Source organism: Rhododendron vialii, chromosome 13a (assembly GCF_030253575.1).
Source record: "Rhododendron vialii isolate Sample 1 chromosome 13a, ASM3025357v1".
NCBI classification, from domain to species: Eukaryota; Viridiplantae; Streptophyta; class Magnoliopsida; order Ericales; family Ericaceae; genus Rhododendron; species Rhododendron vialii.
The window spans coordinates 9754966-9826590 of record NC_080569.1 but is presented as its reverse complement, the minus strand read 5'-3'; the positions used below and the strand labels follow the sequence as shown (position 1 = coordinate 9826590).

Sequence of the window (71625 nt, the reverse complement as noted above, 5' to 3'; positions counted from 1 at the left end):
TGTCGAGTTGGTGAACTACACATTGGTGTCAAAACTCAAAATTTCGATGTATCCTTCTCCTTTTTCCCTAGAAATAGCATACAACTTTATTATGAATGAGCTGCAGCTTTTGTTTTGTACTTGTTGGTGCACTGCAGTCAGTTGAAAATGAGTCATATTCGTTGTTTGTCAACATCTGCCCTCGGAATCACCAGCAGTTCGAAATTAGAACTATAACAAATTTGTTATCTTTTCAGAATGAGAGAGCTACCTTGGAGCAAAAGATAGCAGATGAAAACCTTCTAAGGCTGGTAGAAGATCAACAAGTAATATACTCTACTTTCTGTTTTAACTTAGATCACTGAAGTGACAATTATCTGCCTGAATTGTATGATTTAATGATTCTACTACAACTTTTTCACGACAGAGAGAAAAAGAAAACCTTCATGCAAGAATTTTGGAATTATAGAAGAAAATTGATGCCAGGCAAGCCCTGGAGTTGGAGGTAGAGCGTATGAGAAGGGCAATACAAGTTGTTCGACACATGGGTAAGGACGGGGATTTGGAACAGAAGAAGAAGAGGAATGCACTTCAACAAGATTTAGCAAAAAAGGAGCAAGACCTTGAAGATCTAGAATCCCTGAGTCAAGCTCTCATTATAAAGGAACGCAAAAGCAACGATGAGGTTCAACAAGCTCGCAAGGAGTTAATTAATGTGAGTAGTATTCTTGTTCATGGTTCTTATATGGGCTGATATGTGATAAGATAAGTGGGAAACCCTTTGGGAAGTAGGTTTGATGCTTAACTCTTTGTGCATTGATCATGCACTGTTTTGCTGATCTATTTTACATCAATAACAGAGAAATAAAGTAATTCACTGTGTATCTTACTTTGAAGTGATGAGCATTGTCACTTGGGAATTCTATAAATGGAATAGAAAAACGGGTAGGGATGACTCTGATTGTTTGCATACTTGATTGTACAACTTGTGGTAAAGTTGATTTTTTAGTACTTCTATAATTTCTGTTTTTCTTCAAATTTAAATCTTTTTCCGATGATGAGGTAATTTCCCTATGGATTGGTAACAAACATATTTTTCTTGCCTTACAGGGCTTGATGGGGCAGTCAGCCTGGGCTACTATTGGCATCAAGACAATGGGCGACCTTGACAGTAAGCAATTCCATACTGCAGCCAAGAGGAAGTATGGAAAAAAAGCTGATCGTAAAGCTATGAAGCTATGTTCGCCATGGGATGCTTACCCGAGGGATCCTAGCTGGCATCCCTTTAAGATCATCAGAGGAAGTGACAAGGAAGAGGTATTGCATTTTCATTCAGGAGACCATTTTAGATTTTCTTTCTGTTTCAGCCCTTGGGACAGTGCCATGTACTTCTGTATAATGACATCTTTGCTTGACAATTTTGTCCTAGTGATCTACACTTGATGGAAACTTTACATGGCATTCTAATTTAGGATTCAGGTGACAAGTCCTCCTTGTATGGGAATTCTCTCTCTCTTTTTATGAAGTACTGCACGTTTAACAAATGAGGGACAATGTCCTGCATGTGGGCTATGTGTTAGAACGAGGAACTTGATTTATTTTGTCTCTGGGAAATACGCAAAATAGGAACACTTTGTATGTTTCTGCAATTTTTTTTATCAGCACGTCTCTGCAGTTTTTAATACTGAAGTGTGGTACTATATTAGAAAGTGGTATGAACAGCCTTCCCTTTACCAGTTATTATTTGTTGGGGCGTTCTTTCTTGTTCGTCATTATATTTATGTTCTCCTATTTTCCCTTTTGACCTTGTCATTCACCTTAAGATGGTTTGTTGGAATGCGGCTGCAGGAAATTATGAAGACGACGAAAAGCTGAAAAATCTAAAGAATGAGGTTGGTGATGAAGTGTACTCTGCTGTGAAAATTGCCTTGATGGAGACAAATGAGTACAATCCCATTAGTAGGTATGTAACACCAGAAGTTTGGAATTACAAGGAAGGGAGGAAAGCAACACTACGCGAAGCGGTAGAGTATATAGTTAGGCACTGGAGAACGAAAAAGGGAAAAGAGAAGCTACAAAAGGTTTTGAGAGGTTGAGTTTCTCATTTTTTTGACATAGAGAAGAACATTGTAGCTTCTTTTTCAACAGAGAGATATAGGCTTTACCAATCCGCTCTATGGAGCATTTTGAAAAGTCACAACATATTACGTTAGAGAGAGGTTGTGTTTTTTCTTTTCTGTTCAAAAGATATTTAGATGGTCACACAACATGTTTTCATGACAGTTCTTTACTATTTCAAAATGTCATATTTTGAAACTATAAGATCACTTGACAGATAGAATGAGCATGACCTTCAATGCAACTACTTTTGTATCTGGCACTTCTGATGCTTCTATTTCCTACCCATATCAAGTGTTGGTTTTGCAGGTCATGGATGCAACGTCCTTAGATGTGCTCTTTAGTAATTTTGTCTTTGAATTATCCCTGATTGGTTTCTGCTGTGATATTTATAGCTTTTTTTCTTTCAGGATCAGTGATCGATTTGTGCACTCTTTCGAGCTGCTGGTTTTATCAGTGTAATTCGAGCCAAACCATAATGTCGAAGATCGCATGTTATATGCTTAGATGATAATTATATAATGAAAGGGGTTGAATTTATGATACTAGTATACACGATCAAGCTGCTAAAACTTTCCCTGATTTCGCACTATGATCAAAATGCTATTGCTCTCACATAAAGTGGTTTGAATTATATTTGTAGGACCTGTAATGAGCCCCACAAAATAAATAAATAACAGTTGTTATGGAATGCCAACCAAACAAACAAGAAATTAAAACGAACACAGCAGAGCCCCTTTTATGGTCCAAACGGTGCATCTTTTCCCGCTCAAAAACGACGTAGTTTTGCATAGTATTAATGGCGCCCCTTTTCTCGCATGGTAGGTAGTGCTTGGCAGTGTCCCCAGATCTAAGGGACGTCATTTTGTCAATCCAAGTGCTTCTTCCACCCGGAAGAATCATAATTGAGACTCCGCATATAGTTTATGTACATTGATGGTGTCACGCAAACTCAAAATCATCCACAATCCATCTCTAAAGTCATCCACCAAATTAGACTGACAAAATAAACAAAAAATACTTTGGAACGACAAAACCGCGCTCCAATTACCATAACACAAACGGAGCATTTTCAATATTCTGTTCATACAATTTATTGAATAGTGTTACGAACACAACTTTTTTTTTTTTGGTTATTGACGATCATGAGTCGGTTGCAAAGACGAAGCTATCTATAGTACAAAAAAACAAGTATGCAGAGCCCACTCTACCTTTTACTTCTTATACATATACCATCATCAATAGGTGGTGACAATAACGATTATCCAATACTAGAAGGTGAAGTTATTACGCGGTTACAGTAAATGTGAGGAGTTCGAAGCTGTCTTTCATAAATGAGGGCCATAAATTACATAAATTATTTCTGATGCAGGGCAACTATGAATTAATGAACGGACATGTAATAAGGACAATCACAAGCTGGATAGATAGTCGTTTAGAGAAACTCTCTTTACATTTTTTTTTTCATTCAATAATAATAGTAATCCCCCCAGCCCAAAGCCTTAGAACTCATTAAATAGGTAGAAACCCTAACCCTAAATGATTCGTCTAAAAAGGAAGCCGAATCAATTAATAGTGATAATTAACAAAAAAATTACCGAAAATGGAAATTCGGAATAATATCAAATTTAGAAAATAAAGAAAATTCAAAGACTTCTAAAAAAAACGCTCCTTAATTCGGATTTTCCTTGCCCAAGCAATTAACAAATCAAATCTTTCCTTAAACGGCAAATTTGACCCTTCGGAACCCCAAACAGCAACAAAAGCCCGAAAAAAGGCTTAGTCCATGGCAAAGTGATGTGTCGTTTCGGATCGAACATGGGCGGGCCTAACACGGAATTCCATAATTGCATAATTACAGTTTTACCACCCTAGGCGTGGAAATGCCTGAAGTACTCTTCCTCTTTGGCATCCGCATCACTTTCAATTTGAGCCATGGCCCCTGCTGACATGACTCTAGCTACTCCCTTAATCCGTTTGTCAAATAGAAATACATTGATTAATTAACGAACTTCGGGTTGGTGCCACAGCACCGTGCTACGCGCACACCACTGCACAATACTATCCCCATTCGTTAATTGACGCACAATGACCGATATAGAGATAATTGAATATTAGGGGTACCATATTTCGAACTAAATATATTTTTGATAGAGAAACAAGAAATCTTTAAAAGCATTAATAAGGATCGAGTTACCAAAACTTGAAATCGTAAAGTTGACCTAATTTTACAAGGGATAAAAGACTAGAAATCTTTAAAAGCAATTATGAGGATCGAGTTTCCAAAATAAGTTGTGTAATTTTAAATTTTGTTTTGCTTGAAAGCACCCAAATCACAATACTTCCATTGAATAGATTAATTCACACGTTTATTACAACCACGTAATGACTATATATAATTAAAACTTGATTTGTGTAATCAAATTTAATTTTGGTAATCAAATTAAATGGATTTTGTTGCCGATCCAAGGAAAAAATCGAAAGGAATTGTGTTAGTCCTACTCTATAAATACTACTCTGATTCTTTTTTCCCAAAATTCAAACAGAACTAAAAGACTTAAAGATTAAGAACCTTTTTTTGGTTAGATGGCCAAGTTTTCTTACTTTGATTTGAGGCTTTTTGTCTTACTTTTGACAGGTACGTATGTGCTCTTGTTCTTATTATACATCTTTGAATGTCATATGATAAATCCTCTTATGTGACCCTCGTCGATCATACGGCGTATAATGGAACCTATAACAATCCTCTTATTCATCTGAGTCGTTCCTTTCATTATCCTCAATGTGCTCATTGCCTACGCAAATTGATTGATTTTCTTTAAAACACGTCGGGACATTTTAATGACAATAAATTAATTATTCCTAAAATTAAATTATCATTCTTCGTCACACATACCGCTACAAAACTTATTGTGTACTAACCATTTTCCACTACGATATTTAAGGGGACATTTATTTCTTTATTTGAACTTTTGCTTTCCGGGCTTGAGCGGCATATGATTGTCGAGGGGTGGGGTGCCAACCTCGTTAGGATGTTGCCCTCTCGTTGTGATGCCGTTTTACTCTTGTCCGTTTAATCACTCGTAGCCTTGCTATTGATCAACAGAATCTTTTCTTCGCCGTTCAAAAATAAATGAACCGCTTGGATTATCAAGTGGGACCATAAACACATCGTATTTTTATGTCACAACTGATTGATTACACTCATATACATACATATCAATTACAAGGATATTTGTCACCAATTTTGTGACATGCATGCATGCAGTTGAACTAATGGTGGTTCAAGTGAACGCTGAAATATGTGAAGTTACGTTGGATCCAAATGGTTGCAACCTTCTTCCTTGTCGTCAACAGTGTCGTGACAAATATAGGGGAAGAGGTCCGAGAGGACTATGTGAACGTGGAGGCGACAGACCTGACCGCAGGCCAATCATAACGTGTGTTTGTTACTACAATTGTTACCAAAAGAAGCCATATAATTGATGTAACCCCATTTAAATAATACATATATATTTATACAAAAAGCTTCTAAATAAATAAAAGAATTTGGACCTTCGTTATTGATTTGTTAATTTATCAATGTTTCCTAGGTCATAGTCTCTCTCTCTCTCTCTCTCTCTCTCTCTCTCTCTCTCTAGTAGTATAAAATTAATGGATAGAATGAAAAACTCTCATAACATTAGTATTGTGGTGACCACACTTCTAGGCACTGTCAAAACACAATTTTTGCCGTAGCATTCTAAAGCGCTCGGCCAATCCTCCGTTAGCAAAAACTTCAGACCTTTAGAAAAAGTCCATTTTCTGAATATTCTTATTTCTAAAGCCCCTTTTGTGTCTGTTGAAAGCCAATTCAAGGCTAAGATTTTTGGAAAATGACGGCCGAGGACGTGTTTTGATAATTAATACTCGTTAATGACAAGCTAAGAACATTTGTTAATGTTGAAAATGTCTTTGGTGGGTATTAATTATCAAAACACGTTCTTGACCGTCATTTTCCCTAATATTTTTAAAGCATTTAGCATATTGATTTTGTAAATCACCACAAGAACTTTGGGCTCGTGGATACTTTAGGTCTAAAAGGCTAAGAAGCCCATTTTGTTTAACTGGGGGTGCGGGCAAATGTAATCTTTTCTCGGGTTTCATTAGATGATTAGCACTATTTAGTCTTTAGATTAGATATCGCCGGGCATGTAAATCTTATTAGAAATTATATTGATTGGATATTGATAAGTACATAACAAAAATACATTTGTACCAAGATAAATTAGTTCCGATCCAATACGTCAACTTATTTCTTAAGTTAAATATGTAGGATTTGTAAGGCCCCGTTCCGGAACGCAAAATAAGTACTTATTTTTTAAGAAGGTAATTTCAAGCTAAAAAACGATGAGCTTATTGAAATCTAAAAATATGCAATATGGATCTTATTTGAAAGATCTCATTGAGATATTTAATACGGTGCAAAAAAAATTTAAAAGTTATTTTTTATTTACATTATTTTTGAGTTTGAAAATGTGAAATAAGTATTTATTTTTTAAAAAGATGTTCTAGAACAGGCTCTAATTCTTATTGCAGTCCCTCAAAATGACGTCGTTTTGAGGGCGTTTTGAGAATCACACGTGAGCCCATTTGGCTCTGACCCAGCCCCACTCCAGTCTCCTCCCTCCCTCTCTCTCTCTCTCTCTCTCCAACACCCCTTTGTCATTTTCTGTCTTCTTCTCCAACTTTTCTTCCTCCACCTCACACTTCAACACCATGAAATTTTTTCCGTCTGCTCCAAAGAGGTAACAAATATTACCAAAGAAGAATCAGTACAATCTGCGTAATCAAATTAAACAGTTGATTTGAAGACAAATTACAGATCTAAGTAATGAAAGAAGAAGATAAAAAAAAAGTAAAGAAAGAAGATCTGACTTCTGAGTAATAGATTTGTATGGATTCAATAAGGAACACAAGACTTCATGGACATAAGACGGGTTCTCTCTCCTTTCACACTTACAAGAATCGAATGTTTCCCTTCTCAAATGAAGTTCTTAGACTCATTTTTTTCATGTAAGTTACTGATTCAGAATAAATTTTCCTGGTAAAATCCTTTTGCATGATGACAAAACTAAATCAGAGATAAGGGAAACGATTTTTCATTATGTAGTACTCCATTAGTGTATTTGTAGTACTCCATTAGTGTATTTTTCATTATGTAGTACTCCATTAGTAGTGTATTTTCCATTAGTCCTTGGAGAAGAAAACGAAGAGGAGAGAGAGCTAGAGAGAGAGAGAGAGAGAGAGAGAGGACAGGGTGGGGCTGGGAGGGCTCACGTGTTGTTTAGCTGTGATTCTCAAATTGCCCCCAAATGCCCTCAAAACCTCGTTTTGAGGGGCTGCAATTGACAGTGAGTTTCCCTCACTGCAGGGACGCGGGATCCGTCTAAATTATCCTATAAACCCTGTGACCATAAACCTAGAATCGAACCAGTCATTTGTGTTTCCTTTCTCATGTACCCAAGAAAATAAGAAACAGACATCTGTGGTACGTTTTTCAAGAATTTTGGGGTCTTTTGAAACTTTAGCTGGAAAAGGCTCAATTTGGTTAACAGGGCTTCGGGCTTGGGACGTACGCGATGATTAGGCCTCCCGCTTGAACCAACATTTTACCCCAAACCAGAAGTGCAATTCCAAATCGATAACGATTCAATATCGTTATCTTGGGATGCATAAGTTACCATGAATTTTTTAATTTCTAAGTACTCTATTCAGCTTAATATTTACACTGTAGTAGACCGGATCTAATGGTCCGAGCCCATTGGTTAGCGGGTCGACTTCAAGCTCGGCCATCCTCTTAATAACGGCACGACGGCTTAATCAAGCTCAGCGACCGTCTTGTTGAAGTAGGCTTTCAGCCTCGGCCACCTTTGAGGAGTCTCTTCAAGTTCGGCCGCCCTTTACGAGGCGGTTTCGTCAGACTTCCCCTCGTGTTATCCGCCAGGGTCGGAGAGATCCGAGTTCGGCCACCCGCGGAGTCACGTGCTCTCTCACGTGACAAAGCGGTTATATCAAGGGATAACGATGAAAGCATGTGGGGGTTGCCATGGCCAGCTCACACACGAAGACGGTTATCAGATTTGTTCGGTGACGTCGAGGTGATGTCACCTAACCCGTGGAAGGCACATGCCCGTACTTGCAGAGCAAGTCAAGAAGGCTCTATAAATACTGGAAGAGTAACCCTAGAGAGGTATGTACGTTCTACCCTACAAAAAATCCTAGTCTCTTTCCTCTCCAAGGACACATACTCATCCTTGCGCCGGAGGGCCTTGCCGGGCGACCCCCGGCCAAGTCTTAGTCGTGCGTTCACTGTGCAGGATTGAGCAAGAAGGCTAGGAAACCCACGAACTAACGGAGGAAGATCCCAGATCAAAAGAACACGGGCCACACATACACTATGGAAAAAGATAAATATATTAGAATCCTTGTATGCAGCTAGCACAAGGAACTGAATCCATTTTTTAGATATTTCTAATATGTTCCCTATGGTAACTAAGTTCATAGTAACTCGATTAGCTACGGCACCCGGTGTATTTCTCCAAGGGTGTCCTAAAGTTCCTCCTCCGAATTGTAGTACAGAATCATCCCCAAAGATTTCGGTTAGAGCAGGTATATGTCAAACATGAATACCCCTGAAACCACGGGTAGAACACCCGGTAGAGAGACCCAATCTTGAGAAAAATAAATACTGCGGCCTCGATCTTTTTCAATATAATCATCACGCAGTAAATCAACAAAGCCTTGAATAATTTCCCTTTCACCTTCAAGTTTACCTACTACAGTATCCGAGTGAATATGTGCACATATAATACTCAACGGCGGAACCATCTTCATAAAGGGGCTCCATGGAATCCAGTGAATTGCTTAAATTTCATTTTCACTATGTGAGTTCAATTTCTTCTTCTTTTGTAGTATATATAATAATAAAAATAGCTTGGAGTTTCAGATCAAATGTTACAGAAGCTGAATGATAGTGTTTGCTGCAAAATAGGCCTTTTATTGTGGATTAGTCTATTGACCGATGGCAAGGAATATTTTTGTCTTTTCTCTGATCAAATCTTCTCACATCTGGAAAATTAGATAGTAAATCGTACTCCATCCGTTCACTTTTTAAAGTTCAGTATTTCATTTTAGGCTATTCCTTAAAAAATGTCCATTTTGCAAAGTTAATAGGTAAAAGTTGATACATTTTCTATTTTGCCTATAAAAGTAGATTCCATTTTGAAAAGTTAGTAAGTAAAAGTGTAATGATGATGCATAGAGGATAAGTAGGGAAATTGAAGGTACAAGTTGATGTGAAAGATGTAATAATGATATTTTCTTAATAAGTTAGAGTTACGAAACAGAACACTTAAAAATAGACAAAGGAAGTACCTTTTTAAAAAAAAAACTTGTGATTTTTAGAAGTTGTTTCTAGAATCTGGGCAGCAAACACTCCACTGCACTGCAAATTTTTAAAAACTGGAATTCCATAATATGCTCTCAGAATTTGTCGCAGACATTTCACTATTTGTAGAAAATACACTCCTTCCGTCCTTCGTTGCGTATAGTCATAGCTCGGAGTATATTTTTGCCTCGTTTGTAGATTAAACTTTTCTTGAATTATTATTTTTTCACTCGGAACTTTTCTTGATATTAAAGGAGAGAGTTATTACTTATTAGAGTTTTGAAGGAGAAGAAGACTCTCTTCCTCTCTCTCAACCCTATCTCTCTCTTCCTCTCTCTCAACCCCCCGTGGGTTCCATACCCGTGTGCGGCGACCGGAGGGGGAGGCCATAGTACTACCGACTTCATTTCTTTGTTTTTGTTTTTGTTTTTGTTTTTTTTCATTCTGTCTCTTTAGATCTACGATTTGTCGTTTAATCTGTGAGAGTTTTATCTCTCGTTCTACGAGGTTCTACGAGAGTTTTGTTTCTCGTTCAACGAGAGTTATTAGTTTCGTCTTCGGATGAATTTTGTCTATAGATAAGGTTCTCTCAATCGAGGTTGTTTCACAACGATATCTATATTTCAGCATTCTATCCCTACATGATGTCTTTGGCGAGGCAACCCGTGGCGGCTTGACAGATTTGTAGTTCTTAGGAGTTCATTGGTGCGTTCATACTTGGATGGAGTGCATCTGATCGTCTGGGTATTGGGTGTCTTTTGTTTTTAACTTTGCACTTTTTCTCGTTTGAGACTCCTAATTAGTTGTTAGGCAGTTTAAAAGTGTCGCTATTGTGTCAGGCCATGTTTGGGTTGTGATTTACTTGTTTTATATTTGTTAGATGATTAGTTTGGCTTTGTCCAAGTTTTTTGTAATGATCTCCGTTTTGTAAGTGCCGCTGGGCATTTATCAATATAATCTTCTCACTTTTGTCAAAAAAGAAAGAAAGAGAGAGAGAGAGAGTTTCCATTGGATTAAACGGCTCCGGTAGATTCGATTCCCGTGACCGTGAGGTGCCGATCCTCCCGGGTCTGCTCGTGCATGCTTCCGGACGAAATTTTGCACCCTTTGAACAAAAACTAAGGCTGCCCCCCCACTATATACTCGCATGGCCACAAGGTGCATGTGAGCATGTGTGGTGTGTGATGCAATATTGCAATCAAAGCAACCTTAATTAGCCATTTAGGACTTTCTAGTTTAATTAGGTAGTTTAGACATTATTAGTTGAGGGGTTATTCGGTCAATTTCTTTTTTTTAAAAGAAAGAACTAATAATTATCGGCAACCAGTACTCGTGTAGTCATGTGACGTAAAATAATACTCCACATGGTCTCACTCGACAATTCGAGTGGTTTATTATGTCTATGCCGATCAAAAATAAATAAATAAAAACATCATGTTGATCGGACATTAATTTCCGTCAGAACTAAGCTTATTTAGTATGATTCGTCAGAGAAATGAGCGGTCAAACTTTATCCGTTCATTTTATCTTTGGACAATGTGATTCAACAATATTGTCCAATCAACCTTTCATGAATGATGAAAGGAACAAGTCCTACCTAATAAACTTTATTGACCTTTTACGTACCAACAGCGCTGTAAATCTCATATTCAAGTCACATGATGCGAAGATTTTGATTCGTTCTAAATATTTTCTTGTAGTAGAAAACTGTCACATGATTTCGGTGACTATCTCAATCACATAATCTTTTAGAGACTCTTTGATCCTACTCTCAATCTCGCTCGTAAAAATTTGCAGTAGTATGAGATATTTTCGAAAGAATCTCACACAGGTGTTTGTGCGCAAACATATTACTATTCCGTTTCTTCTTTTTTTTTTTCAACATTTTATACATTAGCAGGGGTTAATGAATGTGTTAGAGTTAACACAAAGGATTTAGAGGCTATTTATAGCCCAGGCCCCCAAAGCCCCACCCCGTGGGACTCGAGTAAATTTTGGTTGCAACAGTGATACCACGTCATCGTGCTGACGTGGTATCACAACCCAATAATAGAACACCACGACCTTGTTCGGTTTGGTATTTAGGTTTTGGATTTTCTCTCAGTGCACGGTTCTCAATAAATTTTCTCTCAATTATTACTCTCATTCCTTTCTCTATCTCTCGATCTCCACTCAAAATTCAAAATCCAAAAACCAAAACGAACAAGGTCCACGTGTTGATCGTGTTGACCTCACTATGCACATGTGGTGGGTAGTTACATGGATCACACTAACCACCACATCACTGCTGCGCGGACCCGAATTCGTATATGGTCGAAAATGATTGGTTCGTTGCACCACATCAACAGAATGACATAGTATCACCGTTGTATTTAAAAAAAAATTTGTGGGACTCCATTTGATCATCACTTGGGAAGGAAGATGAGCAACGTACCAAGTCACCATTCTCTACTCCGTTTTAATTCTCTGTGACAAATCGCCCACGTAATTGGATCGTGCATCTCACGTACCTCATTGTCTTGTAGTCCATATAACACTCTCACATGCTGCCAAATCATTACACGCAACAAACACCCCAAAGCGCATAAAACCCACACCACACCACACCTTGCTGGGCACACCACGCTCAACTCTCTCTCTCTCTCTCAACCTTTTCTTGCATGCTAAGCTCTCCTTTGGAATTTGGATTATTATAAAGCAACCCCACTAACGAAATCCGTCACCACTCCCACGGAATCAAAACCAATTAATGGCCTCCGGCTGCCAATCAAGCTGCGTCGTCAACGACGTCCTTGCCCGTATCCAGCCCGTCCGAGCCACCTACGTGAACCTCTACAAGTGGCCCGAATCCGACGCCGAGTTCGTGAGGTCCGTCAGCTTCGACGGCCGGCAAGGGAGCAGCTTCCGCCAACACCCCGCCGTGGTGGACAGCGTCTCGTGCCGGCAGCTGTACCTGCGGAGCTACACGTTCTCGAGGAAGGAGAGCGTGCCCGAGAAGACCAAAAAGTGTCTCGACAGGGTCAGAGAGAGAGTGTCGACGGCGTATAGGAGAGAGAGAAAGATGGCTTATTATGGCGGCGGCGACGGAAAGGGGAAGAAGAAGAAGTACGCGGGGTTCGGGAGGGCCAAGGAGGCGTCCTGCGCCGCCGTGTCGGCGGTGTTTCGGAGGTTGCTGTCTTGCACCACCAAGGTTGATGTGGTTGGTTGATCATCGAATTCTACCCACCTTTGAATTTGTTTTGCTTATGTATTACTAGTATTGTAATCAGACTCAGACGTGTTTACTTTTTGTCTTTTTTGATAAGGTTTTATCTCTCTCTTGATCATCTCTCATCCATCTATATATGATGCATAGGTAAATGTTACCTCTACGGGTTTTAATTTGATAGAGATAGTAAGAAAAGAAAAATGTTTATTAATTAGTAATTCATAGTTTACTTATATAGCTTATGGTTTTTGAATGCTACTTATTAAAGTTCCATATACATGATGATCAGTTAACGAAATTTTTCGTTTCATATGGAAGTCATAATCCTTTTTGCCCCCTTTCTAACAAGAGTAATCAAAATTTTGTTCCCTCTAATCAAATAGGTACTAGCCGATACTGGACTACTTTTAAATTTATTTTATCCTTCCATTATCGGACAATACCAGTCGGTACCGGTAAATACCGAACGATACAGGCCAAATACCAGGCATTATCGGACTACTTTTTATTTTTAATAAATGTGTATACTATACTAATAAATTCTTTTATATAGGAAAATAACACTAATAGTTATAAATTTGAAACGGTATAAGATATCTCACCGGTACCCGTGCACACCATATCAGTAGAAAAATCGGTTCTCTAGCCAGTACGTTAGTCAGACCTTGAGTCTAACCATAGAGTGGAGAGCAAATGGATTGCCAAAGCGTAAGGTTTCCGTTACCAGTAAAAAGACCTGGGTTAGATTCTTATTAGGTTACGTTAGGTTAGGTGAAATTATGTTTCTTGCGGGTACTCAAAAAATACTTAGGGTACTCTCATTTCCTACCCTTTCAGACTAGGCTAGAGTAGATTCTTGCTTGTATACACAATTATCCGTAGGAGGTTTCTTGGAGTCGTTGAATTTAAAATTAATTGGCTATAGGGGACTAATTGACATTTGAATTATATTAACCAAAATTGTGGTTTATGTATGTGAGTGATGTGGACTAGTCTAACAGTCATCCTCACGTGCATTTCCGATATATATCATGCGAAGATACGTGTACGAATTGGTGAGGAGAAGGAATTAATTTGGTAAGAGATCGTTGACCCAAGTACAGTGACACCACTTAATACTTACCTCTGATCTCATTTTTTCTGATCTCATTTTTTTTGTTTTTTTATAATCAAAGAGGTTGAGAGGAGACAACCAGCGTAGCAACTTTCCTTAGGTGTGACCATAGGGGCTTCCTACCAGCCAATGAAATGTCCGGTTCGAGCCATAGCTTCCGTCCAGAAGGACGGGTCGTCACCCCGGCACCACTTTAGTGCACAGCTGGTGAAAAGTCCCTCCTTTAGTCCGCAGACAGGTTTCGAGCACTTACCGAAACTCGAACCTCCGTCTACATTAAGGAGAGTAGTGACCCTCACCAACTAGGCTACCACCTCGGTTTTCATATAGAGACAACAATATGTAGCCCGTAAAAAAGCTAAACTGTATTTTTACTAAATTTATATTAGTTGACTATGCGTCGTTAAATGCTCGGCATGCATCTAAGGTTAAATCTTAGATTTTTTTTTTTTTTTGTCATTCTTTAATCCTAATATAAACTATCATGCGAGAATTGGAAGAGGGGATGAGGCTTGCAGGGATCAAATTCTGCCCATGCGCATGTGAGATTTAAGAGCTCAAAAAACAATCCTAAGCGAATGCTTTTTCGATAATCGGATGTCCGAGCCAATTTGCACTCACCTCTATTAATTTCGCAGTCTCGATTGTGCAAATCTCCAATGACTCCTTGAAATATTTGACTCTCCTGAGATATTTATAAATGCCCTGAAACTTAAAAAGGATAACAGGGAATAATATGGAGGTACGTCAGATGAAAAAATGTCAGCTTTGGGATATATTCCCCAGTCTGAGCCCTGAGGCCGGCGATGACTTTTTTTTTAATATAAGAAAACGAACCCTTAATTAAAAGATGAGTCCATGTATATACATTTTAAGTGTGTAAAATGACTTTCTTAAAAATGGAGTAAAACCTAACTTTCAAAAGCAAAATTCTTATTACTCGGTAAGATGAAGTTTTTTAATTATGCATCGTTTTTAAATATAAAACTAATTATATATACATGACTCCGCAATCTCGATCTATTACAACTGAGTACTTTGCTCACAAATCTCTTTAATTACTACTACGTAAATCTCGACGTGGGAAAATGCGGTAAGATTCCTATTACTGTTTGGAGTTCATGAGTACTCTTACTAATAACAAATTATTAAAATTTCAGAAATCAAAATAACCGACCAATTGAATAAAACGTTATGACAAAATGGTATTTAAAAGCCACATGAAGACTCACAGGTCATAAATCACACAGTAGAAATGTCCTGACGAATTGTTTATATAGATATATAACAATTTTGTGGAACAAATATTTCTAGTTACTAGTTTCGTTTTCATACAAATCGCGGCAATGTACGAAAAGTTCTAGTGATCACTACTTGTTTACTGTAGATATTTGTGGAGAAAATAATGAGTTCGATTCCTTTCATAATTACTGGGAATAATATTGTCCATTTTATTGAGGAGGAGACATGGTGATAGTTTTTCATAGGTATATGCATGTGGAGAGAGAGAGAGAGAGAGAGAGAGAGAGAGAGAGGTATATGCATGTGGAGAGAGAGAGAGAGAGGTATTTATGAATTGTTGGAGTAGTAATAGTGCAAAAGAAAAAGAGGAAATTAAAGGTAGTGGACCGACTTGGAGTAGGATAATCATAAAGTCAATAAATATACGTGGGGGACTATTAGAATGGAATAAAGTAAAATTGGGTTCATCGACTAGTCTATACGTTAAACTTTTTCCTAGCTTTCTGTACCCCTTTTTTTTAATATATATTTTTTTTTTTTGCAATCTATAGGAGAGATTATTATATCATGTATGAAGTACAAAGTACAAATCACGAGATATTAAATCCATCGTATGAGAGTCCACGAGATAACCAAACCCAACAACTGAACCAACAGAATAAATAAGTTCATCAAAAGAACTACTGTAAGTTCAACTTAACTACAAACTCTATTGAAGGAAGAAATAACCCTAACAAATACAAAGGAAAGAACACCCATACAAAGGTGGAAAGACTCGAACTCCTGACCTCATAGTGAGATGCAAGAGTCCTAACTAATTGAGCTAGCCCTAGTTTTATTTTATAAATAATTTGGTGGCATTCAAATTGTCACAACGTGTAATTAGCACTTAGCGCACGAAACAACTCATTAATCCGCACATTAAGGGGCCCATACCCATTGATTATGGATCCTCATACGCTTTCATTACAATTAAATCTTTATGAAATTCCTTGTTAAACTACGACTCTCTAGATCGCTTCTCTCTATGAGACGGAATCGGAACCGGGATCCTGTAGTGTAGAGGTGTACCTTCTTTTACAGGGGTGTAGGGCACAATTGGAGCCAGTGAGCTGTCCTATTTAATGGATCAAATTTGCTAAAAGCAAAGTTTTGAATACCGTACCAACTTTGGTACCTTTTTTCTTACTGGGACGGTACGCACCGGTACCGTTCTAATATCGGGTACCGTTTCAAATTTAGCGGTATTATCATAATATATAGTTTTAAATCAATACTCATTCCCTGATCATTCAATCCGGTACGGAACGAGATTCACAACCTTGACTAATGGTATCCTATAGGCAAAAATAAGTAGGGTATCTTTCGAAATATGAACCATTGGTTGTAGAGATGCACCGCCGAGTATCGGCTTGTACAGAGTTTATTTTCATGATCGCAACAGTTTATGTCGTAGATCTCGTCAAGAACTTTAACATCAAAAATCATGTTAATTTACCTAATCGAAGTGACTTCTTGCTTTATTAAATTTGATTTGCTGGGTTTGATTCAGTGTGGTCAACATATATGTGATCCGATCAGGTATAAACAGAGTTTAATTAACATGATTTTTGACATGCTTGAAGTTCTCGACGAGCTCTACAACATGAACGGTTCCGATCATGAAAATAAACTCAGTACAAGCCGATTAATTGGCCTACTGCACGGTGCAATTCCCATAAGGGGACTGCCGACAAGCCAGCTCCACAATATTAGTACTTTCGTTAAGGGAAAAAAAAAACCCATTAAAGAATGGGTGTAGTGTAGGCAACAAATTGATGATTAATGAGGTAAACTTTGTTTTAGTGCAGAGATAATGAGAACAGTGACCTTGATCGGCTTGATTACAGGGGAAACACAAAGTTAACCTTAATTCATGATGCTTGCTAAATCCAGAAAGGACAGTAATTAGCAATCTTGTAGTTTTTTTTTTTTTTTTTTGCATCCTAGAGAATTAATTGCTGTCATTTTTATTATATTTTTTTCTAGGATTGCCAACTGATTTAGGCTTGGTTTAGCTTTTACAGGGATTATCTTCATCTGTCTCTGAGGTCATATAACTAGCTTTCGTTACCCATACAGGCTAAACAAATGTTTGGTTTAGGTCAAACAATGTGAGAATTAAGAACCAAAGCTCAGCTCTGGCTTTAAGTGGGATTCCCGCAAGTGGGTGATAAGATTGGTTTCCCATCAGCGGCGGAGCCATTTCACAACAAACTAAAAAAATTCACAGTAAAAATATAACAAAGAAATACTGAGCACAAAAATTTAAATATTCTCTATTAGGCACAATAGCTTGTACTTCAAAAGCTTCAAAACATAAGCACAGAAGTCTAAATATTTGTTGCCAATTTTTTTTTACAATTAACCCTAACGAGTTTTTAATCATAAGAAATTATCAGTAAATAGCAAATTGCATGTCAAAAATAAATGTATTGAGTCGATCAGAAAGTACCATGAGTTCTACAAAAGAAAACTCTTTTGGATAAAAGTCAAAGAAGGCAAATCAAATTTTTCTTCGAAAAGCTAGAAAATGAGTTGGATGGATTCAAATATGCCACAAAAAGTAGTAATTCGATATTTTCCTCGGTGAAACGAGCATTTAATTCCTGAAGGGGTCCATTGATTTAGTTGAAAACCCATGATAACACAATAAACTCAGTACCCAAAAATTTCAATTCTTCCAAAATCATTTGAATAGGTTTAAAAAAAACAGAAAGTAGGTGATAAAATTTCAGTGGGGCACGTGACCCCCCTGGGCGAATGCTCCCTCCGCCCTTGTTCCCCAGAATTAGTCGAAATATGTGTAAGCTGGCTCAGACACTTGATTATTGAAAACCAAACAAGATAAAGAAAATAACAAAGATTTTGTGAGAAGAATACACTGGAAGGCAAAAGGTTAACAAGCAAAATCAAAATGATTGGGAGATAACCTGATGCACTAATTATGTTTAACAACCAAAGAGGATAAATCGGATCAAAAAAAAAAACCAAAGAGGATAAATAAAAAATAAAATAAAATAAAATAAAAAAACCCCAAGAGGAAATGAGTTAATGAAAAATTCTAGTGGATGTGGGAGAGTATATATATGTATTTGTGTGAAGTTTTTGTGGTTCATGTACCATTTAAAGAGTAAATTTGTTAGGAATGCCTTGTATTCTTTAGTCCCACATTGGTTAATTATGTTGTTCCCGTTTTTGTAGCCTATTATAAATAAGGCTTTTGGGGTACTTCTAGAAATTATCTTTTGGGCTTTCATATTGTGGCCTTTCTAGAGTTACGGATTATAGCCGGCTCTTTGTATCTCTTCTTCACGTTGGTTAGTGAATCCTCTCTCTCCTCGCCCGTGGATGTACCCATCTTGGGGAACCACGTATATCTTGGGGTACTTCTAGAAATTATCTTTTGGGCTTTCATATTGTGGCATTTCTAGAGTTACGGATTATAGCCGGCTCTTTGTATCTCTTCTTCACGTTGGTTAGTGAATCCTCTCTCTCCTCGCCCGTGGACGTACCCATCTTGGGGAACCACGTATATCTTGTGTCTTTGTGATTTCTTGTTTAGTTTTCAATTTCTCGTTCTTAGCTTGCATTCATAGCGTTCGTTACAACAAACTGGTATCAGAGCCTTAGGTTGCAAAAACTAGGGTTTCGTTTCCGATTGTGGCTATGGCGGCTAAATTTGAGATTGCGAAGTTTGATGGGCAGAGCAGCAGTTTCAGTCTTTGGAGAGTAAAGATGAAGGCTCTGCTAACCCAACAAGGATTGCACAAGGTTTTGTTAGGCAAGACTAGTTCTGGAATCAAAGAGGAAGATTGGGATGATACGGATGCCAAAGCTCTGAGTTCTATTCAGTTGAGTCTGGCAGATGACGTTCTTCGCGAGGTGGAAGAAGAAACTTCAGCAGCAGGAATTTGGCTGAAGTTGGAAGGCATATATATGACGAAGTCGCTCACCAACAGGTTATATCTCAAACAACGTCTTTATACGTTTCGTATGCGAGAAGGTATACCTGTTAAAGATCATTTAGACGAGTTCAACCGTATTATTATGGATCTGAAAAATATTGATAGTAAAATTGAGGATGAGGACCAAGCCCTAATTTTGCTATGTTCTTTACCACTTTCGTATGAGCACTTTGTTACAACCCTATTGTATGGCAAAGACACGATATCCATGGAGGATGTTAAGGCCAGCCTATATTCGAAAGAATTGAGGAAAAAAGTGTCAGGTGAGGGTGATGCACATGCGGAGGGTTTGTTTGTTAGGGGAAGAACAACAGAAAGGGTGGAATCGAGTAATAGGGGAAGATCCAGATCATCAGGTAAGAAGAAGGGAAAGTGCAATTATTGCAAGAAACCCGGGCACTGGAAAAGTGACTGTTTAAAACTCAAGGAGAAGGAAAAAGAAGACCAGAAAAGGGGTAAAGTAATTGCTGGAATTGCTGAAAGTTCAGATGAGTCAGATAATGTGTTATCAGTTACAGAGGGCGATTCTCGCTCTAATACCGAGTGGGTTCTAGATTCTGGATGTTCATACCATATGTGTTCGCATAGAGAGTGGTTTTCTACTTATGAGGCGGTCAATGGTGGTACAGTTTTGATGGGCAACAACATGGCCTGTAAGACTGTTGGTTCAGGAACGATTCAGCTTAGGATGCATGACGGTATTGTTAGGACTTTATCTGAGGTTCGACATGTTCCGGATTTGAAGAAAAATCTTATATCCCTGGGTGCTCTTGATTCTCATGGTTGCAAATTCCTCGGTGAAGGTGGAGTTTTGAAAGTCTCAAGGGGTGCATTAGTACTGATGAAGGGTCAAAAGCGTGGTAACCTTTATACACTCCAGGGCAGTACAGTTTTAAGTGCTGCAGCAACGGTTGCTTCATCCAAGGTTTCAGATTCAGACTTGACTCGTTTGTAGCATATGCGCCTTGGGCATATGAGCGAGAGGGGGATGACAGTTTTGAGCAAACAGGGTTTGCTATGTGGCCAGAAAATTGAGAAACTGGATTTCTGTGAGCATTGTGTCTACGGCAAGCAGTGCAGGGAAAAATTCAGTACAGCTGTTCATCGCACCAAAGGCACGGTGGATTATTTTCACTCGGATCTTTGGGGTCCCGCAGAGGTAACTTCTAAAGGTGGTTTTCGATATTTTATGAGTATTATAAATGATTTCTCTCGTAAGGTTTGGATGTATATATTGAAACATAAGAGTGACGCCTTTAATACATTCAAACAGTTTAAAACTTTGATTGAGAATCAGACTGGTAAGAAAATAAAACGTTTGAGAACTGATAATGGTATGGAGTTTTGTCTTGGCGAGTTTGATAGATTTTGCAGTGATGAGGGCATTGTGAGGCATCACACAGTGAGAAAAACCCCTCAGCAAAATGGTGTGGCTGAACGAATGAACAGGACTCTTTTGGAGAAGGCACGTTGTATGTTGTCCAATTCCGGATTGGGCAAAGAATTTTGGGCTGAAGCCGTTTCCACAACATGCTATTTGGTGAACAGGTCTCCGTCGACTGCTATTGAGTGTAAGACTCCGTTTGAGGTATGGTCAGGTCATCCGGCTGATTATTCTGTGTTGCGTGTTTTTGGGTGTCCAGCTTACGCTCATGTGAATGAAGGTAAACTGGAGCCACGGGCCAAGAAGTGTATTTTCTTGGGTTATGCAGCAGGTGTCAAAGGGTACAGGTTATGGTGCTCTGATGATTTGAAGTTTTTGATCAGTAGGGATGTGACTTTTGATGAAAATTATCTAATTAAGGGGTCTAAGCAGGTTGATGATACAGTTCAAGAACATAGTGTTCCAAAGCAGGTGGAGTTTTTGGGTGAATCTTCCGACTCAGGGAAGAAGCACATTGAGAAGCCAATTGAAGAGGAGTTCAAGAGTTCAGACACAGAGGTTGATGCATTAGTTGAGCAACCACGCACTATTGCTAAAGATAGGCCAAGGAGGGAGATTCGGCCTCCTGAAAGGTATTCGGCTTATTCTGAGATGGTGGCCTATGCTTTATCAGTTGCTGAAACAGTTGAGTATGAGGAGCCTTCAAGCTATACGGAAGCTATTTTGAGCGCTGAGTCTGCACAGTGGTTTGTTGCTATGAATGAGGAGATTGAGTCTCTACAGAAGAATCAGACATGGGAGTTAGTAGAACCGCTGAAAGGGAAGAGGATTGTTGGATGCAAGTGGGTCTTCAAGCGCAAGCCAGGTATTCCAGAGGTAGAAGATGCTCGGTTCAAAGCTCGGCTAGTGGCGAAAGGATACAGCCAGAAGGAAGGTGTTGACTACAATGAGGTATTTTCACCAGTTGTAAAACATTGTTCCATTCGCACTTTACTTGCTATTGTTGCATGTTATGATCTTGAGTTAGAGCAACTTGATGTCAAAACTGCGTTTTTGCATGGCGAGCTTGAAGAACAAATTTATATGCGTCAGCCTGAGGGATTTGTTGTTTCTGGTAAGGAGGATCACGTTTGTTTACTTCGTAAGTCTTTGTATGGCCTCAAACAATCCCCTAGGCAGTGGTATAAGCGGTTTGATACTTTTATGATAAGCCAGTCATATTCTAGGAGTGAGTATGACAGTTGTGTGTATTTTCGAAAACTTCCAGATGGTTCATTTGTTTATCTACTGTTGTATGTTGATGATATGCTTATTGCTGCCAAGAGTGTATCAGAAATCAACAGGTTGAAACAACAGTTAGGTGGTGAATTTGAGATGAAAGATTTGGGTGCAGCAAAACGTATTTTGGGTATGGAGATTTGCAGAGATCGAGTAGCTGGCAAACTATTTTTGAATCAGAAGTCTTATGTTCTTAAAGTGCTTGAGCGCTTTGCCATGCAGAACTCGAAGCCAGTCAGTACCCCTTTGGCAGCACACTTTCGACTTTCAGCTGAGTTGTCACCACAGTCGGAGGATGAGGAGAAGTATATGTCTCAGGTTCCATATTCGTGCGCAGTTGGGAGCCTTATGTACGCCATGGTATGTACTCGTCCTGATATTTCACATGCAGTTAGTGTCGTTAGTCGTTATATGGGGCGTCCAGGAAAGGCACATTGGGAGGCTGTGAAATGGATACTACGGTATTTGTGCGGAACTGCAGGTGTTGGTCTATTGTTTGGGATTGTCAATTCTGGTGATCATGCTGTTGGTTATGTTGATTCGGATTTTGCCGGTGACCACAATAAGAGGAGGTCTCTGACAGGTTATGTCTTTACTCTGTCCGGAAGTGCCATTAGTTGGAAAGCTACTTTACAGGCTACAGTTGCGCTGTCTACAACAGAAGCGGAGTATATGGCCATTGCTGAAGCTGTGAGGGAGGCATTGTGGATGAGAGGTTTGCTTTGTGAGCTTGGTCTTGCACAGGGTGTGAGTTCAGTATTTTGTGATTCGCAGAGTGCTATACATTTGACTAAAAATCTGATGTATCATGAGAGGACTAAGCATATCGATGTCAGGTATCACTTCGTTCGGGATATCATCTCACAGAAGCAAGTTGAGGTGAAGAAAGTGGGTACGGCAGATAACCCAGCAGATATGTTGACTAAACCGGTTCCGGTTGCCAAGTTCAAGCATTGCTTGGGCTTGCTTGGTATTTGCAGTTGATCGCCCCTCGGGGGCATTTGGCGAGTGAGAGGTTAGAAGGGGATAGCTATATTTGGTGATTTGGTTCAGTGGAATTCAAGTCAAGGTGGAGAATTGTTAGGAATGCCTTGTATTCTTTAGTCCCACATTGGTTAATTATGTTGTTCCCGTTTTTGTAGCCTATTATAAATAAGGCTTTTGGGGTACTTCTAGAAATTATCTTTTGGGCTTTCATATTGTGGCCTTTCTAGAGTTACGGATTATAGCCGGCTCTTTGTATCTCTTCTTCACGTTGGTTAGTGAATCCTCTCTCTCCTCGCCCGTGGACGTACCCATCTTGGGGAACCACGTATATCTTGTGTCTTTGTGATTTCTTGTTTAGTTTTCAATTTCTCGTTCTTAGCTTGCATTCATAGCGTTCGTTACAACAAAATTGTTTGTGGTTCTAGTTAATTACTTCAATTTAGTTTAACAACTAAACTTCTAAAGCAATTTATTGCGGTAATCTGAACCGTTCATCTTATAGAGCTCGCCAAATCATGTATTCATGCAAAAAACTCAGCTTTAAGGGCCCGATTGGATGCCGTATGAGTTTTGGGTATATTGCTTATGAAGGGGGATATAAAATAATAAGGGGTATTAGTTAAGAAGGGATGACCCACATTAATATGACATTTATAGAAGGTGTATTAAAAAGTAGATGGTTTGGATGATATATTAGAGAAGGGAGATAAAATAATAAGCCGTTTGGATGGAGGATAAATTGGGTGTATAAAGAAGGGTGTATGATGTAAAAAGCTATCAAATGACTCATTTGCCCTTGTGTAATATGAAATTAGATGATTCATTACATTAATTGAATAATTACGGAACCAAATATATTTAATTACTTTTTGACATTTATGCTATAATAAGTTATTTTACTGAAAAAATTAAATAATTTAATTTAAAAAAAATTAAAATGTATTTCACTGTAATAAAACTTTTTTTTTTACTTTTCTTACCCTTTATTATACTTAAAAAATATGTTTTTTAATTAATTATATGGAGTAATTAATTTTTACCTCCTCTTCTCTAAACACGTTTTCCCTTCTATTATTACATTTTTTTTAATTTAAAAAACACGTTTTCCCTTTCCAACCCATCCCCCCCCCGGCTCTTCTCTCTCTCTCTTTGTCACCATCTCCGACCATCTCTTTCTCTCTCGTGGGTTCTCTCTCACTTTCTTCTCCACCAATTCTCTTCTTCTTCTTTTGCGCGATTTCTAGGGTTCTGGCGTGGGAAAATCTGAAATTCTCTTCTCCCTCTGGCTCACAGTTGGCTACCGGCGGCGGCGACACGCAGCAGCAGTGGCGATGGGTGTTCGTTGAGGTAAGGGTTCGGAAATTTTGAATTGTGTAGGGGGTTTGGTTGTTGGATTTCCAATTTTTTTTAAAACTGGGTTTAGGGTTTTTTGGGCTAGGGGATTGGGGGTTGGAGAGGGGGGATGAGGGAGGGTAGAAACGTCCAAAACGAGGGTGTATTAGGCCGGATGATTTTTTGCTAGCTCCAAAGGTGGCAATAAATTATGCGGCTTGAGGGGGATAAACGAACGCCGGGATTAGTTTATACACCTGAAGAAGGCACATCCAAACGGCGCAAAAACCATCACATCAACCCCTCATCCGGGTGTATTGGCTTCTACACCCAGGGAATGCTGCATCCAAGCGAGGCCTAAATGTGCTACTATCATATACTACAGGCCACTGATGTAAATAGCAAACAGACCACACAAGTAGAAGAATGAGCATTGAAAGTTGAACCCAAAAAAAGGCTCAAACATTTCCCACAGAAAAGAAAATGGAAACCAAACCAAATAATAAGATTCAGAAGCACCACCACAATCAAAGACCAGCACAGAATCAGACTCTAAAGTCTAGATTCCCCAATAGCATACACCAGATGTATCACAATGCACCATCCAGTATGAAGAATAAGAACTCCAAAAGGATTGAGTTCAATTGTAGAAGCCTATTCCAAAGATAAATAGCCATAGAATACGGGCCCAACCTTACTCTCTTGTTCACAGAACGACCAAATGTTAGAAGTCGCACCAGGGTGTGCGCTGGAGCTTCCACCACTTGTGCCAGAAGTGTGTCCAAGAGATTCAGTGTGTTAACCATCTCTTTCCTTTTCGACAAAACAAAGGAAACGACTTTTTCTTTTCGTTAGACAGTAGCAGACTATTATGCGAGATAAGCAACCGGCTAAAAGGACACAATAGCCAACCGAATCGATCAAATATGACGTCAATTAGGTCATGACTAAAGATAAACTACATGCCGTTGATCAAAAGAGAAACGAAGGAATATAAGAATCAATAAGAGCGGCAACTAATATTGATACATGGAAACACATGCAGCAGCTAAATGCGCCTTGAAACTTGGAAGGTATAAACAATTGCAAATAAAATTGAACAAACAAGACAGTAACAAATTTAGACGCCAAACCTTTATCAAAGAGCATCATACAACACCTCATTCTGTAGTCGTCTAACCTCCCCTCTTGTATACAAAAGACAATTCACAGTGCTCCATGCAGTTTAATGTCTGACAAAACTCCAAACGGATTGACATAGATTTATAAGAAACTTACAAGGCTGAATATAAATAAAAGCTGCGCAAAGCCCTCTTGTTCAACAACCACCGAATGTAGGAAGCCACAACAAGGGGTGCACTGGACCTTCCAGTACTTCTCTTTGTGGAAAGCAAGAGTGTATAAGAGATTATTAGCATGTTCCCTCTCTCTTTCTTTTGACAAATTAAAGAAAACACCGTCTAGCTAGACTTCACCTTCCCTCGGATTTTTCACCTTCCCTCCGATTTTACCAGCTGTGAGAAAACCCTACTCATAGAAACACCAGAGAGATCATCCACACTTGACACTTCAAACTGGGCCCCAGAAACAGTACTATCATCACCATCATTGAAATCGTTAACAAGCGGAGACAGTTCGCCAATGACATTAGTACTGTTCTCATCAGGATCATTTTGAAGGACTGCTTCCTGAAGTTGAAGTGCATACTCTAGATTCCACAACACATCTCCCATGGTCGGCCTGTCGACGCCAAATTCAGCCAAGCATTTCTCTGCCGTTTCTCCAAACTTTCTAAGAGACTCCGGCTTTATTTTCCCCTCAAGATTGGCATCTATGATCTGTTCCAACTGCCCCTTTGTCTGCCACTTCATCGCCCATTCAGCTAAGTTCACCATTTCTCTTGGAAGAGAAGGGTCTATCACAGGCCTCGCACAAAGAACTTCAAACAAAACCACCCCAAATGAATACACATCTGATTTGTCCGTCAGCTGTTGCCTTCTGAAATATTCGGGATCAAGGTACCCAAAACTCCCTTTCACTGCAGTACTCACATGGGTTTGGTCAAATTCAGGTCCCGTCTTTGAAAGCCCAAAATCGGCAACTTTTGCCATGAGATTCTCGTCAAGTAAAATATTAGCAGACTTCACATCACGATGAATAACTGCTTTTGAGTAGCCTGTGTGGAGATAGTGAAGCCCTCGGGCTGATCCAATGCATATCTCAAGCCTCTGCTTCCAACTTAAGCTGGGTTGACCTGAGCCGTAGAGATGACTCTTGAGTGTCCCATTCTCCATATACTCATAGATCAAAATCATCTCATTTTTCTCATCACAGTACCCAATCAAGGAAACCAAATGGCGGTGGCGGAACTGAGATAACATCTCAATTTCAGTACGAAACTCCGCAAGACCTTGTTGTGACCTTGGATTACCTCTCTTAACAGCCACTTTTGTACCATCATTTAGAACACCCTTGTAAACTTTCCCAAATCCACCAATTCCAATAACCCAACTCTCCTCGAAATTATCAGTAGCCTCTTGAACCGCAGCGAAAGGAAACCGATATCCCAAGTCAGAACCTGAACTAAGGGTTGTTCCATTGGAGTATTTACTTCCCATTGTAAGGGAAATTCCTCCGTTGGTGGAGAAAGGGACCCACGTCTTCGAATGGCCAGAACTCCCCACTTTTCTTCTTCTGCACATGAAGAATAAAATAGCGAGAAACACCACAACCACACACAAGCCAATGCTCAAACCCACTACCATCCCCATGCTTTTCTTCGTGTTTGGTGAGGAAGGCCCCAAAGAAGCCACCCCATCGAGGCTGCCCACAGAATTATTCATCTTCATGATCTCTAGTCCATTCAGAATGGCATTTGGGTAAACATTTGTAATGGTAGATGGCCCAATACTAATGCTAAGTTTACCATCATCATTTATGGGCGTAACAAAGTCCATATAATAGGCAGTGGCCAGAATGCCCAAGGTTAAAGTACTCAGATCTAAGTTCTGAGCAACATTCCACGAATCGACATAAACATTGAAGTAGAGCTGGTTGGCACCTGTACTCACTATATCACAGAAGTGAAACCGGAGAAAATACTGAAAACCCTGATCCACAGTGAACTCCCAAGTGACATTGAAATTGCTACTGGGATCATTTTGTGAGTTCATTTCGGTGCAAGTACCATAGACAGTAGGGGGAGCAGTATCAACCGTGGCTCCACCCGGTGGATACCTGACCGCTGCGATATTTGATGCGTTCGTCGCCAAATTCTTCTGTACTAAGAAATCTTGATCAGGAACCCAACTTCGTGATAGCGTATCATTAAAGGGTGAGACAGCTGGTCCCCCCATATTTACCCTAGCAACCGTCTCAAGAGCCTGTGTCAACAAGCCTTTGAAACTAGTTGAAGGGTTCACCAAAGTAGCATCATCTGTAATGAGACTGTTAGGGACCGAAACAACTTCCAACACATTAACGAAGGCCAATGAGTTGTCAGAGGGGATGAAGGTGATTACAAGGGAACTCGATGTCACGTTTACCGAGAATTCTATGAAAGATGCGCTAGTTGGTGTAAAGTTGCTAAGGAGGGTATAAGTTTGGGCAGATACAGAGAAACTGACTGAACTCAAGTTGTAACTCCCATAAACAGATTGGTAGAAATAAAGGCGAATCCAGTGACGGCCACTTTGGGAGATAGGGAAAGTGTACTCGGAGACTCCGGTAAATACCCTTGCTGTTCGGTACAGGGCAGAATTGTCTGAGGATGGGATGGAATTTGAAGAGGTGTTGGCCAATATGTTTTGTGGGGTTGAGAGGAGGTTTGAGTATAAGCTATCTGCCGCGAAAACGCGGCCTTCCACCGTAGTGTTGGTGGACGATCCGCAGTTTATCAAGTAGTTGTCTGCTGGACTAAAACCACTAGAAGACAAGCAGAACAAAGATGATATGCTCGAAACCCAAATGAACAATTCCAAAATTCCACAGGTCATCATCTATGGAATCTCAGAACTAGAGGGAAAACAGATGTGGGTTGCTTTGAGCACAAGTGGAACAAGAAATCTAAGGAGTAACAGGAAAGAAAGTCGTGGTATTTAAAGAACAAGCACGAGAACCGTCAAAGATTACTGAAAGAAAGAAGAGAAAGAGGGCACCTTTGAGGTAAAACAATGGTCAAACACAATTAGATCAAACAACTCCAGCTGAAACAAGAAATCTAGGGTTCTTATACAACTACAACTGGGCAAAAATAAATTATTGATATTCAAAGCACAAGCAACAAATCAATCAAACACCCATTAAAGATCACTGGAAAATGAAGAGGGAGAGAGAGGGCACCTGTGAGATCGGGCAACTCGGAGAGAGAGAGAGAGAGAGAGAGAGAGAGAGAGAGAGAGACCCAGATTAGAAATGATACAGCATAGAGAAAGGAAAGTGAGATGTACCAGGGTATGATTGCAAACAAGAGGAATAAACAAGTAATTGTTGTGCATAACAGCAGAAATCTTGCAATGACAGACAGGATCGAGCAGTAGAAAAACCCACCAAAACGTTGACAGAATAATTGATTATTGGTCACTCATATGCATGAATCGGTCAAATTAACGTAGAAAAACAAAGAGGGAATTGGAGTGGAATGGGCCAACTAATTTGGGTTTTTGAGCGGCTAATCTTATCTTTTCTACCCGGGGGATACCGAGACCATGTATTGCGAATAATTTTTGTCTCTTAGTGCTGCGAGAAATGGCAGTAGCAGGTAGAAAAGTAACTCAAGGAAGGAAAGAGAAAGTAACTGACGAAGAAGCAACTGCGGACACGGTTTCTATGTAGTGCGTGGGGCTTCCAGTTCCAGCTGTGTTTGACTTAACGTTCCGTTTGGACGGCTGAAAAGAAGGGACCACTGTTTCTATGTAGTGCATCAGTACTAGGGCTGTTACGAACCCGATCGGACCGAAAAAGACCGAAAAAACCGATCGATCGGTTTGGTCTTCGGTCGGTCCAAGGGAGTTTTTTTTCGGTTCGGGGTGGACCGAACCGAACCGAACCTAGGTCGGTTCAGTCTCGATTTTCTGGAAATCTATACCGACCAAACCGAATGCGGACCGAACCGACCGAGGACCGAACCATATATATTATATATATTTATATAAATTGTTTTAATCTTCTGGCTTTTATTGTTTTGAATGGTTAACTTTTGGCTCTTACTTTTTTTTTTTGGAATTTCATTGCTTGATTTATTTATGTTTTTGCAAAATTTTCCAATCGATTACTCTCTCTGTTCTAAATTACTTTAACTCCTCCAAGTTATATACACTAGTGTAGAAAATATTTCCAATCAATTGAAAAAAAAAAAAGATGGTGGAAGAGTACTTGTAAAAGTTGTAATTGTTTGAGCATACTTGTTGTATGTTTTTTTTTTTTTTTCAATTGGTGTTTGAAAAAAAAAAATAGGTACAAATTATGATGGCCCAAATGTGAAAAAATGGCCCAAACATGGATGATTGACTTAAGGTTGAAAATTGCCCAAATATATGGGTGAGAAACATGTGAAAATGGCCCAAATATGGGTGAAAAAATGGTCCAAACCCAAACATAGCCCGTAGTCTATTGTTAATTTTTAAAAACGGCCCAAATGGCCCAACTAAGGCCCATTTCGGGCGGACCGAACACCCCGAAATCCCCTACCGAACCGAACTCATCCCGAACCGAACCGAACCGAAATTAATACCGGTCGGGATCGGTCTCCGGATGATATACCCCGAACCCGATCGGGGTGCGGCAAATCCACCCCGAACCAAACCGACCGAATAACACCCCTGATTCAGTACACTCTTTTGAATGGATTAAAAATTAAAATACTTAAATTTTTTTTTTTTTGGTTTTATGGTTCTTTTAGGGTTTTTTAACGAGAGTCCTAGAACTAAAAATTAATTAGGACCATTTTGAATAAAATAATCAAAAAAATAAGATTTTTGCACCGATTCAAATTGAATGAAAATTAAAAGTAAGATTCTCTTTACTTTCCAATTTTTAATTATATTTTTAAATATATAAACTATCTAACAAAATTAATCGTTTCAATTTTTAGTCCATTTGAACCGGTGTAAAGATTTTATTTTTCTGATCATTTTATCTTGAAAGATCATAATTAGTTTTTACCCTAGGGCTCTCGTTGAAGAGCCCTAAGAGAACCATTAAACCAAATGAAAAATTATAAGTGTTCCAATTTTGAAATCCCTTTAAATCGGTACAAAAATATTATTTTATGATCATTTTATCCTAGAGGATCATAATCGGAGTAATTTTTAACTCTAGGGCTTTTCAATGAAAGCCTTAAGAGAATCATAAAACCAAATGAAAAAATTAAGTGCTTGTAGACACCCTAATTTGGACTTCGAATGATCTTTAATTTCCCCGATGATGAAACGAAGGAAAGATACCTCAGAGCTTGAATGCAGATTTCTGAAGCCAGAAAAAGCCCAAAAGAAGCCCATGAAGCCCAAAATTGGATCTAAACACCGCACGGTGTTACTACGGTGTAATTTTCTTATTATAACGCATGAGGTTTTTGTGGTACGCCGCATAACGTTTCGGGAAAAAGTTCTGATGGGTTTAGAAAGCTGTCGACCACGCTTGTTGGAGCACTGAATGAAAAACGGCTTTGCAGAGAACACTCTTCGGCCTAGAAGCCACCTCCCCTCTTTGCATTGATGATTCTTGGCTCTTTTGCCTATAAATATAAACCAACCCCCTCCCCCCCATGTTCCCTTCCATTCTTGAGAAAGTTACTCTAACATTCTCTGAACATTATCTCTCTTAAGAAATATTCTATTCTTCTTTCTCTTCCAAAGCTCAATAAACTGTTGACTTTGAAAGATCACAACTCCAAAGCCCTAAACTCACATTCTACAATCCACATTCAAGCTCAAAGATAAAGGTATAAAGTAAGTTCCTTGGGCTAAGCTCAGTCTTAGCCCTGAGGGGAGCTTTCTACGGTCACGCTTAGCCTCTTCGTGTTAAGTGTTGACTTAAAAAAATCGTTTTCAAAAGCAAACAAAGCAAAAATCAATGACTGCACTGAAAACATTATACCATGCAGTGTTTTAGTATACCGCACGGCGTTTTGTTCTCAGTATGCTTTTCTCATTTTGTTGTTTCATTTAACCCATGGATCATACTTATTTTTTGCTCGTTCTGCTGATACTATTATGAGACTGTGCAGGTGTATTTCAGAGCATTACTTTATGATAATAGTCATCTTTGGATCATTCAAAACTCTTGAATACTCAAAAAGGGGGTTTTCTAACCTTATTTTCTATGATCAAATGAACCGAAAAGGTCTAACGAACTGTTTTATAGAGGATTGGAAAGGATAAAGGAATGAAAGCTGTTTTCTGACCCGTGGTTCATTTCATCTTAAAAATGTAAAGCTGTTCTAAAGTATACAGAGAAGTACACCGCTAGATGATTTGACTACACCGCGCGATGTACCTGATACACCGTGTGGTGTTCTGAATATATTGGCAAACTGTCAGTAGAAATATACACCGCACAATGTTTTGACTACACTGTGCGATGTATCTATCACACTATGCGGTGTTTAGTATGATATGGGCATATTGTTGTTATACTGTTATTTCATATTTACACATCATCCATTTGGTATCTACTGTACAGTAAGCACCACGAGCACGTTTAAGTGATATATCCAATCTCATGTCTCTATCCCGTATTTGTTTCATAAAAGTTTAATTTTCCAAATGATATTAAATGATGTACCTGATACACCGTGTGGTGTTCTGAATAATATTGGCAAACTGTCAGTAGAAATATACACCGCACAATATTTTGACTACACCGTGCGATGTATCTATCACACTATGCGGTGTTTAGTATGATATGGGCATATTGTTGTTATACTGTTATTTCATATTTACACATCATCCATTTGGTATCTACTGTACAGTACGCACCACGAGCACGTTTAAGTGATATATCCAATCTCATGTCTCTATCCCGTATTTGTTTCATAAAAGTTTAATTTTCCAAATGATATTAAATCTCCCCTTCTGAAAATGTTTAGTAGAGACCGGTTTTCACTGGACGAGCGGGGTGCTTTTTTAACAAAACCTTTTCCGTTCGTAATGTGGCCCCCGGACTCAAAATCTCAACGTTTTCGCAAGATCAAAAGCCTTCTTTTCCAAATCAAACCCTTGATTTCTCGGATCATCCATCTAAAAAATCCAGAGGAGACTCTCGAGCGCGTCAGTCGGGAAGCCCACAGTGTTCTAATTTTCAATTTGTTTGAACCGATGTAAAGATCTTATTTTTTTTATCATTTTTTCCTAAAAGATAATTAGTTTTTAGCACCAAATATTTCAACACCAAATAAATCAAAGCGGCGTCTTATAAGGTTTCGGCCCTAAGAGAAGCAAATATTTCAACACCAAAAAAAAAACAATCCAAAACGGCGTCGTATAAAATTTCAGTGGAAGTTCACCGACTTGGGCGTAGCTTAATTGCTTTAAGTTGTGGGTAACGTATTTTCAAAAGCTGCCTTTCTCAGTATTGTGTCTACTCCCAATCAAATACGAAACTTTTCTAAATTCGCATCGACTTTTCCTAGATCTAAAGATGTGCACAAATTAATCTAGCTAGACTCCCATGTTTTTTTTTTACTCAAGCTGCATAATCACTATCATGCAAAGGAATTAAATAAAATGCAAAACCTCTAATCAATCGCTTTCCCACCATATTTATGTTTCCACCGAAAACGTACGAGAAAACAAGGGCAGCAAGTTCTACTAGTACTAATTAGTACTAATTATTATGTTCACACAGTAGACGCAGAATTAATAGCTTTACCATCTACATCGTTATCTCGAATCGAATCTTGATGATAAGAATTGTCTGTTCTTAATTTTAGCATCGGTTCTTCTAGTTTGTATGGAACGATAATCTAATGCAATTGAGATTATGTGTCATTGTCAATGACTCCTCGTAGCAATAGTAAACTATGTGTTCATACTAATTAAAACTTCACAAAATTTTATGTACAGAGATTAAATCTATATAATTTTCTTTAAGTACTAGCTACTGGATATATCCTGAAAGATTACTATAGAAATAATTTTTCAGGTGCGGCTTGCAACGCCGGCCCTTTGTACCTCCGCCCGTATTTATTACTATGTATCATAACAATGCCGTGAATTAGGCTTGTTTAATTAGAAGATTAAGATTAGGCACAGTGAATGAAGCAAACTAAAAAACACCCTAATGCTAACTGACGAATAGTATATTAATTGTTTGACTGACTGAATTTAAGATGGGGAGACATGGAATTGAAATTACTACATGAATTTATTGGATGGTATTTTCGGTGTTCGAAAGGTTGTATTATATGGGAAAAGATCAATTGTGCTACTACCACAAACACTTTTTTTTTTTTTTGAAATAGTAACTTTATTAAGAGACCAACCAAAGGATCAAGGAGGCCTTGAATGTACAACCAAAATGCCCAAAACTATCTGGCCTTGCATGTACCACAAACACACAAATTCACTTTCAATGTGGGTACTGTGAATGAATTTGTGTATTTGTGCGTGAAGTGTTTGTGGTTCTAAACATATTGCATAAAGATACCAAAAAATCTACAACCACAAACTCATTAATTACACAAACAAATACATACACACTCATATTTATTTGTGGGTCCCACATACCGGATATGTAGTGTGTGGGTTTTCATGCATGTGAATGTGAGAGTGTTTGTGTAAGTGTTGGTAGCTATAAAAGAATGGTAAAGATACCAGATATCTGTATAGATAATCTCATTTTTTAGTTTTTTTTTTAGAGATTTCCTTGTTTACTACTCCATCCTTCCCAGATATTTTGGTCATGTTCTACTTTTTGTGTCATTTAAACAATTGTCTATGTGTCATAATCTATAATATTTATTATAATTTCAAAAATCTTGCTTAATAAAATTAATTGAGATTTATCAAATAAAATTCATATTTGATATAAAAATATTGGAGTATAAATTAAAAGATATAATCAATTTTTTTAGAAGTCCCAAATAATAAACATGACCAACAATTTGCAGACGGAGTAAGTACATAGAATTAGTAATTTGTAGCAAAATGATTTTCGTAAGTACTGTATATTTGTAAGGATTACTGATGTTGCTCCTTTTGACTTATTCATTTATAGATGTTACTTTGGTTTGGGTGAGCGATGACTCGATGTTCCCGCACCCGTTTCCCTTGAAGTTTTTTTTGCCTTTGTTAATTTACTTGAACTTTTCAAAATTGGGATTGTTCTTGAATCTTTCTTGTTGATTGAGTTTATGTTTTCATATCATGCCTCATATATATATTTATCATTGTATTTTTCCAATCAAATTTAAACTATTAAAAGTACATGGATCAGATTTAAGAATTCATTGAAAAAGTTTACTTTAGGTCCCACGAATCTCAGAATCGACCTTGGTCCATGTGAAAAGGTCTTGAAATTATTTCATGGGGAACTATATATATACAATATTTACTTGATACACGGCAGAACAAAGTGGGGAATGAATCGAATGGTACTGCAATTGGTTGATATTTTCAAGAAACTGATTTTTACTTATTTTATATTACTTGTGGAGTAGAAGATATATGAAAAAGACACAAATCTACCACCTATAAAAGAAGAGGGAGTTGATTGTACAACTACATATACAAGGAAAATCAATACTTGATGGCCTTTTTATTTTTTTTATTTTTATGGACTTTGAGAAACCAATACTTGATGTAGCGGCCCATATAGATCGATGTGAACATCACGAACAGTCCCATAAAAAAACCAGTCATTACTGCTACCCATTTCTGGATGTCTTTTTTGAAGAAGCTGGATACAACAAAGAAATATCCAAGACCTACGATGGATACGGTCATAAATCCACATAAGAGTCCGGATTCCATAACAAAAATTGTTTTATGTTTGGGAAACTAATGGTGACCACTATATGAGAATGGCCAATTTTCTGTCTTGCCACTGTATGTAGCAAATAGATAATCATTTCTTGTAGCAAAGCAGTACTGTTTTATGGACTTTCTTAGTACACATTTGATTTTCTCCCGTGGTTTTTACCGTTTTTAAGAGATTTTTCACGTATATTCGCATGTTCACTCTTTATTGCTTGTCAAATTCCTTTTAGTTTGCTTGTTAAAATGATTGGATAGCTAAATAGGAATTTCAATTTATGAAGCTCACCTAGAACAATTCCAAACAAATGTGTACACGAAATAGGCACACAAAAGCCTGTGCTTTTTTATATTTATTTATTTTTTATATATAAGGTCTTACCATTGCATTTAAATAGAAGTGGTCAAATAAAGTGGTTGGGTTACTGTCATTTTCAATCTTGCTTCCAGATTTCCATATGGACCATGGAAGCTTCATTACTCCCATAACTATGAAAAGCTTATTCTAATTCGAGGAAAGTTGACTTATAAAATTTCACATGTTTGTTCATAAGTTGTTGGACTGACGTACAAGAATTGATAGCGTTTAGAAATTTCAAACCTATGACCTTAGATAAGGAAATCATTAAGTCTCTGTCTCTCCGATTTAGCATAATCATTACTCCAACCGCTTGTCCACGTTTTCTCATTCTTTTTTTATGAGAAAGAGATGTAGTTCTCCGTGAAAAAAGAGAGAGGTGGTTCTTCAATACAATTTACACGGATGACGGACCCCAATTACAATCTGCATCTTTGGGTCGAAGACAGTATATTGTTGACAATGTGAATGTCTTGACCCCCTCTTTTTAAGTGTTCTTGGGCTGTTGACCACTTGATAAGCTGGCTACTACTGATAGTTCATCGGATCATTTGCCATCTACATAGTAATGCCATGTTCCCCATACGTATTGTTAGCCTTTAACTCATTCATCAGTACCGATTCCTCAAAGTTACCGACGATTTCCGCCGTCGCTGTGTTTCCTTGTTTTGTGCCATTAGGCATATTGTTAGCCCCAACATTTTGCCCTGAAAACATCAAAGTTATTCATATATACGTCTTCAGAACGCTCGAAAGAGGAAACATAACAACATATTAAAATTTAGAGTAACTGGAAACAACATTTGAATGATGGCATTATAAATTAGAGCAAAATTCAAGAGACCAAATGGTAATTCACCTTATTATATACTCTTTAAGGTTACAACCTTGAAAATAGCCTAAAGATATGTTTATAGCTAACCTGCGTCAATTGCTGCCACAGCTGCTGTTTTTCTCTTGTGTTGCAATATGGCTAGAACACCCGCAATGGCCCAGAAAATAATGAAAGCTGGAATTGTGACTCCAAGGATTGCAGGTAGATTATTTCTCTTCTTACTGCTGCTACCGGAAGAGGGCGAAATTGGACATTGTCCAGATGTGCACAAATTCGGATTCCCTGTCACTCTGCAATCAAAGAAAAATACAATGAAGATGCATAAATATTTCTTTTAGTAGCACAGTGTAAAAGTTGCACATGAGATAACTTACACAAATTTTAGTCTATTGTTGTTTGACAGGGAAGTGGGTATATATCCAGTTAATTGACTATCAGCCAAATTCCTGCAAGATGCAAAGATAAAGATAGAATAATTATTGGTTAGAAAACAACACGTGTAAAGAAAATGGGACCCGGAGATGTTGCCGAGCGGGTGCAAAGCGGCCGATCCGGTTGCTCATCTCGACACAGACGACTCAGATCGAATCTGAGTGCATACAAATCTGAGCCGTCCATTTTTCGGTTAAGAAACGAACCGTCGATTGCCGAGATGAGTGGTCGATCCGGCTGCTCTGCACCGCTCTACGGTCCCATTCCAGAAAATGAGAGAGGATGTAGAGGGGATACTCACAATTCTTTAAGGTTGGGTAAAGTTCCAAGAAAATCAGGAATGGGGCCGGATATACTGTTATTGTTCATATCTCTGTAATTTGATATAAAAAAAAAAACCCCATAATCAAATGAAAAAGCATTTATAGTATTATGTGTGTAAAATATGTTAAGTTAGAAGTTTAACGTGGTACTCTACTCACATTATCTCAAGAGCAGTCATGGAACTAAAATCCGGTAACGGCCCTGATAAACCATAGCTACCGAGGAATCTGCAAATTTTTATCTCCCAAAAAGTCAATAAATCAATACACTCGGATACCGAAAATTTATCTATTCTTCTTTTTCTTTAATTTCTATCATTTTTTTCAAATGACGAAGGAGGTGTGATTTACCGCACTATTACGCGAGGCGTGGCGTCGCTGGTACAATGGATCCATTCCCATGAATATGGCGCTGGAAGGCAAGGGTCGCCTCCCCATCCTTGAAGCCCATCAAATTCGGATTGCAACGAAGCCAATCCCACAACTACATTAACCACTAACCATATGATCAATTAGGAATTCTCACAATACAAGGGATACAGATTTGATTTAGATCTAAAGAAACGATAACGATGCAAAATATTTTCGAAAATATGTGTTTAGGATTTCGTGCTAGCAACGCTACATTCGCTATACCTATTTAGGATGTCCGAAAACCCAAATTTTAGTGAATTTCTCGCACCTTTTCGTGGTATAACTGTATCTAATTTTTTAGTACGGAGGATTTGATGATAAACTTATATAGGAGAATCAAAATAAATATGCAGCGGAAAAATACTTACCTTCTGTCATGGTGTTTAAGTCCTGAGAAATTCGGACACTGTTTTGATCTTCAACCAAATTGTATAACACTCACAACCCGCACTGATTTGTTTGGAGAGAAATGGGTAGGATTTCCAGTCTATTCTATATCTGCACGTTAATCTCATAACTTGATGGTAATCACATGCCTTTATATAGATAAACATAGACTATTTTTCAATAGTCACAACCTAATATGTGACTCTTTACCAAGAGTCACACCCTTTTCAATAGTCACACCCCGTAACTCTTCACCGAGAGTCACACCCTTAGACTTTCTTCCATTAAGAAAGTATTAGGCAACTATTCATAAAGGTACCATTATATGGGTAATTAACTTAAATCTAATATCCAAGTTTTAATAAATATAATACATAAATATAATAATAAGATGAAGTCATGTAAACCACACTTAATGAATAGATCTAACATTTGATTGTGCAGATATACTAACCGTCATTGGCATCAGTCCCATTGGTCAGCGGACCGCCGATGCGGAACACTTCCATTGCATTAATCAAGGGAAGTAGAGTGGAATCAGGCGTAGCCACCAAACGAAAACTGGTATTCGCGTAGGCGGTGATATTGCTGGCCTACAATTCCGTCACATTTCCGAAAGGAGGCACGATGGGTTCCGAGACAGACTGGTTGTTTTTGAACACCTCGAACGATCTCTTCTGGGTCGAGTCAAGCTCCGTCACCTCGGAGAAATACATGGTCGGTGAATCGGGATTGGGATGTTGGCTGATGCTGGGGTCAAAGTTATGTATTGGGATTCGTTTCTTGTGGTGATTGCGTTTTCGAGTACGGATTGGGGCGGGTTGTCCTCTGCGTTGACGGTGATCGTCGGCACTTGCGTTTTCGATTACATACCAATGAACGCTATATAAAGTGATGGGGCGGGGAATTGCCAAGATTCTTATTCGGGATATTATTTTTCATGAATAGTTTAATTTTAAACTTATCTACGGTCGATTTTATAAATCCAAATTCAAATTTTTATGAAATGATTTCAGTGGGCGAAGTCTCAACGGTGTCCCAATAGTTGCCATCGAACTGAAGGTCGAATGTGGGAGGAGAATTCTTCCCGTCATAGTTTCCGTAGTAGAAGCTGGCTCGGACTAAGACTCTTCCCGCCTGATCAACCTTAATCGAGTAACAATTTTTCTTTCGGGTCGTGAACACTCGTAGCGTAGGCATTACTACATGAGTGATTGATGAGTTGTTTTGGATGAATCGGGCTTCGCCATTTTGGGTGAGGTTATTGTCGCCCATCCATACGATGAAGTTTTCGTCGATGTAGAAGCCGGAAAACCCGCAACGGATGCCCACGGACACTGCAAAATCAATGATTTAAGGAGGGGAACTTTAATAACAGGTTTATGTAAAAGAGTTGTCTGCCTGATTGGTATCCTTTTTGTTTTCTGTTTTTTTTTTTTTTTGAAAAAAATCCATCTAAAGGAAAGACCAACAAGATGTTTCCAAGTCCTGAAAAATCTTTTCCCCTCAAGGAAAAGTACGATATGAAAATTAACGAGGAGTATGCGTACTTTGGAAAAGCAATGAGGGCAACATGAATAGTGTGAACTTTTTTTGAAACAACAAAAAGTTTATTAAAAAACTTGACAAGGGTACATCGAGTAGGGTGAACTTACCATCGACAGATACAGATAGAGCCGAGAGAGATAAAGCAACGAGGAAGAAATGGATTGCAGCCACGGTGGTTAGATAATGAGAGATGATCATCAAAGGGGACAGCATATAAGGCTGAAGAAGAGTACCTTCCATTTTATGGGGGAATAATCTTGACTTTACAATCATTACTATAAAGTAGTTTTATTAAGGTAAGTCATATTAATATTGTCAATGCCAGGAAATCAATAAATATTGACGAAGAGGTACATATCCCAACTCCATTTTTGGTAAGAAGACAGTATGAGAGATGAGATTGGGGGACTTCACAAGACTAATTCGAACTAAAATTAAAGGAAAACAAAGACGATTTACGAATAGCATTAGGGCATCATGTGGTGATGCCTTAAGATCACCCAATATCTTTCCGTGGCCCGCGAGCTGTAAATAATGTAACTCCTGTTCAATCATCGAGCTTGCCTAATCATCTCCTCAGCTTTACAAATTTTTTTTTTGATAAAAGCCCATCACCACTTGTTTTGAATTACTAAATCGTTGACATTGACATTGGTGTCACCACGTAGTAGAGTCAACTATTCAAGATCTACGGCTGTAAAACCACTGAATTACTGCATCGAATCGTCATTTTTTTGACGACAGAAGTGAGTCAATCGGTTGAGATGAATATTGTTCTCTTGGGTTCTCATAACCTTTCCCCCTCTTTTCGTGCACGGTTGTCAATAGGTTTCTCTCCACATATTACTCTCATCTTTCTATCTATTACTATGTTTTTAAAATCAATCGGAATCCATCTCTCCGCAAGAAGCGGTACCTGTTTTTTCTTTTTTTTGGTAGCTGATTTGTTTGCAGGAAAATGACGAGCAACCTACTTGAATCTCTAGCTACGTACATAATATTCTTGGCCAAGATGATAGATATCAAGTCATTCTTAATTGTTTTGGGGAAGTATAGTGGAATGACATTACTCTTGTGAATACATTAGACAGCAACGGGAGAGAATAAAACTGGATACTACATGATTGATACTCTATAACAATAATCTTGACTTTTTTTTGATATTTTATGAAGGAAAATTTTAAAATCAGCCCAATGGGCTGACGATAGTAGGTGTTTGAATGTGTATTAAAGGATGTAAAAAGTGCACAGAAATACGTGTTTTTCTTGTCTTTTAGTGTGTTTATCGTCAGCCCAGTGGGCTGACAATAGCAAGACCGTTTTTTTGTTTTGTCAATATTTGAATTTTTTTCTAACTTTTTAATTTTGCGTCAATTTTTTTTGACTTTTCGAATCGGAAGTATTTTTTTTTTATCCAAATATTTTGAATAAGGAACTTTTTGAGCTTAAAAGTGGTCATTGATCAAAATATTTAGGTAAAAGTAATATTTTTTTACTTTTCCGATTCGTTTCTTCTACACGAATCAGAAAGTCAAAAAAAATTGGCACAAAACGAACAAGCGAAAAAAAAATTTAAATAAGAACAAAATATTAACTTTTAGAAAAAGTTAAGCGGAACGGGCTCATTTTTATTACAGAAAGTCTACACACATACACTTTGTGCACAGATTGTGCACAGATTTTATTGTGGGGCTCACCACGGGTCCCACACGAATCATCCGAGCCGTTCATTAAATGTAAAACACTTTTTCAAGGGACCCCATAAAAAATAAGCTCAATCCGATACCTATAAATACTCGATCCAACCACATAACTTTTCATTAACCGGAAATCTGAATGAAAAGTTAGATGGTTGGATGAAGCACTTATAGGTATTGGATTGAGCCTATTTTTTACAAGGACCTTTGAAAAACTGTTTTACATTTAATGAACGGCTCGGATGATTTGTGTGGGACCCGTGGTGGGCCCCACAAAAAAATCTGTGCACAGACTGCTGTGTGTGTAGCAGCTCTCTATATTTTTATTAGATGGTCTTTTGATGGATCATCGAGATAATTAAACATCTTAATTCATGCATGTCAGGTGGAGATTGAATCCGATAACAAACAAGCCATTAACCTGATAAGGATGGAATCAAGGGGTTTAGTGGCGGCGACCGCCACGACAAGAATTTTAGAAAATGCAATTATTATATGTAAAAAAAAAAATTATGCCCAACTTATATAGTCTCGCCACCGTTAGATTTTTTTAATATACATCTCGCCACTGCTAGGGTAAAATCCTAGTTCCGTCCATTTATGACCTTAGCGTCTCAAAGCTGGTTCCCCCCTGGAGGTCTTGGGCGTAAGTTCTGGATGTTCGGAGAATGGCCGATAGATGTTTCAAGCTCAGCTGGGTGAGAAAAGACGGCAAACAGGGTGCATCGATATCGAAGGCTTTGAAAGGCTCGATCTCTTTCCCCTTCTTGGGTTGTCTATGCTCAGATGGTTTGGTTTCCATTCTAGACTTCTACAGCCCCTTTGGATGAAGGTGTGAGAAAAGAAAAAAAAGAGATGTGTTCTCCCTTATTAGTGAAAAAAGAAAAGAAAGTGGTGTGATTTCTCACTCTCCCATCCAAATAACAGTGAGAAATCAAATTCTCACAGGCGACTAGTAGAGATCCGGCGACTGTCCGACAAGCTGAAATTCTCTCCCTCTCATCTCCGGCAAACCTGGTACTCTCTCTCTCTCTCTCTCTCTCTCTTTGGCGACGTACAGCCACTCGTCTAACGACGATTTGAAGAGGGGGGTGGACCACATACTCCTCTTTCTCACGAAATCTCGCCACTTTTGGCAAGAAACGGAACTGAGCTGGGGAGGGGTTCTCGTCTCCCTCCGTCTCTCACCCTCTCTTGCCTTCTTCCCCTTCCAAACGAGGGAGAGATTGAGCTCTCTCCCCGTTTCTTTTCTTCTCTCGCGAACTCTAGCGTACCAAACGAGCTACTAGTTAGTGATTCAAGTTTCTGTCTGTAGCCTTTTGGTAGTTGTATCCGATAAGAGGACCAAAAAAATATATCTTAATTCATTGAGGTAAAACTAGTAGTTCTAGTATTGAATTTTAAGAAATCCAATTCTTATCAATGCCCACTATAGGATGTGACAGTTTGCATGGGGTAGCTGATGTGAGTCAAGGTTGAGCTCACTTTGAATCCGATAATCTGAGTATTGTTTATTTTTTGAGTTCGTCGGGTACGTAACTTACTAAAAATAACCAAATTAAAATTGGCTATAAATGGGTACGAATATGATTAAAATACAGTTTGTTCTTCTAGAATATACAAACAGTTTCATATTTTTTTCGTGAAAAAATTGAACTTGTCCTAGTCAACTGCTAACATTGTATGTTCAATTTTGACACCGGATCCAAGTGGGCTCCGGACACTCCTGACCGGGGAGGAAATTAGGGTTTTCTTGTTGAGTAAAATCAAAACAAGGGAAGGGAAAAAAAACGAAAAAAAGAGAGAGAACCGATCACCGGATAAGAGCGCAAGATTTTGCTACACTTTGACATTGATAATGATAAGGGCGGCACAAGCAAGCTCGGGGATTTCTTCTTTGTCCAAAGACGGAGAAAATTTTAATCGCATAGCCTAGGCGTAGTCAATTTTAATGTAAATTTTAATTGTTTTGTTTTCTTCCTAGAATATGCCCATTGTAGACTGTATATTCGCTTAGCCTTTTTTTCTATTTCAAGCTGGTTTATCTATAAAAAAAAAAGGACCAACAGATCTTATGCCAAAGTGATGCCTTCCAAGATAGGAACCAATTGACCAAGCTGTAGAATGCTTGCATCCGGTGGTAATTAGTTTAGATGCGCGTAAATTGATTCGAACACACGGTCCCACTCAGATCTGTTCTTTTGGCACAACATCAATGCACACCTTGGCCACCCCAAATACTGGCATTACTGCTGGGCCAAACATTGGCGCCACTTTCTCTCTCTCTCTCAGTGATAGCACCTCGTCGCCACCAACAGAGTTCGGTATTTCCAGTTTCCTCATAGATCTAGACCCACCTTCGAGCTAGCAAAATTATCACTCCACCTATCAGGTAACTTCTCTCTCTCTCTCTCCGCTCCTTGTTTTCTTTCTTCCTTTTGATGCCAACATAGTGGACTCGAACTCTCGAAATGTCTGATTCTCTATCGATGGATGAAAACTATAAAAAACAGATTCTAGGGTTTAGCTCTTGGAAAGTCCTCATGAGTTTTCAATGAACTCTAGTCTCTAGGCCTTTACGTATCATCGGTATACATTTTGATTGGGTGATTTTCTGATAGTTCTGTGTCTGGAACAGCATAGCTAAGAAACATGCGAGTTTGTATTTGTTGTAACAGTTCACTGTCTTATGCCTAAATGGGGAGACTTTTATGTTTTCTCTCTTACAATGTTTGTCCAGTCCCCTGAACGAGGACTTAAAAATGATGCAACGTTTTAAAGAAGAAATTCAAACTTTTTTTGCATAAACTAAAATAACTCATTGTATCTAGTAAATTACAGATTTTTTTGTTGATTTTTCTCTTGAAAAAAATGTACTGTATTATTTTTAGGTCATTGTATCACAAATCAGACAAAGATTTTGGGACGGTACTGTATTTATCTTTAGAGCGAAATGGTTGAGATTGACAGTTGTGTTACTAGAATTGCAGGACACGGTAGCTTAACTAGCTGCTCGCATTCTCCTTTCCACTTGTGTGCATAGACTTTCTTTCTCCATTGCCCGGTTAATTTTCTGTCTCTTGGTCCTTTGTGATTTGTGCTTGAATATGGTTGCAGCTTTAAGGAAAAAGTGTTGCTCAGCTAGGATTCTAGGAAGACTTCCTGGCACGACCTGTGACATTTTTGCGATGTCAGGGTTACTAGATGTATTGCCCTTCTTTATGCAACCTTTATTTAACTATGATGATGTGTTAGCCACAAAGATTGGATTATTTCCGGTTTGTTATTGGGTATGAATTGTGTATCTTGTATATTGGCACTGTTAATTGAGTTCGTCTTTTTCTGTTCGTCTTCCTCACTTCTCCAATGTGGTTAATTATATGATGGATATTTGAGCATCTTCTCCTCTTAGTTTTCGAATAGTGATTCATTTTGGATTTCAATGTGAGGGAATGTCGTTTTTTATGTGCATTTTCATGAGCATCATGGCATTTAGTACTTGGGATGTTTTCTGGACATTGGATAATCAGTTTGCAAGTCAGCAGTTTAGTGGGAGCAAAATAATTATTTTAAAGACTAAACCCCTGTTCAATTGGAACTCTTCCATGTCATTATCGGAATCGGAAGTCTTTCAACATCTATCATACTTGTGGATTAATTGTCTCTTAAGCTCGTTTGGGTCAATTTGTATTTTGTACATGTATGGAGTTTTTTTATTGTACTGGGTATGAAATCTGTAGTTTATCCATTTCACTTGGGACTTAACATTCAGAATTTCTGCCCTAAATTGGATGCTTGCATGTGGTCTTTCTTCATTATATTGTGCGTTGTTAGTTATTACTTGCCTGTGGGAGTAACTGCATTCCTATGGGAGTAGTGGAAATTGAAGTACATTGGACTTTGAAAATCAAACTCTTTCTGATCAGATTAGATTATTCTTAAAATGCGGACTCAACAACATTATCAACGTAGTATTTCTAAAAAATCTGTAAGAGGATGCGTGAAAGAGAAACTTAAACCAACACGAGTAGCCCGTCAAGTGCATTAATTATGGGATGCGCCATAAACTCTTGACATATTTGGTCCGTCTCTTCCTGTATCTTACCAGATTAACCGGTGTTTGTGGTTTGCGAGTGGTTGCAGGTATTTTTGGTTTATTCTGTATGGGCAGGCCCAAATGGCCTGCCTTGGAGAGGTTCCTTGCCATTACAAGGTTTTGTCTGATTGAACATAATTAGAATCCTACCGAATGTGATGCATCCCCTTCTGCAATTCAGCACTACCATGTGCAAATACTCCCTCCGTTCCTAATTGAAGGTCCATCTTTCCTTTTTTGGGTGTTCTGTCCATTTTCAAAAGTCAACCCAAAAAAGACTACTAATTTCCGTTTATGCCCTTTCTTCTTCAGATTTAGATATTTATTTTAGCAAACCAAACTAATTCAAAAGTTGGCACCATTATAGGGTAAGAGTTGTCCTCTCTGTTTTTCTCAAAAGACGCCATTATTGCAAATGGATTTGACCTCTGTTTTTTCAATTTCAATCACACAAGTCTAGTTTCAAGGGCAAAACAGGAAAGTAAAGTTCTTTTTAGGCAATAATGATGCTCCCTTAAATAGTGGGATTCCCAAAGAGGGACAATGAATTAGGAACGGAGGGAGTATTTTTCTAGCAGAGTATCCAAACTATAGAGAACAAGAAATTTCTCTATCCTTAACAACTTCAAGGCTGGTCACATTTTAAGCAATATAGGAGGCTGTGTCCAAAGTGAATAAAACACTCTTTGAGAGGTTCTTTTGCAGCTTATAGACTTTGATAGGGAATTTCATAAGGCTGATGTGTAAATTGTCGGAGGCAGGATTTGAGGTTCCAGATCTCCATTGTAATTAAGGAGTGTTAAGGGCTTATGGCAGTATCCTATAGCCAGCAGACTTTAGTTTTATTACTTCAGCTCAGAACTGTCTCATCACTGGCTGAGGAAGTTATGGACACTTGCTTTTCAACAATTTACTTCCTGTCCCACATGATATCCATGAAGATTGTCATTCATTTGATTTCCTCTTGTTATGTTCAGTAATCCACGTTTCCTTGTTTGTCTCGCCGCATCCTGTATTTATTTGTATGTCACTTCTTTGGTCTTAATTCTGGGTTTTGTAAATGAGTTCTATGCTATGTGTCAACTTACAAATGACTTAACTGTGATATGCATATTACCGGTGCTTGTTCAGTTTGTTTCTGGTAAACAATATCCCAAAAGTACTAAATTATGTCATTTTCTGCAGTCATCTCTGACCAGATTGGGTACATCTTCCTCTGCTCCATCTGTTGCAGCCTCCGCTGGTTTTCAACACACAGGTCAGTGTATTCCATGTACGACTCAGTAGGTTCCAAACTACATACATAAATAGACAAGCTTACTTCTACAGGAACCAGTCAAGGCCTGCATAACATTTATGGGAGCTTCAGTGTTCCCAACATGGCTGACACTCTTGCATCTAGAATCACTACGGTAAATAACGTTCCTTCACTTGGGGTTCAACAACCCATTGGAACCCTTTCTAGTATATGTTTTGCATCAGAGAATCTTCTTGATGGTCTTTTCTCTGGTGGTTGTGTTTGTTTCTCACATTTCAATTAACTTTAATTGTCAAAATGTCTACGAAAGAGTTTTTTCATATAGTTGTGCTGTAAATTTTTTTCTTGCTGAACTCTATCCAAATGTGTCGATTTGTATCGCAGAAGCTCGCATGTTCATTCAGGGGTGACAAGTAGACTTGGAATGAATGTTGTTGGAACCCCCGAATATAGTAGCAGTACAAACGGATTGGGTGGTTCTATTCCTGGGATTTTGTCAACGTCCACAGCAATTGGTAACAGGAGTGCAGGAAATGCAGGTCCTTGGATTACCAGCACAGTGGGAAACATAGTTGGTGGCGGCAACGTTGGGAGGAGCATGAGCTCTGGTGGAGGATTATCTGTGCCTGGTCTTGCTTCTCGCCTAAATCTAACTGCCAACACTGGTTTGGGAAATTTAAGCCTGCAAAGTCCGAGTAGACTGAGCGGCATGCTTCAACAAGGTATATTACTTCAAGATTGTACTTGTAACTAAATGTCATGGGTTTACATAATGTTGGTTTTGCCTTTTGACTGTTAGTCTAATTATTCAATGTATTTAGAGGCGCGGAAAGCTGCAAACAAGGTTAGGATAGATGTCCAAGCCTTACATACTACAGTTGAAGACTGTTTTATAGAGTATTTTACTGAGTGAATGGACATCGCCACAAATGTTGCTTCTTCTGCGTAAACCTTGATTTAAAAATTTGGGCATACCCGTGTTTGAGATTTTCCTGGTTTTGTTTACCTCTTTTCCCCTCATTACTGACTGACCACAAAATGTTGATGATCTGTGAGCATCTCAGGCATAAATGCTTTCATATTCATTAGTGACTGGTTTTCTGAGGTCATCTTGCACTATGGATGGGTAAAGCTGGTGGATAGAAAAAACATTGCTTTGTTAAAGATTGTGCAAGATCAAATTTTCTGCCACAGGATTATTGGCCATTGTAAAACCGTTCATATGCTGATAACTGCCAGTTATTTCCCAGTATTAAGGTCCTGTTTCATCTCAATACGTATTTGTATGATTTAAGAGTATTGTTGCATAAATCGCTGTTTCTAAAATCAGTCAATCTGGAAAAGGACGTGTACCTTGGTCATTCCTTAAGTGGCTTGAAAAAGCTTAGATTATGGAGTTAGGCTTCAGAATCCACGTTGTTGCATATTTGTCATCCCTTTGATTGGTGCAGGGTAGTTCGTGACACATATATTCTCATCTCAACGTTTTAGAAATTCACTTAGCTTGGAGCATCATTATTGTCTGTGGGATCATCTTATTTCTTTTTTTCTTCCTTCCCTTCTTTTCTCCTAACACTTGCTCAAGTATCTTAGTTTGTGGTTGGCTATTGAATCCTAATGGGTGGAGTGGTTACTCTGTTTACTGATTCTTATGACCTTCGAATTCTTATTTCTCTCTCTAAAGGGTTATTTAGGACATGTTAGATAGTTTACTTTATGCTTTTGGTATAGTGAATCCTTTTTTGTGGATTCAGCTCCTCCACATGTGATTTCTATGCTAGAAAATTCATGTGCAAATGTTGGTGCCCCCCTATCTCAAAGTCATTTCCAAGCAATGAATAATCTGAGGTCTATGGGAATGCTGAATGATGTAAATTCCAGTGATGGTTCCCCTTTCGACATAAATGACTTCCCTCAGCTGACCAGCCGCCCTAGTTCCTCTGGAGAGCCTCGAGGACCATTGGGTAAGTTTGGTAGTTCTTTATGAATTAGTTATTGGTTTGCCTAAGAGAGTACTCTTTAAGTTTTTACCCCCGCTACTAGCACATTATATAAACCGAAGTTTTTCAGGTTTGCCTCTTAAACAGGGTCTTGGAGTTGGTCCTATTGTTCAGCAAAACCAAGAGTTCAGCATCCAAAATGAAGATTTCTAGCTTTACCGGGATATAAAGGTTGCCACGTACTCTCTTCTCTCTGTCTCGCCTTATTTTCCATTATAATTCTTTGAAGGATAAACTGTCACATACGTAATGTAAGTTTTTTTCCCCCTTTTTTCCTGGGGAGGACATTACAACAAAGTGTACTTGTAATCATTTTATGAATGGCTCATCTGGTGTTAACCATCAATTTCGTACCCCGTAAAGAGTTGGGAACGTCATGTAACCTGTCCATGTTCATTGCTCTTAATAGTTCGTGTCTAGGTTTAATATGTATTTGTATGCATGTGTGCTTCTTAACCAGATGTGTACAATGTATCAATGCTTGCTAGCTTATAACAGATACGCATAGCTCTATATTTGGTTGTTTCTTCTCCCCAAGTTTTCTCCTTTGCTTTGATGATGGAAAATGTGGTTTCCTACAGGTAACTTACATATTGGTAAAAGGATGTGTATTGTGCAGTGACTGCCAGTAGAATTTGCCCCAACAGTTTTAATTTGCATGAACAAACTGCCCAAGTAATTGGTACTTTTCCTAAATTATAAATATCTTAGAAACCAAATTAATTCGACGGTGGATAATTAGTGGTTCAGCTATCTAGTCATCATTAGTTGTTGGATTAACAAAATTTCATGTTCCCTGCGGTTTGTGGCTTTGGATGTAAAGCAACTGTTCATGCGATAATTTCTTTTGGCTTTGAATCCTCTGATAAGCATGTTTATGTCATTTTCTGTTAACGTGCATGAATTTTACCTTGTGCTTCCCTGATCAATATTTGGTTGTGATGGAAGATTTTGGCAGGGTCAAAGTGCCAACGGACTCCACACATATAATATGGCTAATGTTTGTACTTCCACATACAGCTTGGGTTGGAATGCATCGTTTTACAAACTGCATTTTGAACCACATCATAATGACTAGCGTATTACTTTTTTCGCAGGCGGTAGAGATTATGTTATGGACCTGCACCAGGAAGAACAATTTCATGACAATGCTATGTCCATGGTAAAGTATCAGCACTTCTCCATTAGTGTTAATTTCTGAAAAAATTATGCCACATGAGCATTAGAGTAGTATCATCCGATGTTTTGCGCTTCTTGAGTTTGTCCCTCATAATAGTATGCTACAACATGCAGATGGGGAGGTCTTCTGGATTCAACTTGGGAGGAATATACACATCGCATCGTCCACAGCAGCAACAGCAACAACGACATCCTCCATCAGTTAGTAGCAGTGGCATATCCTTTTCAGGTGTAAACCAGGATCATCTACATGGCTCGGATTTGTTCCAATCTGCTTATTCAGGCTATCGTCCGCAGGTGTGTTCAGATGATGCCTTGATTCGTTTATTAGAAATCAAAGTGGTATATAAGGGTTCTCATATAGAAATCCTTATTCTCCTGCCATCCAACCTCAGAGCTGAAGGAATGCCCACCTTGCCTGGTTCCAAATAATGCCTCATAGGATTTTCACCTTTATTAATGAGGAACCGGAAGTCTCTCGTCTTGTGCGCCATATTATAATTTACTGAAAGTCTAACGTCTGCACCGTCTTATCAGTGAAAGGAAGTGCGCACTCTCCTTCTTAATAGTACCTGCCCCCTTCCTCAGTTCACCAACTCTGAATCGCGTTTAATCTAATTGAATTTCATCGAATTCCCTCCTCCTTGTCAATTTTATTTAACTCGATTCTATTCTCATTTTTTTTATTCAAATTGATTGAATGATAGAACAACCTCCGGCTCAATTGAAGTTTGATTCTTGCTAACAGACTCTCAGATGAAGTAGGTAGGCAACTCAGTGAAAGCGCCCTCTTTCTATGGAACCCCTAGCTTGCTTGTTCCGTGAGTGGGATTACAATCCCATGAGTGCTAGTACCTGTACGTGTGGAAGGGGCTGTTATAAGTTCGGCCCGATTTTTTTTGGTGTCGTTACATCATGTACATATATTTGGTCTTCAATTTGGATGATCCTGCTCGTGCCCGGAGAGAGAATGGGCACGACTCCCCCGTCACAGCATTTATTCTGAGAAACCGATTTTGTTTGTAGGAAATGACCATTTCATTCCTCCCTCTACCCCATATTCTTGGTCCTATTTTGGGATTTCAACTTTTGCATGCAATTAATTTGTTTGGAATCAAATTCAATGGCATTATTTCCTAATTTGTCCCCAGTTTCTTCCGCGTTCAAATACATTTATAGCTATTTATAATGGATGGCTTCGGAAAGCAACAACATATTTGCTTTGACTTTTCAAACTGCACACCAATTTTGGGACATACACATAAAGGAAAGAAGGATCAAGAATATGGGACGGAGGGAGTATATTGCTATCTAGAATCAGCTGCTTGTTAATTATCTTACTACTTGTCCAGTTCCAAGTAATTGAAATTGCTTCTGAGATGGGAGGGATTAAGAGTTAATATTTGCTAATTTGCATATTGGAAATTTCTCTTTTCCTGTCTTTGCCATCTGGTTTATCCATTAAACCATCTGTTTCATTGTCAAATGCTCGTTGCACATTGTTCCAGACCAGCAGTCCACCTGGCATAGGATTAAGACCTCTGAACTCTCCGAATATAGATTCTGGTATGGTGTCACATGACCAGCTTATCCAGCAATATCAACAGCATAGCAATCGGAATCAGTTTCGGCTGCAGCAAATATCTAGTCAAAATCAGTCATATACAGATCAAGGTGTTAAGTCAATGCAAGCTGCTCCAGATCCATTTTGTTTGCTTGGTTTGTTGAGTGTAATAAGGATTGACTGATCCTCACTTGACATCCCTTGCCCTTGGAATTGATCTGACAACGCTTGGGTTGAACTTAAACTCCGCTGAAAATCTTCACAAGACATTTGGATCTCCTTGGTCTGACGAACCTGCCAAGGGTGACCCAGAAGTTACTGTTCCACAATGTTATTATGCTAAAGAAATGCCTTCTCTACATGTAACTTTCTTGCTTCTTGCTTTTAATCGGCCTGTCTTGCTACCCAGTATCTCTTCTTACTCAAATGATTGTTGGTTTTGCTGCAGCAATCTTATTTCTCGAAGTTCCCAATGGACACATTGTTTTACATTTTTCACAGGTATGCCTCTTGAGTCTTGACTCTTGATCATTGCCCTGTACTTGTGAATCTTGTCAGTATAAACTGATGTCAACTTCTGTTCTTGATATGTAGCATGCCAAAAGATGAAGCCCAGATATATGCTGCGAATGAACTGTATGCTCTCTCGACTCTATCCACTTTGATTTTGTATTGACGCATGTGCATTTCCTTTGATGCTGCCAGGGGTGGCTCCAGAATTTTATGTCAGCGGTGACCAAAATGTACATAAAACGTAATCATACAAAGTCTTATACAGAACACAAGGGCATACTTTATGATATCTATCAATAGACCAAGAATGTTAAATTACCGATAGGCCTTTGGCCCAACGCATAAGGTGTGCACTTAGATGCCAAGAGTAAGGAGGTCAGGGATTCAACTCCTCTTTCAAAGTGCTAATCTAACTATTCTAACATTACTGACTGCCGATTTAAAAAATGAAGAAGTTAAAAAGTAACTTTCCAATCATAAGTAAAAAAGGAACTTCAACATACAGATACCATTGTTTCACAAAACACAACACACAAAGATAAAACTTTGAAATCTGTCTACGATGAGTTTTCAAATTTTGGAAGAATTGCATTTTTTACCTTGCCAACATATTCTCCTCAATGTGCATGATCAGCTAATCATTATCCATTCATCTTCCATGTCTAGAAAATGAATACTATTGCTGCAAAATGAGCACACCCTGACACCCCTGACCATTAGAGATTCTCATTCCTCATCACTAATTGCACTCGTCCTTGTACACCTAACTAGTGTCATAACATCACAATTTTTCCTTCGTTTGATAATGGCTGATTCAGCAGAGATCCCAAAATTTAAGTGGGGCTTATTTCCTTTGGCCCAATGCAGACCATTATAATGGTAACAGAATTTTGTACAAAAGAAATTTTGGTTGGAGTTACCTTCTTTGAATCTCAAGGGGTTCATTTCAACCCTCTCACCATAAGCTAAAGCCAGCAAAGACCGCTGCTCATGCCTACCATAACTACAATTTCTGCACTAGCAACTTCTTCCAATCAACTGAGAGCTCATCAGCACTTGAAGTGGCATTTATGCCCTCTGCTGTTCCTACTAGATAGTCAAGTAGGGGCGCACTTTGCTAAGAGTAGTGTTACACTTATTGTGTGCAGGTACAAAAGGGGTTGGTTTTATCACAGAGAACTTCGTCTGTGGCTTACAAGGGTTTCGAACATGGAGCCGCTTGTCAAGACAAACACGTACGAGAGAGGGTCTTACATATGTTTTGATCCGAACACATGGGAAACGCTTCGCAAGGTTTGGATTTCGTTGACACTTGTTGAAATACGATTGATTAATTTCCCACCCGATGATTTGATAGTTTAATATTCACCACCTGAATGGATTACCTTGTTTTCCCGCAGGATAATTTTGTTATCTATACTGATATGTTAGAGAGAAGAAAGGCTCTACCTCAACAGTAACTTTTGTTCTCATTTTACAATGTAAAGTTTCAGCTTAGGTTATTGTTAGAACTCAAGAATCCGTTCTTTAGGTTTCCTTCAGTTAGCATTATTAGTGATTCCAGTGGTATTTAATTTAGCCTCCTTTTCTCTTATATGAAGCTAAATTCAGCAATAGAAAAAAAATTAAAACCACAGTGCAGTTTTCATTCGGTGGCTACGAAAAGGTTTTCCTGGCAATAGACTTCACTGCGAGTTCATTGCTATCAGTAATAATTGTCTATTTGTCTGAGAGGGTTGCTTGGAGACCGGGCTAGATACATGCAACCCTACCAGTCAAAAACCCAGTCACCTAGCATGCGTATAGTAAATTGCTCAGATACGCTGTATGATTGATTGATTTGTGCTACCATAAAACAGGAAATTTCAAATGAGAGCCTTCATTATGGCTTGAACGTTACACAACCTTTGTTCGTTTAATCTTCAGTCAGTTCTTGCATGTCATACAAGTATTAAGAACGGCAACAAACATATCCAACCATCAAAGGAAATGTAATCAGCATAAAAGGTACTACATACTGCTAGTTGACCAGTAAGTTACTGGCAGTAACCATACCGAAGAATCAGTAGCATTCGAGAATCACTTCTCGCGCAGAGGCCATATTTTCATGTGCAAGTTGCCAGTGTCCTGAGATGTAGGCCATTACAATTTGTTCCAGGGATCTGCAAGAGTCACCTATCTTCTGTTTTCTACAAACTTTCATCGGGAAGGAACCAGAAAAATAGTATATAGTTCAGCTTCTCTCCACCTCTTATAGAGCGCTGGATTGTTGACCCATTGGCCGTCTACTGACTTCACTTCACTTCGATGATCTGATCCATCCATTTTTAACACTCATGTGGATTATTCATGGAAAAAACTAAAGATCTGATAATAGTATTCATGTAATTTCAAAACATGCTTCTTTTAAAAAAAAAAAATGAGGACTAGTTGATTTTGAATGTAGACTATCCATTTTTTCTGACAGCATGGAACTACAATTATCAGGTCGAGTAAGGGCCTAAAGGAATTGGATCATCAGAGTGGGGTGGAAAGAATCTACAGCTTAAATGAAAGGTATACCAAACAGGGGTAAGGTTGAAGAGTTATTCTGCTCTCAAAACGAAATTTTGGGAATGCCAAATCTAAGCTTGAATTTAAGATTGCGAGGAGCTCATGACCAAGCCTTTAAGCTCTGGCATTAGACCTTCCAGCAGCTCCTTTTTCGTCAAAACTCTATCAGATGTACAGTCCTCATCCTAACCACAAAGCAAAACAAACACAGTCTCAGTAAGCGGTCTCGTGGTAAAAAATGAAAAAAATAAGAATCTGTTAAAATTTACCAGCCTCGCAAACAACTGTCGACATGGTTCTAAATAGATCAAGAAACTTTGTGGTATTTCAGCAACGGCAAATATATAAATGGCAACATTGGAGATTCCAGACATATAATGGCAAAAACAAAATATACCAGAAAAGATAACAGCTGTCTGAAGAACAAACTACGAAACACTTAGAATAACCAACAGATCAATGGCAGATAGAACGAATATAACAGAATCACACAAGACTATAATGTACGGAAAATAGATAATGGCAGAGTGAACAATTGTAAAAGGATTACTGAAAAGATATCAAAATAACGAATTTTGAGGTAATAAATCATTCAAATAATGGCAGTTGGGAAAAACAACTCTGGATAAATAGGATTTGCCAGCATATTAATTGCATCAACCGGGCTTGAAGCTATACTTAAAGGGGCCGGTTCCGCTCACACAACATTTGACACAAGTTTTTTGTGGGACCCATTTTGGAGTCCCTTGCAAACGATCGGAGCCGTTAATTTGTTTAAAACGTATTTTTAAAGGTTCCCATAAAAAATCAACTCATTCGGATATCGGTAAGTGCTTGATCAGTTCATTCATTTGTTTTTTGTCAAATTTGATAGCATAAAATTGAATGAGCTAATCAAGCTCTTACTGATATTCGAATGAGTTGATTTTTAACGAGATCCCTTAAAAACATGTTTTAAACAAATTGAACAGCTCCGATTATTTGTGTGGGGCTCCGATTAGTGTTGTGTCAAATGTTTTGTGAGCGGAACCAAAATGGTATCTAAAACCTTGATTAGTGCTATTATTATAGCTCAACTTATCATGGTCCATGACAAAAGTCTCAAAAGTTAGATCAACTCCAATGGGGTGCTATATAGGCTGGTCCAGCTATTGCGTACTTACAGCAGCTCCACTTAAGAAATCCTCTCAAGGCCCGTCAAAAATTGGCATTGTCAGACTTTGGGCCCCAAGGTCGGCCTGCCATTCGTGCCACATCATCTCTTCTGTATCTTTTGCTCGATGGGACCCACAGGTAGCATTTTCATTTGTCATTTCGTGAAAATTTAGCACAAAAAGCTTTTGAACCATTGGAGCAACATTGCCAACTGATGACCTTTTGACACCGTAGGATGTAGCACTCCATAATCTTAATTTTGGCATTGCCATCCTACCATGGTACCACCAACCAATGGAGATAATCTTAGCTGACCAACACTTCCTTCCAAGAAATCAACTGAACAATTTTTCCTTGCAGACAGAAACTATATGTTTTAACTCCTTCAGTAATAACAAACCAATCCCAACTTCCAACAACAAGAGGCTAAAAAGATTTTAAATGTAACAGAATAAACATAACTTATAAGCTACAAGAACAATTCAGTTGGGAGGAAAAATACAGAATTTAACTCACATCACCAGTTGCAGCAGACATGAGTGCTAAAAGGGCCACAGTTGCAGTATGATAATCCATTAGGATCTTGTACGCCGAATCATCTAATTTCTCCTGAAACATTGACGCAAGCTTTGGGGATAAAGAATACATAGATCCAGACACATATAAGACGCCAATGATACAAAATCGCTTTGTAGCATATAGGGGATTAGGAACCAATAGTTGTACTTATCAACAAAAGTTATACTAGGTACCATAATGTATTGACACAGTTAGAAGGCCCTTTTCATCCGAGGGAATATCAGCAAAACATGCCAAAAATCAGATTATCCATGTCCAACTGGTCATCTCTTGAGCCTAATTTGGATAAAGATTCCATGGTACTGGAACATCTACAGTACTTCCAAGGGTTTTGTCGCATCTTTTTTGGGGGACCTTTCTTTACTTGGAAAAACAGGAAAATTTGTTCATACCTTCTTTTTTTTGGAACTTAGGAAATTCATTTGTTCATACCTTCAATCGAGAAACAGCAACAGAAATGGCCCTCCCTGGGGCTTGAAGAGCTTTATTATGAACCTATTCGATAAAATAAAAAACAAAAGAACATGTTAAAGAAGGTAATAGCATGCCTTCCTTTTTGTGCGCAGGTCATACAGAGAAAATAACTACAACCTGTAAATGGACTGACCTGTATGTACAGTAGGGATACAACTTTTGGCAGAAGTGGAACTGGGTCAACTTCAGCAGAAACTTGGGAAATCAAGTCCTGCAAATGCAGAGCACTTTAATTATAATTAAATTTTCCATTAGATCATAACAAGGCTCAGAGATAACCACTCTCCACCACAGCAGAAGCTTAACATCTACAAGAAGAAAAGAGGAAAGGAGAAAACCCAATGAACAAAGTTAATCATTTGTATTTCTAAAGTGTGCCCTAAATATTGTGAACCCTCATTTCTATGAGGAATTGTGAACCCTCAGACATTATTACTCTAGGCATTCGAGGGCCAAAGCCAAACACTCCACCTGCCAGTCAACTCAGATTCCCTATTATAATGGCTAATGCACAGACATGGGGCACCTGCCTGAAGAAATTAAAATGCTTGCTTCCATAAACTTTGTAAGTTTGATGTCTGCAAGTGTCTTGTGTGTGTGGGAGAGAGAGGCCCTGAAAAAGAAGGTATACCTTACGATAAGAGTGCAGAAGCGTTCTTTCTAATTTCTTATCAAGCTTTTTCAAAGTTAACCCACTGCAGACATACCCATAGCAAACAAGTGAAGTAACATAAGCTTAGTTTCATCTTCATCCAAATGTTTCATAAAGATGCAAATAGAGAAAAGAAACCATCAACATCCCTACCTCTCCTCTGCCATTGCTCTGAATGCAGTCACAAATGATTCCACACTCTGCAATATACGATATTTAACTTCAGAGTTGTTCTATGGCCTAACAAATGATAAGCTGTATCATAAAGTTCTCCAGATAATAAGTTGATGCCTTCCAGGATGTAAAATAAGCAGTTGGGATAATGGATTTTGTCTTTTTTCAATGGTAGATAAAAAGGGAACCACTAAAAGGGGAAGGCTGTAAAATCTATAAGAACAAAGCATTTGCATTTGCATTAGGAAAATGGAATATATAACAAAGAATAAACAAACTAAAAGCACCTTAACCTCCCCCCTTCTTAGAAATGGCGGTGCTTCACTGAAGTAAAACACCCACAAACTTGCACAGGAAGGCATTGAAATCTATCCTGACCCACCAAATTCTAAAAAAACGTAGATCAGTGTGATCCCACAAACGAGCACTCACCTTCCCTTCCAAAGATTCAACAAGTGCAACAGCCTTAACTGAAAGAAGTCCTGGTAAGCTCTTTGCCTGTAAAAACAAAAGTAACAAGAAAATTTACAGCTCAAAATTAGTTATGAAGGTTAACAGAGCTTCATTAGGCAGCCCATACAAAAGCTATTCTCTCTCCAGAACTTAGTGATTTGGATTCTGGATTTTGAGATTCTTCAACTTCAATTCCATTCTTTATCTTGTCATGTATGTCCTGCATTCCAGAGGACAAATAGCATAAGGGCTCATGTACATCTCAACAAGGATTTTAAAACATTGAATCTTTGAAAGTAGTAAACGAGCAAGGGAATGGTGCATATGTGATACCAGGTTAAGTAATACTGTGTCCGCAATAGAGGTAGCTGTGGTTCTCAACAAATGTCTGTGCAGTATAACCTGTGCATTATAGAACAACTGTCTTATGTACTCATAGTTTCAACAGCAAAACAATGGACGGTAAAATCAGAAACGAAACTCACTGAGGTTGATTGGTCATCTTCAAACAGATCTAGTGCTTTTTCATATAGCTGCATATTCAAGAAAGACTGCAAACAGAAAATAATGGGAAGGGCATAACATGTCAGATTACTAAACACATTTTCCACAAGAACCAGCTTACCATACAACTGCACTATTTTTTCCCTCATAAGTAACAAATGAGCAATCAAACTTGTGCTGGAATTTTAGTGCAATGTTCTCCTACTTCAAATGAAAAAAACTAAACAAGTAGAAAAAAACACAAGTTGCTATGTTGGTGACCGATGGTTGCATCAAGTAATGTGGTACACAGCTCCACCACAACAATGACAACTTTCCAGTGGAGCAATAAAGAATACTATGGAGTCCAAACTAATTAACTAAAAAATTCAGAACATACCAAATGGCTCGCTCACCTCATCGATTTTTCTTTGTAAATTATCAAGTACTCGCTTCATTCTCTGTGCATTATCAGTGAATGCCACCTTTCTTCTTTCCTTCCATGAATTTAGCAGCATTGGTCTCACATGATTCGCCAGAGGTCTAAGAATTGTCTCAGGATCATCCATACCTGCAAAGTTGGACCACTGTCTGTCAGAATGAGATACAAAATAAAAGGCTAACCCCCTGAGAACATAAGAATGAACAATCTCAACAAGATTCAATAACCTTGTTCATCAAATTCAGGGAATAGTGACATGATCTTCTCAATTAGCCATTCTTCTGAGACAAAAAGGTTGTCCTCCTTCGTCCTATCCGATTCTTTCTTGACACCTGACTTTGCATCCGACACTTGAAAAGCAGCAGTATCCTTTCCTTTTCTCTGATTCTTTTTAGATTTAGAAGGGATGGTGGGCTCTTGGGTATCTGGACCAGTTTCAGCAGGCCCTGTCTTACCTGCTGATTTTCCCTTTCTCTTTTTTGAACCCTTCTCAAAACCTTGTTTATTAGTACTACTGACATTAACAATTTCATTGGACTCAGCTAGGGTGCTACTCGTTTCCTTTCCAGTTTTAGCTTCTTCAGCTGCATGTAGATCATCACGCACAATACCAGAAAACCCAGAAATATTGCAGATTTCTGTCTCCTTCTCCATGCGATCAAACAAATCCTACCACATAAAGTTACAGAAAGAATATTCTCAAGAATCAGATTTCACCAAGAAGCATAAAGATGATTGCACCAAAATGTAAGCTTTAGGTGTAACACTTTATTAAGATTCACCATGGCTTAAGGTTAGAAGTTAAAGAAAAAGTTTGAGTTGAACTATTGAACTGGTCTGATCATTGTGCACATTAATCGCCACGTCAAAAATAGAATACATATATACGTACACACACATAGGGAGGGCGGGATGAGATTAAGGTCATGAGATCAAAAACCTAACAATCATATCAGCCTAATGGCAACAGCTGAACATCCACATAAATGGATGCCAAACAAGTAGTTCACTTTTGTCAGTTTGTGCCAAAACCACAGGTGTGATGCATATACAAATCATGACAATGGTAGAATTATTGAGGCCAAGACCTCTGAAACCAATTATCGACGTAGGTTATCTTCCATCCACCACACCAGTCACTTTGACCTGATACACTGATTCAGTCATCCTACCAACTGATCCCACTTTCTTCTTTCCACAGTTTGAGATCCATTATAAATATCCAAACAATCATCAATGCACGAACACTAGCAAATACAAACAATAAAATCTAATACCAGAAGTGAAACAAAACAGAAAAACTAGTAGGTCAATCACTCAATGGCTGTACCTTGACAAATCCCATGCCGAAAACATATGATTCTCCCAAGATGAGTGCTTTATTAGACTGAAAAGCAACATTAAAAAAAGAAGTAAATAGAGCATGCCAACAGAAACAACTGCCGAAATATTCCAAAACAGAAAGATAATTGCAACAGCAAATAACGTGAGTTAGCGGAGCATCACCTTCACGGCCACCTGAACTGATCGACAAAGGGACAGAATCCTAGATGCATCTTGGGATGCAAAGGATGCTGGTAAAACTGAAAGGGAATCAATCCTGCAGCAATCCAAACAATTAGGTCTGGAGAGAAAGAACTGTACAAGTGGCTTGACCTGATAGTGCTGGCATAAAGGGATGAGGGGACCTTTATATCTACATATATGAACATATCTGCAAGTACATTGTTGACAACAACTCCAAATTGGCCTACATTATTGTTGATTGTTTTGCAAAATGCATTTGACGTTTTGTAGAACATTAGGAAAGGAAGAAAAAGCTACGGTGGCATAGTAAATGACTGAAAAGAAACAGGTTACGCACAGGTGGAGCCAGTATTCCACCATTTTGAACTACCTAAATAAAAGCATGAAAGAATCTATAGTCAAGGCATGCCACTCAAAATAACAGATATATTTCTCGTTTATCTGAAACTCATTGAGAAACAACAAGCATTGAGAAACTAAATAGACAGAATCAGCAATAAAAAAAAATTCCATGCCAGAGTCAGGCCCTTACCAGCTATTGCGTTCTATGGCATCCTCGGCAGCCGCATCCAACATCTCAATCATTGATGGATGAACAAATATAGATTCTAGTGGAATACCTTCAGGGTATCTGGACTAAATTGGAGTGGACAAAAACGCTTTTAATTAGATAAAAACCAGAGAAGTAATACTTGGTACTTAGAAATTGTAGCCTTTGAAGTCTACTTGAGGAAAAAAACAACAGAACACTATCAAGATACCTGCAGGTATTGAATGGGCTGGGGTATTCCAAGTTTGTGCAGAAATTCATAGCTAACAAAAGAATTCTGCATAGTGAAACCATAATAAACAAAAAAAACCCCAAGAGTATACAGAACTTCCAGCAAGCATGTTGATGAAAAGACAAAAAACATAAGTATAATAATGCTCCAATAGCTTCATTCCTAGAATCTGCTGCAAGAAATATTAATACAGCTCAATATCCGGGAAAGTAAAAAACAGGGCAATAGGGTAATGTTCAAAAAATCAAAATGCATGGGCTTCCTATCACTGAACTCAATAGTTAATACACATATATGCCTCCAAACCCGCTTAGTAATTAGTATACAATGTTCTAAAAGTCGCTCGGCATTCGTCGCTCGGTCGACCACCTTCGAGCTTCGAGACCTATTAATCGGCTTGTAGCAATTAGTTGGGTTTTTATTTATTTATATATAAATACTCCCCACAACTCTTATAAAAAAATTGAACATTCATCTATCAATCCATCAACATCAATTGTTTTTCAAATATGACATAGAAATCTCTCCTTTACAAAAAACTGTTAACATGGTTATAATATCCGCTGGTACTGGGTATGGGCCATTCATTTATTAGTCACTTACCAATTATAATAGCTTTATTTATACACACCAAACAATATTACACTTAGTGTTAAGATTTAATAAAAAATATTACTACAGTTTGTTTCTAGAATCACTAACGTGTCAATATGGATATGGGCTATTCAAAAAAAAAAAATTAATGTTCAAGGTCGTTGGAGACGTGGAGTGAGAGGAGATCTTGAATTTGAGAGAGAGAGAGAGAGAAAGAGGCGATACGCGGCTCGGAGATGTCGTGTTTTAGGGTTTCACAGAGATATGACAGGTGACTCCGAGATCGATCAATCAATGACTGGGAGTTGAGCAAGCCCAAAAACTGTGATTCAAAGCCCTTAAACGGGTATGAGTATATAACAGTTACACCCCTTGATTTTTCAAAATTATAGATTTTACCCCTATTAATCGCCGAATAGCCGAATAATCGCCCATTAACCAATTAATCGACTAATTGCCGCTAGACGCCGACCGACTAATCGCCGGTTAATCGCCAACTAACTCCAATTAACCTCCTGACCTACTAATTCAACCGACTAGGCATTAATCTAATCAGTTAGGCCAAATTTCCGATTAATCGGTGATCCGATTAATCGGCGATTAAATCCTTCTTTTAGAACATTGTTAGCATACGTATGCTAAACTCTCAAATACAATAGAATTCTTTCCTTTGTGGATTCATATACTTCCTCTGTTCCTACTTGTTAGTCCATGTCCATTATTCCATTTTAGGATGTTCCAAAATGTTACTAGTTCTTTTCTAAAACTAGAAGTAGAAATTTGATGATTTTCCAGAAATATTCCTTATAGAGTTATGGGTGAATAATAATTGTTGCAAACTAAGAAGCATGGATACGGGATACGAATACGATACAGATACGCGGATACGTGATTTTTCCAAAAAGAAGGATACGATACGTTGGGGGATACGTTGAATATAAAAGTAAATAAAAATTATATTATATATATAATTTTTAATTCCTAAAATTCCATTAATGATTAAAGTTTTCCATTACACAAGTTCACCATTTCACATGCCGAGAGAGATATATTTACATATAGTTATACATATATAACTGTATCTATATAGTTATACATATATATATATACATATATATATATATACACACACATACACAGAGAGAGAGAGAAAGAGAGAGAGAGAGAGAGAGGCGAGAGACTTGCAAGGTCGTCGAGAGAGACGAAAGAGAGGATATCGTCGGTGTGTTTTTGCCTTTCTGGTGTCGATTTGTGGGAAAAAAAGAAAAATAGCCCTAATTGCAATTTTAACTCATATATTTTAAATAATAACATATTTACCCTCGTGTGTATCCAAAACGTATCCGTGCATATCCGAAACGTATCGGGATACCAAAAAATAATTCTAAAAGCAAGATACTTTAAGAAACGTTTTGGATACGTATCCAAGAGTATCGGTATCCGATACAGATGCAATACGTGATACGGAGGCCAAAATAGAGTATCCATGCTTCATAGGTTGCAAAGTAGGTAGGATGTAGGGGTAATAAAGGAAATGACGGCATTCAATTTGAATATAGATGCAATCATTACATGTCTCCTTCAAAAGTTGAAATTTCTAAGAGGGACCAACAATAAGGAACGGAGGGAGTATCAATTTAGCTAATGGCAGCAATTGAGTTCTATCATCATATTCTTAAGTAAGAGAAAACCACAAGAAGATTACGGTTATATTAAAGTATTTGTACGGCTCAATGCCCCTTGGTTTATGGATAGAAAAAACTAATGGTAGCCAAATGACTGCTACGTGCTAAGCTACTACTTTTTCATCTACAATCATCACCCGTCCCTTCAAGCTCAGGTGTGCCCCATTGTATCGTCCACCTGTCGGCCCCAACCACTAAACCAAAATGTCAAAGTCAATTTCCCTTCTATTTCATCAATCAAAACCGATAACAGACCATTTGCTGCTAAGATACACACACCTACCTCACTCATAACCCCGCTTACCATATCTGGTTGATTTCTCTACTACCATCACTCCAGAGGTATCTTTGGTAGGACGAATACTAATAACATTGACCTCTTTTCAACCAATTCTATCCACATAGATGAGAATCTTACAAGTTTCATAGTAAATAGCTAAACACTGGATTAATGTGTAACTCGGTAAGTGACTTGCATGAGTCAAATCAGCCATGAGATACATAAAATTTTACATATTGAACTATGATTTCTCAGTATAAATCACAAATTAAAAACTTGAGAAACAAGTGGAAAAGTAAGGCTTCCAACCTGTGAAAAGAAAGAATCTACAGATTCCTTTTGAGCAATCGCAAAGACCTATACACAGAACACAGTAAATGCAATCAGAACACCGAAGAACCACCGTAGATAAAAAAAAAAAACACACAAATTGTGGTGTGAAATAATACTGCAGGCGTCCAGTGAACTCCTGCACGAAGTGATCCAAGAATCTCGCCGTCCTTCACCAAACCGTTGAACAATGTTTGAAAGAACGAACTTTCAACAGCCACGCCACTGGCTCCATCCATTTCTTGTAACAACATCTGCAACGAGCTCCACACTGCTGACAAATTGGTCGGGACAGTAATACCCCTTGAAGCCCCACAAACCATTGCATTAACACGCGAAACATAAGCAGGAGTATACAATTGCCCACCTTCCAGCCTACCTTTCACCTATATAGACCACACAACAGAATCACATTCACAAACTCCTAACCTTTTTCATAGGCCTGATAAACAAGCCAAGCTACTCGAGATTAAGCTCGCGCTCGTTCGTTTAAAGCACATTCAAGGTCGGTTTGAAACAAAAACAAACAAAGCTTGAACATTTTTTTGACATTCGTTAAGTTTTCAAACCAAGCTGGAACAAGCTACTACTCGACTCACTCGCCTTGTAATATATAAAAAATTCAAGCTACTCAAGAGATCGACTAGATTAAAGCTTGTTCGAGATTATTTCATCTCATAAACAAGTTAAGCTTTAACAAGTAAGCTCGTTAAGTTTTCAATGAAGCAAGCTTAAACAGCTCGTTTATCAACCCTAACTTTTCATGGAAATGAACAGGAAATCGACATGGAATTGTTAAAACAAGGTACCAAAGTCCCGAGTCGCGGCTCTAACACGGTTGCAATCAACTCGGAACCGACTTGAAGTTGCGCCGCGATTTCAGCCAGCGCAATTTGACTGCATTCCTGAAGCCTGTCGTTGATTTCCTCTGCCACCGTGTCCCAATAAGACGTTGATATCACTTCGCCGTTAATCAACGTAAGCGACGCGTCATTGGATACTATACGTTGAGTCTGTTTCTCTACGTGGTACAAATCTACGCCGGTTGCGTCAGCAAGATCGATAAGCGAAACGCGCCCTAATTTCTCGATCTCCGCGACAATTTCAAGACTCAATTGCTCCTAAAATCACAAAGCAAATAGAAAATAAATTAAATTAAATTAATGGATGAATGGCGTGTATATATCTAAACGTATGTATGTTATGGGGAGAGAGAGAGAGAGAGAGAGAGAGAGAGAGAAGGGGGGGGGGGGGGGTTACGGGAGTGATGTATTCTTTGCCGGAGACGGTGTGGAGGAGGTCGAAGTCGATGATGCGGAGGTCGTGGAGCTTCTGGACCAATTCGACGACGTTTCGATCGGACAGGCGGATGCTGGACTTGGCTTGTTGAGCGAACTCGAACTGTCGCTGCAATTCCAACAATTCTTCATCCATTTTTTTCTTTAATCTTTTGGTCGGAGACGTGAGGGTTATCAGTCGGAGGCTTCGGCGACGGTGATCGTCGATTACCGGCGAGCACGAAGGGGAGGTTTTTGGGGGAGTCTGGGAGCGTTACCTGTGGGGATTCATCATTCATCGGATCGGTAAAACTTTTTTTGATACCCGGATTTTATTTAATTTTTAAAAAATAACGGTTAATGACGCATTTTAATAATTAATATCCTTTCAGTAATAACAGATATTCTCAACATGTATTTAACGGGTATTAATTAGTATCAAAATACATTTTAGCCATCATTTTCCCTCCTTTTTTTTCATTTTAGGCATGGGCTTGGGCTTGGGCCTGAACTATGTGGACACAAAGCTTATGCAAATGGTGTATTCCTGGACCCAAAAAATGCTTGGGTCCAATTAATTGTCCATTTATTGAGAAATTTTTGGGTGCGGAGAGGATATTGCCACATGTTACCCGTCATTTCATTCGAGCAGTTCGAAACACTTTTGAATGGCTCAGATTTAAAAAGGTAAATTTTTATTGCAAAATATCCTAAACAGCTCCTCAAATCTGAGGATGGGGTGTGTGATAAATAATTGTAGAACGTGGACAAGTATATTCTTTCTTCGAAATTCTCTCCTCCCTTTTTCAATTATTGCTCTTGTGACTTTTAGAGCTCGTTTCAGAAACTTTCTTAAAAAATAAACAGTTTATTTCAAAATTTTAAACTCAAAAATAATGTAAATGAAAAATAATTTTTCAAATTTTTTTTTGCATCGTATTAAAGATTTCATCGAGATCTTTCAAACAAGATTCATATTGCATATTTTTAGATTCAATAAACCCATAATTTTTGAGCTTGAAATTACCTCCTTAAAGACTTTTTTTCCTTTCTGAAACGGACTCTTAGTAATCTATTATGAATTTAATAGGAGATTAAATTCTTTACACCGCCGCCGGTGTAAAGAATTTTAATCTCATTTAAAAGGTACTCCTACGTTCTTCTTGTTTTCGCTCATGATCGTGACATGAGCATCATGCGGGCCTGATTGCTTAAGTTCGGCTCTTTTTTATACTCGATAAAAGGCATTTGAGATCGCCCGGTTGGCTAGTTATTATGTTTATGTGTATATACTAAATTTAAAATTGGGCACATTTTAGATCTCGTTAAATTATTGTAATTTAACTAAAGTTGATACTACTAGTTACCAAACAGAAAAGTTGATACTGTAAACCAAGCTATTTGAACTCTATTAATTGTAATCAACTTGATCAAAATTCGCTATGCTACTTACAAACAAAAGAAACTTGATCAACTCACGAGTCACAAGCCAACTTACCACTCAACTTGAGTTGGCTCGTTTGTTGTAGTTGGGCACATGTTTGGATCCTTCATTCGTTCTATAAGTTGTTAGCATCTCCAAGCCATTATTCTAAAAGTATTTTTGATAATAGTATTTGATGAATGAAATGGAGATGCTTATAGTCTCTCTCAAACAATAAATTGATCAAATATATTAGGAAGTACAACGAAGAAAGATGTCGAGTTAAAATTCCTACCTATACTAAAAGAGGGGTTTTGAATTTTCTGAAATTTTGGGATTGGAAGAGGGTGGATGAGGAGGGGTGAAATGGTATAAAAAACAGGGGATAAGGGGGGATGAGCTATGCCTTGGTCGAAAGCAATCCATATTCTATGGCCCCAAATCCGACTTCAGGGGATGAAGAACGAAGGGGGATGAGTTCATCCGGGGAAGAATTGGTGGCCAAACGAAGGCTAGGGAGATTACCTATTACAGTACCTAATACCCCTCCATATACAACATTATATCGGGCCCTAAATTCTTGTACGATTCGCAATGCCGAAACATCACTAGAATAGTGATGTTAACCAATAATTTAGAAAGTTGTGGAAAAAAAAGGTGACCTGTGGCTGTGGTGGTTAGCTGAATAAGGTAAAAGGGCTTAGGTAAAAGGCCTCCATGTGGACCACCGGAGTTGTTGCAAAAATCAGAAGCTTCTTTTTGAAATTTTGACTTGATGCTACCCTGGTGGTAGAAAATTCAACCATCATCATTACTGTTAAAGTCCACTTTCATTTCAAAAGGAAGTTTTGGCAATCATACACATACGTCTGCAAGTGCATGTGTACTATCCGATTTGGATATGAAACCGAATTCTACACTTCTCATGTTAGACTTCTGCATTTGCTTTCCGAAATCCGGTTCTCATTGCTATCAGTAAGTAACTCAGTACGCATGAACGTAATCTGTGTATTTTGGGTAATCAACGCGATGGTCATCCACTTAGGAGTACTATACACATGAAGGATCATACATAGGTCGACCAAAAAACGACCGGTATGCCTTACGCTAAATATAAGTTAGGCGTGCGAATCTTTCAAATCGCGTACATTTTATTGTACTCAGCGTTCAATACCTCTGAATCCGACATCATCGACATCGACCAAGACCTCGACCTGCTATTCTGCGAATTCTTCCTTACGCTCCTCAAATTCGAGGCCTCAATCCGATGCACAACCACCCAGTAACACATTGTCCCCAGCGTAGTCGCCATGATCGTGGACCCTATGATCGTGACTCCGATCGCCAGCCACTTCTCGTCGTCACCGACCACAACAAACGACAACGCCAAGAATGCCACTGAAATAAGGGCACAGGCTAGCCACATGAGCTTGTTTATGATAGCCATCATCTGCTTCTTCGCCTTGCTCTCTATGACCACAACAGAAGTTTGCACGACCACAACAGCGAGAGAGATGAAGAGGGCAATTGAGTCGAAAACAAAGAAGATTATAAAAGAGGCCTTGGGGGCGATGTTCGCTTCCCCTAGAGAAAGCCCAGGGGGAATGTCGTTTGGGTCGTCAACGTATTGGCCCGGGACAGTGAAAATAGCCGCAAAAGCGACAGTGGCTATTAAAACCGCAACGACGGTGGTGGAGTTGATGGCGTTGTTGAGGCCCTCGGCGTGCATCTTGTTGAGGCGCTTGGCGATGCCCTGGACGCGTTTCCTGGTCTGGCGAGTGTGCTCGAGCTGGTTGTGGACTTCGTGTTTGATGTCGCTCACTGTTTGTTTTAGTTCGCGGGCTGGATTTTGTGCATTCGGGTTGAGGGACCTGGCGCTTGGGACGCCGTGTTCCCTCAGGATGGCTGCGACATCGGCCTGTCCTGTTTTCTCGGCCGTGTCGATGGCAGTTTCGCTGCACCGGTTAACGGCTTTCGTGTCGGTTTCTTTGTGGGCTAGTAATAGCCTGACAATCTGCACAAATGTAATGAGATTTGTGTTAGTTTCCCCTTGTCACTTGGCCGGTACGTGTATGATTTTCAACGGGTATATGATTCAACTAAAAAATCTCTGCGGCATTTGTAATACTAATGTTTTCTTCGTGCATAACCAAGACAATGGAGTGATGGACCACTAAAAATGCAGAAAAATGTGAACAGCAGCAGCACAAGAAGTATAATTTTCAGTGAGTATGTCCTTTTAAAGCATGAAGAGTGTAACTCCTGGGATTCGAGAATTCGCAAGAGAAGTCCATAGACAAGATCACAAGGATATTGAGCTCTTTTTTAGGAGGATGACTAGTTGAAAACATTACTGGGTCCATTGACAACTGTAAAATTGAGCTCTTGTTTGTGTTCTTATGTACAATAGCTTTTTTTTCCGTCTTTAACATGGAAAGGCCTACGACTGGGAAACTCGTACCAAAATAGCAGATCACGGCTCTTTTGAGAAATCAACTGCAACAACTACTTGAAATATAGGGCAAAGCAATCTTTGATAGAGAAAAAATTTGCAAATTTACCTGAGCCCTGCCTTTCCTTGTTGCTATATGCAACGCGGTGTTTCCCTTGGTATCGGTGATGTTTATCGACGAGGGATTCCCCTTGATCAGCTCCTCCACCACTTCCAGGTTCTGCCCCTTGACCGCCATGTGAAGAGCGGTCTGCCCCTTCTTGTCATTCCTCGTAGCGATTTCAGGCTGCTTGCTCAGAAGCGCCTTCACCACTTCCACATGCCCGTTTCTCGCTGCAGAATGCACTGCTGTTTTCCCGTTACTCCTAGCGATGGTGGCGAGGCTGCTCTCCGACTCCAAGAAGAAATTCACCACCTCTATGTGTCCTTGAGTGGCGGCCGTGTGCAGAGCCGTTGTGTTCGACATGTCAACGGTCATAGAGAGCTCCGGATGGGCCTCCGTTAGCACCTTCACCACCGCTGCCAGCATGCCAAAGTAAAACTAGAAATCACAGAAGGAACAACAAAGGAAAATGCTAGTCTTCCAGGCAATATTTGTCTGATGGTTAATTTAGTATACGTACCCAAATCTCCTTGTTTGGCAGCAATGTGCAGGGCATCAAAACCGTTCCTAGCCTTGATACTAGCTGCGCCAAGATCATAGTACTTGATCATCTCCCTAACCACATCCACATACCCATATTCGGCGGCAACAAAGAGGGCGGTTTCCCCGGCTTGGTTCTGCTTCAACAACAACTCTGCCAATTCTTCCTCTCCCCCGGCGCCATTTAGGATCTCCGTTATGACGCCAAGTTGCCCGGCTCTAGCGGCCGAGTGCAAGGGGGTGTCGTCTCGTTTCCCGGTCAATTGTTTCGTCATCTTCTTACGGGGCGTGCTTGCCGTTGTTGCCTCCATAGTATTGTTTCAGGGCCGAAAACTCGAAAAGGTAAAAAAAAAACAAAATTGTCGTCCACTGCTACAACCGATGGATAATATGAAGTCTTTTTTTCTTCCCTTCAAAAACCCAGATGAAAAATAGCATCTTCAATCGGATTTCCAGAGGAGCAGTATCTATTTCGTACGATCAGAACAGAGCTCGTCGAAGATTTTACTCATGGGCAAGAGGTATGAAGAAACAAATACATTGGAATCTGTTTACATCCTTTCAGCTTTGGGTTGGCATCATCCGGAAAATCCCCCATATCAATGACCTGTTCACGAACAACAATCATAAATTAACAAGTTTTGCATAATCCAAAAAAAATTCCCCAAACCCACCTTCTGAAAACGATCAAATCCCAAATTAATTCCAATTCCATACAATAACCTATCACACAATGAGGTTGATTCCAATCTTGTGCAAATTATATCTACCTTTCAAACCATCAACTCCATTTTGCCTTTCACCTTTTGAATTCTTCCCTTCTGTTATTGTTTTTAATGCAATATGACCCCTTTGTTGTACTCCATTAAGGACACAATACAATAAAAGAGAAAAAAGAATCGAAACAAGAGAAGGGAAACTAGTACTCCTATAAAGAAAGAGTCTCAATGCTTACCTGGGTATGAAGGAAACTCCACGTTTTCCTCTCCTCCATCAACCAAACAAATGCCTCCTATCCTATGAGTGTTTGTCTACATATCTCTATAATCTATCTATATTATTCATACATAAATACTATAAATGGAGAGAGAGAGAGAGAGAGAGAGAGAGAGAGAGAGAGAGAGATATGAAAAGGTATGACTTTAATGATCGAAACACCCTGTAAATGAGGTTGAGAGATTTATGCAATCCAAGTTTAGGGGTGTTTCTATATATTGGAGGCAAAGAAAGGTGAAGAGGAGAGAGAAAACAAATAAGATGAAAGGCACATGTGTGCAACAAAGCCTTTTTACATATGTACGAATCTCAGTCTCAAAATTAAATGTCGAAGAAATCAGAACCTGTAAACCGAAAAAGGTGGGGTCGTTTGTAAAGTTGATGAGGACGATGATGTCTAATAAGCTACAGATTACGTAATTAAGGATCAATAATATTCGAGTACTGCTGTACGTACAGACCGAAACGTAGGGAAATCGTACCGACGGCCGTGCCGGGCCGTCTTCGGCCACCGGACTGCCTATCCGAGCCGTCCAAAAATTCTATAAAAAAAAAAAAAGAGGCCGTGCGCGGGAATCAACTGCTTCCGATGTGTATAAGGTGCTTGATCTAAACACTTTTTTTTCATATATATATGTCCGAAGACGGCCCGGCGCGGCCGTTGATATAATTTCCTTACGTTTTTGGTCGGTAGCTGCAGGATTTTCGATAATATTCATCCAAAGAAAGGCGGGGGAAACAATGCAATAAGAAATTGAAGCAAAAGCTAAGGCTAGAAGAAGAGGAGCTAGGCAATGAACGAACGGTAATACCAGAAACACGCGCGTTGACACCGCAAAGATCAAGGCCGGCCCTGATATATCGAGCAATGCTACATACACGCCTGTCAATCACACTTCCAACCACACCCTTTTCACATATGATCATTTTTCAAGCATAGACTTTGGATTCTTCCGCCCGGAGACACTTGTCAGTGAGAAATTTTTGGGTGCTGAGCGGGTACCACGTAGCAGTAT

At 38.8% G+C, this 71625-nt stretch overlaps 5 protein-coding genes and 2 pseudogenes across 8 annotated transcripts in view; 3 read left to right on the top strand and 4 right to left on the bottom strand.

The window, feature by feature from the left end:
• LOC131314810 (factor of DNA methylation 4-like) overlaps window positions 1-2040 on the top strand; it is a 4289-nt gene extending 2249 nt beyond the window's left edge. For 2 of the 3 annotated variants that reach the window (XR_009196520.1, XM_058343665.1), the window contains 2 exons: window positions 237-305; window positions 407-955. Coding sequence is in view for 2 of the 3 variants with exons in the window: in XM_058343665.1 (XP_058199648.1) it covers window positions 237-305; window positions 407-448 (111 nt within the window). In the remaining variant the exon portion in view is untranslated. Of the gene's footprint in view, window positions 1-236; window positions 306-406; window positions 956-1089 lie in introns of those variants that run through there. The other variant, XM_058343664.1, reaches the window with a different exon arrangement.
• Window positions 2041-12092: 10052 nt separating this feature from the next.
• LOC131314809 (uncharacterized) lies at window positions 12093-12852 on the top strand. Its single transcript, XM_058343663.1, has one exon. It carries the CDS (start codon window positions 12276-12278, stop codon window positions 12732-12734), a length of 459 nt encoding a protein of 152 aa, XP_058199646.1. The 5' UTR covers window positions 12093-12275; the 3' UTR covers window positions 12735-12852.
• Window positions 12853-25189: 12337 nt separating this feature from the next.
• LOC131314808 (receptor-like protein kinase HERK 1) lies at window positions 25190-28873 on the bottom strand. The gene has a single exon (XM_058343662.1). The coding sequence runs from the start codon at window positions 28074-28076 to the stop codon at window positions 25569-25571; it is 2508 nt and encodes an 835-aa protein (XP_058199645.1). The 5' UTR covers window positions 28077-28873; the 3' UTR covers window positions 25190-25568.
• A 6849-nt stretch (window positions 28874-35722) lies between these two features.
• LOC131313860 (probable LRR receptor-like serine/threonine-protein kinase At2g28960) lies at window positions 35723-39588 on the bottom strand (annotated as a pseudogene).
• A 4574-nt stretch (window positions 39589-44162) lies between these two features.
• LOC131314806 (probable NOT transcription complex subunit VIP2) lies at window positions 44163-53252 on the top strand (annotated as a pseudogene).
• A 229-nt stretch (window positions 53253-53481) lies between these two features.
• LOC131314803 (E3 UFM1-protein ligase 1 homolog) lies at window positions 53482-65427 on the bottom strand. Its single transcript, XM_058343655.1, has 20 exons — window positions 65079-65427; window positions 64628-64939; window positions 63938-64204; window positions 63798-63845; window positions 60909-60974; window positions 60680-60783; window positions 60127-60220; window positions 59951-60007; window positions 58848-59289; window positions 58595-58749; window positions 58181-58246; window positions 58029-58097; window positions 57823-57915; window positions 57675-57740; window positions 57222-57268; window positions 57048-57111; window positions 56550-56627; window positions 56375-56437; window positions 55880-55972; window positions 53482-54393 (listed from the first exon to the last, which is right to left on the bottom strand). Exons 1-20 carry the CDS (start codon window positions 65250-65252, stop codon window positions 54292-54294), a joined length of 2460 nt encoding a protein of 819 aa, XP_058199638.1. The 5' UTR covers window positions 65253-65427; the 3' UTR covers window positions 53482-54291.
• Window positions 65428-67512: 2085 nt separating this feature from the next.
• On the bottom strand, window positions 67513-70921 carry LOC131314804 (ankyrin repeat-containing protein At5g02620-like). Of its 2 annotated transcripts, none has more exons than XM_058343657.1 (4): window positions 70569-70921; window positions 69594-70220; window positions 69080-69489; window positions 67513-68532 (listed from the first exon to the last, which is right to left on the bottom strand). In XM_058343657.1, exons 2-4 carry the CDS (start codon window positions 69922-69924, stop codon window positions 67654-67656), a joined length of 1620 nt encoding a protein of 539 aa, XP_058199640.1. In that variant the 5' UTR covers window positions 69925-70220; window positions 70569-70921; the 3' UTR covers window positions 67513-67653. The 2 variants fall into 2 exon arrangements, with proteins under 2 accessions (XP_058199640.1, XP_058199639.1); XM_058343656.1 differs by lacking the exon at window positions 70569-70921 and adding an exon at window positions 70384-70542.
• Between the last annotated feature and the right edge of the window lie 704 nt (window positions 70922-71625).

Coding starts and splice junctions, on each gene's coding strand:
- LOC131314809 (XM_058343663.1), top strand. CDS start 12,276: ATGGCCTCCGGCTGCCAATCAAGCTGCGTCGTCAACGACGTCCTTGCC.
- LOC131314808 (XM_058343662.1), bottom strand. CDS start 28,076: ATGATGACCTGTGGAATTTTGGAATTGTTCATTTGGGTTTCGAGCATA.
- LOC131314803 (XM_058343655.1), bottom strand. CDS start 65,252: ATGGATGAAGAATTGTTGGAATTGCAGCGACAGTTCGAGTTCGCTCAA. Junction 60,975..63,797: donor TAGATTCTTTCTTTTCACAG/GTTGGAAGCCTT, acceptor TTCACTATGCAG/AATTCTTTTGTTAGCTATGA. Junction 55,973..56,374: donor TTGCTGTTTCTCGATTGAAG/GTATGAACAAAT, acceptor TCAATGTTTCAG/GAGAAATTAGATGATTCGGC.
- LOC131314804 (XM_058343657.1), bottom strand. CDS start 69,924: ATGGAGGCAACAACGGCAAGCACGCCCCGTAAGAAGATGACGAAACAA. Junction 69,490..69,593: donor TGCCAAACAAGGAGATTTGG/GTACGTATACTA, acceptor GCATGCTGGCAG/CGGTGGTGAAGGTGCTAACG. Junction 68,533..69,079: donor CAAGGAAAGGCAGGGCTCAG/GTAAATTTGCAA, acceptor ACATTTGTGCAG/ATTGTCAGGCTATTACTAGC.